At 45.0% G+C, this 72,089-nt stretch overlaps 3 protein-coding genes across 3 annotated transcripts; all 3 read right to left on the bottom strand.

The window, feature by feature from the left end:
* Nucleotides 1-28,711: 28,711 nt before the first annotated feature.
* On the bottom strand, nt 28,712-29,323 carry LOC147961014 (BTB/POZ and MATH domain-containing protein 2-like). The gene has a single exon (XM_087533630.1). It carries the CDS (start codon nt 29,321-29,323, stop codon nt 28,712-28,714), a length of 612 nt encoding a protein of 203 aa, XP_087389756.1.
* A 9,283-nt stretch (nt 29,324-38,606) lies between these two features.
* On the bottom strand, nt 38,607-41,429 carry LOC125526053 (cytochrome P450 CYP72A616). The gene is made up of 5 exons (XM_048691082.2): nt 41,046-41,429; nt 40,582-40,802; nt 40,149-40,393; nt 39,525-39,903; nt 38,607-39,254 (listed from the first exon to the last, which is right to left on the bottom strand). Exons 1-5 carry the CDS (start codon nt 41,353-41,355, stop codon nt 38,829-38,831), a joined length of 1,581 nt encoding a protein of 526 aa, XP_048547039.2. The 5' UTR covers nt 41,356-41,429; the 3' UTR covers nt 38,607-38,828.
* Nucleotides 41,430-44,204: 2,775 nt separating this feature from the next.
* Nucleotides 44,205-47,204, bottom strand: LOC125519098 (cytochrome P450 CYP72A616). Its single transcript, XM_048683980.2, has 5 exons — nt 46,831-47,204; nt 46,015-46,235; nt 45,646-45,890; nt 44,870-45,248; nt 44,205-44,786 (listed from the first exon to the last, which is right to left on the bottom strand). Exons 1-5 carry the CDS (start codon nt 47,144-47,146, stop codon nt 44,361-44,363), a joined length of 1,587 nt encoding a protein of 528 aa, XP_048539937.1. The 5' UTR covers nt 47,147-47,204; the 3' UTR covers nt 44,205-44,360.
* Between the last annotated feature and the right edge of the window lie 24,885 nt (nt 47,205-72,089).

The raw sequence follows: 72,089 nt of genomic DNA, 5'->3' as shown, positions 1-72,089 counted from the left end.
TCTATGGAAATCACTTTAGGACATGCTACTAAACTCCTAGATAATATTATGGTTAATTATTCTCAATGGCATACTGAAAGAACTTCTAATAAAAAAGTGCATGCAATAGAAGAAATCAATGTGTTGAGTAGAAAGATGGATGAACTTATGAAATTATTTGCTACTAAGAGTGTTCCTTCTGATCCTAATGATATGCCTTTGTCTACTTTGATTGAGAATAACAATGAATCTATGGATGTGAATTTTGTTGGTAGGAATAATTTTGGTAACAATGCTTATAGAGGGAATTTTATTACTAGGCCATATCCCAGTAATCCTTCTAATAATTATGGGAATTCCTACAACTACTCTTATAGAAATTATAAGAAGATGCCCTCTGAATTTGAGAATAGTGTTAAAGAATTTATGAATTCACAAAAGAATTTTAATGCTTTGCTTGAGGAGAAATTGCTTAAAGTTGATGATTTGGCTAGAAACGTTGATAGAATTTCTCTTGACGTTGATTCTTTAAAGCTTAGATCTATTCCTCCTAAAATTGATATCAATGAGTCTCTCAAAGCCATGAGAATTTTCATTGATGAGTGCAAAGAAAGAACCGCTAGGATGCATGCTTCCAAAGATGCCTTTATTAAAGCGTGTTCCTCCAATTCCTATGAAAATCAAGATAAATATCTAAAAGTTATTGATGTGTCCCCTATTAAATCTTTGTTTTGCAATATGAATCTTGATGAAACTGAATATGATCTTCCTTTACCTAGAAGGCGTTCCAAAAATTCGGAGTATTTAGATCTTAATGATGAAATTGATAAAAGTGGGATTGAAAGAAATAAAAATCTAGATGTTGCTAAACCCACTATATTGGATTTCAAGGAATTTAATTATGAAAGTTGCTCTTTAATTGATTGTATTTCCTTGTTGCAATCCGTGCTAAATTTTCCACATGCTTATAGTCAAAATAAAGTCTTCACCAAACATATTGTTGATGCCTTGATGCAATCTTATGAAGAAAAACTTGAGTTGAAAGTTTCTATCCATAGAAAGCTCTATGATGAGTGGGAACCAACTATTAAAATTAAAATTAAAGATCATGAGTTTTATGCTTTGTGTGATTTGGGTGCTAGTGTCTCTACTATTCCCAAGACTTTGTGTGATTTGCTAGATTTCCGTAATTTTGATGATTGCTCTCTAAACTTGCATCTTGGGGATTCCACTATTAAGAAACCTATGGGAAGGATTAATGATGTTATTATTGTTGCAAATAGGAATTATGTGCCCGTAGATTTCATTGTTCTTGATATAGATTGCAATCCTTCTTGCCCTATTATTCTTGGTAGACCTTTCCTTAGAACGGTTGGTGCGATTATTGATATGAAGGAAGGGAATATTAGATTTCAATTTCCATTAAAAAGGGCATGGAACACTTTCCTAGAAATAAAATAAAATTACCATATGAAACTATCATGAGAGCCACTTATGGATTGCCTACCAAAGATGGCAATACCTAGATCTATCCTCGCTTTTATGCCTAGCTAGGGGCGTTAAACGATAGCGCTTGTTGGGAGGCAACCCAATTTTATTTTTATTCCTTGCCTTTTGCTCCTGCTTAGTAATAAATAAATTATTTAGTCTCTATTTTGTTTGTGTTTTTTATGTTTAATTAGTGTTTGTGCCAAGTAGAACCGTTGGGAAGACTTGGGGAAAGTCTTGTTGAACTTGCTGTAAACAACAGAAACTTTAGCGCTCACGAGAACTGCTGTAATTTTTATTTGAAGAGTGATATTTATTTAATTCTTTTTGCAGATGATTAATAGATAAATTCCTCACGTCCAACAATTTATTTTACATTTTTTGGAGTTACATATCTTGCGCTAGCTACAGATTACTACAGACTGTTCTGTTTTTGACAGATTCTGTTTTTCGTGTGTTGTTTGCTTATTTTGATGAATCTATGGTTAGTAAAATAGTTTATAATCCATAGAGAAGTTGGAATACAGTAGGTTTAACACCAATATAAATAAAGAATGAGTTCATTACAGTACCTGGAAGTGGTCTTTTGTTTTCTTTCGTTAACGGACCTCACGAGTTTTCTATTTTGAGTTTTGTGTTGTGAAGTTTTCAAGTTTTGGGTGAATTCGTTTGATGGATCATGCAACAAGGAGTGTCAAGAGCCTAAGCTTGGGGATGCCCATGTCACCCCCAAGATAATCCAAGGACACCAAAAAGTCAAAGCTTGGGGATGCCCCGGAAGGCATCCCCTCTTTTCGTCCACTTCCATCGGTAATTTACTTGGAGCTATATTTTTATTCACCAACATGATATGTGTTTTGCTTGGAGCGTCTTGTATTATTTGTGTCTTTGTGTCTTAGTATTCCACAATCATCCTTGCTGTACACATCTTTTGAGAGAGCCATACATGAATTAAAATTTGATAGAATACTCTATGTGCTTCACTTATATCTTTTGAGCTAAGTAGTTTTGCTCTATGTGCTTCACTTATATCTTTTGAGCTAGATAATTTTGCTCTATGTGCTTCACTTATATCTTTTGAGCGTTATAATTTTGCTCTATGTGCTTCACTTAGATCTTTTAGAGCACGGTGGTGGATTTGTTTTAAAGAAAACTATTGATCTCTCATGCTTCACTTAAATTATTTTGAGAGTCTCTTAATAGCATGGTAATTTGCTTAATAATAATATGCTTGGTATTCAAGATTTGTGAAACTTTATTTTGAGTGTGTTGAATACTAAGAAAAGATTGAAGCATGATAATTGTTTTGAGATATGGAGGTTATAATATTAAAGTCATGCTAGTTGAGTAGTTGTGAATTTAAAGAATACTTGTGTTAAGGTTTGTGATTCCCGTAGCATGCACGTATGGTGAACCGTTATGTGACGAAGTCGGAGCATGATTTATTTATTGATTGTCTTCCTTATGAGTGGCGGTCGGGGACGAGCGATGGTCTTTTTCTACCAATCTATTCCCCTAGGAGCATGCGCGTAATACTTTGCTTTGATAACTTCTAGATTTTTGCAATAAGTATATGAGTTCTTTATGACTAATGTTGAGTCCATGGATTATACGCACTCTCATCCTTCCACCTTTGCTAGCCTCTCTAATACCGCGCACCTTTCACCGGTATCATACACCTACCATATACCTTCCTCAAAACAGCCACCATACCTACCTATTATGGCATTTCCATAGCCATCCCGAGATATATTGCCATGCAACTTTCCACCATCTAATTCATCATGACACATTCATCATTGACATATTGCTTAGCATGATCATGTAGTTGACATAGTATTTGTGGCAAAGCCACCGTTCATAATTTCTTCATACTTGTCACTCTTGATTCATTACATATCCCGGTACACCGCCGGAGGCATCCATATAGAGTCATACTTTATTTTAGAATCGAGTTGTAATCATTGAGTTGTAAATAAATAAAAGTGTGACGATCATCATTTAATAGAGCATTGTCCCAATAAAAAAAGGAGAAAGGCCAAAGAAAAAAAAAGAAGGCCCAAAAAAAGAGAAAATAAATAAAAAGGGGCAATGCTACTATCCTTTTTCCACACTTGTGCTTCAAAGTAGCACCATGATATAGCGAGTCTCATATATTGTGCTTCAAAGTAGCATCATGTTCTTCATATAGAGAGTCTCATATGTTGTCACTTTCATATACTAGTGGGAATTTTACATTATAGAACTTGTCTTGTATATTCCAATGATGGGCTTCCTCAAAATTGCCCTAGGTCTTCGTGAGCAATCAAGTTGGATGCACACCCACTTAGTTTCTTTTTGAGCTTTCATACATTTATAGCTCTAGTGCATCCGTTGCATGGCAATCCCTACTCACTGACATTGATATCTATTGATGGGCATCTCCATAGCCCGTTGATACGCCTAGTCGATGTGAGACTATCTTCCCCTCCTTTTTGTCTTCTCCACAACCACCATTCTATTCCACCTATAGTGCTATATCCATGGCTCACGCTCATGTATTGCGTGAAGATTGAAAAAGTTTTGAAAAAGTTAGAGTATGAAACAATTGCTTGGCTTGTCATCGGGGTTGTGCATGATTTAAATACTTTGTGTGGTGAAGATGGAGCATAGCCAGACTATATGATTTTGTAGGGATAACTTTCTTTGGCCATGTTATTTTGAGAAGACACAATTGCTTTGTTAGTATGCTTGAAGTATTATTATTTTTATGTCAATATAAACTTTTGTCTTGAATCTTTCTAATCAGAATATTCATACCACAATTAAGAAGATTTGCATTGAAATTATGCCAAGTAGCACTCCGTATCAAAAATTCTCTTTTTATCATTTACCTACTCGAGGACGAGCAGGAATTAAGCTTGGGGATGCCTGATACGTCTCCAACGTATCTATAATTTTTGATTGCTCCATGCTATATTATCTACTGTTTTGGACTATATTGGGCTTTATTTTCCACTTTTATATTATTTTTGGGACTAACCTATTAACCGGAGGCCCAGCCCAGAATTACTATTTTTGCCTATTTCAGTGTTTCGAAGAAACGGAATATCAAACGGAGTCCAAACGGAAAAAAAATCTTCTGGAACTTGATTTTCTCACCGAACGTGATCCAGGAGACTTGGACCCTGCTCCAAGGAACAAAAGAGGCGGTCACGAGGGTGGGGGCGCCCCCCCCCCTAGGGTGCGCCCCCTGCCTCGTGGGCCCCTTGTTGCTCCTCTGGCGTACTTCTTCCTCCTATATATACACACGTACCCCCAAACGATCAGAAGAGGAGCCAAAAACCTAATTCCACCGCCGCAACTTTCTGTATCCACGAGATCCCATCTTGGGGCCTGTTCCGGAGCTCCGTCGGAAGAGGGCCGTCATCACGGAGTGCTTCTACATCATCCTAGCCTCTCCGATGAAGTGTGAGTAGTTTACCTCAGACCTTCGGGTCCATAGTTAGTAGCTAGATGGCTTCTTCTCTCTCTTTGAATCTCAATACAAAGTTCTCCCCCTCTCTTGTGGAGATCTATTCGATGTAATCTTCTTTTTGCAGTGTGTTTGTTGAGACCGATGAATTGTGGGTTTATGATCAAGTCTATCTATGAATAATATTTGAATCTTCTCTGAATTATTTTATGTATGATTGGTTATCTTTGCAAGTCTCTTCAAATTATCCGTTTGGTTTGGCCAACTAGATTGGTAGTTCTTGCCATGGGAGAAGTGCTTAGCTTTGGGTTCGATCTTGCGGTGTCCTTACCCAGTGACAGAAGGGGTAGCAAGGCACGTATTGCATCATTGCCATCAAGGATAACAAGATGGGGTTTATTTCATATTGCATGAATTTATCTCTCTACATCATGTCATCTTGCTTAAGGCGTTACTCTATTTTTAACTTAATACTCTAGATGCATGCTGGATAGCGGTCGATGAGTGGAGTAATAGTAGTAGATGCAGAATCGTTTCGATCTACTTGTCACGGACGTGATGCCTATATACATGATCATGCCTAGATATTCTCATAACTATGTTCAATTCTGTCAATTGCTCAACAGTAATTTGTCCACCCACCGTAGAATACTTATGCTCTTGAGAGAAGCCACTAGTGAAACCTATGGCCCACGGGTCTATTCTCATCATATCAATCTCCATCACTTTAATCTTGCTTTGCTTTTTTACTTTGCTTTTACTTTTTACTTTGCATCTTTATACCAAAAATATTATATCTATCAGATCTCACTCTCGTAAGTGACCGTGAAGGGATTGACAACCCCTAATCGCATTGGTTGCGAGTAGCTATCGCTTTGTGCAGGTACGAGGGACTTGAGCGTGGCCTCCTACTGGATTGATACCTTGGTTCTCAAAAACTGAGGGAAATACTTACGCTACTCTACTGCATCATCCCTTCCTCTTCGCGGAAAACCAACGCAAGCTCAAGACGTAGCACCGCCCAGGCCCAAACCATTGTGAGGAACAATCCGTCATGGACTAACGCCACGTAGGATTTTCAGTTGACCAATTCGAATGATGTGGCAGCATACGTGGATATTATTTTTCATCACATGAATCGTCATGGACTTTGGCACAATTTAAAGGGCGATTTAAATTTGGCTGGGCCCATTTCCTTTGGACAAACTTTGACCCAGTACGTTGTTAGCATTATGCATTACCCAAATCCTGCCAATTTTGGCCCAACAAAAAAGTATTTGCAAAGTGTCAAACATTACATATTTTATGCTGCCATCAGCATGTATCTACAAAATAGCAGTTTACAAAATCATGTATGAAATGATAACTTGTAGCATAGATTGACAAATTACATCACAACATATATTGACAATATATATCATAACAGGGTTAGGAACCGGTACTGTCCATTTTACATCAACAGAGCACATAAACTACTGTTATTCAAGCTATTGCGGTTGGTGCCCTTGATGGCAACTATCATGTAATGGTGGATTGTGATGGGCAGCACCAAGTAGCCCACTATCCGATCTTACCTAGCATATTTACAAGAATATTAGACGTTTGTAATTATGAATAGATAGTAGAAATAAGAGAATTGGCAACAAATATAAAAATGAATTACATGCTGTCCAAAATTCTTCAATCTTATAGTGCCTACAAATGAGAATAACATTGTATCTACTATAAAACAAGAGTGAACATGAGGTTGCTTCAAATTAATCCAAACAAAAGTGTGTCAAATGAAAAAGTAACAAAACACACATCACAGAACTCCAAGTACTATAGCAGCAGTAGTTGAGACCATATAAACCCGGCAACAACAATGAAATGAACTGAACCAGTATATATTTATACAAGGTGACAACAGTAGCAAAGCACATTAGCTTGCACAAGAACTACAAATTTAGTCTATACATGGCTTAAAATTTATTTCACGATTATTAAGGTACAAGCCAAATCAGAACACATGAACAACAGGTGATGGCCACTCTAGTAGTGTATCGAAGCAATGCAAGGTTGTTAAAGTACAAACCGAAGTCTGAAGTTTATTTTTTTATTGGTTCATCTTGTACATATTAAATTTTAGATATCCTCAATATAGGGGAACAAAAAGGTATCACCATGAAACAAAAAGCACTGCTTAACTATAAAATCCTAGCACATATCCTACAACAATTTCATATTTAACATCTTTATTGCAAATCAGAAGCATGTCTATTTTTCTTGTGATTTTAGTTAGTGTTACGCAAGCTTGAACAACTACACGCATATACATAATGGTAACAAGACACCTTAGCTTATGCAACCTAGAATACTTAATGCACATAATTAATTAAGTAGGATGTGGGATCTCTAGGGACTTACATGTACACCATGCAGCAACAATCACTAAGCTATTTTGATGGAATTGCATAAGACCAGATTTTTCGCTTTGACTTGATCAAACATCTCAGCAAACATGTGGAAGGCACACCTACAGTAGGAAGATTTCAGCATCTGCACCTATAGACAACAAGTTGTGTATCAAGAAATCAGAGAAAAAGAGTCAAGTTATAGTGAAATCTAGGAGATAAGCGAGAAGATAAATTGGATCATTTTTATATCAAATGAAGTTTAGAAATGTGCAGAGATATTCAGTGAATAATCTGATCTCGTCAGTTAGTTTATCCTCATGTATCTTTATGTTAGTTTATATTGCATACATGAATTTGTTCAAATTAATGATTTATCTATTCATTTTATTTGTTCCATCCTGTCATATGCATCCCATCTTTCCTCTGCTTTGTTAGTCCACACAATGGTGGTAGAGGAGGAACACTGAGCGACAGTACTTGCATCTGATTCGGAAGATAAAAGAGAGTAACAAAAATCACACCGACGATTAACAGCAGATTAAGGACAGGAGAAGGTGCATGATAACAACTAGCTAACGAGACCAGGCCAACTAGTCCTCTGCACTAAATATGGGTAGTGTGTCACATTAAGCCTATCAAATTTGATAAGAACAAAGTATATGCCTGATAAGAGTAGCAGTACATGAATCAAAACCAGAAATCCAAAAGAAAAAACTTATCATAAATGCATCCGCTGAAGGAATGTATGTCGATTAACTGAACTAAAAAGGATAGATGGTGGCATCGACAACTTGGGTAAAAAATTTATACGCATGACCTGCAGGCAATATTTGACAAACAAATGTAAAATTCTTCACACGACCATCCAGTGTGTGAATGCAAGCAAGCATCAAATGAAAATGCACAATTTTCTAAATCTCCTTCATGTGTAGTATGGTCCAACTTGTAGGATCAAAAGAGTTTGATTAATCAAATGAATATGCTCATATTTGTTTAAGTTGGCTAATGATTCTCCTAGCTCATTAACAGAATAGAGAGAGAGAGAGAGACCTTAAGTGGCGTAGGGGCCGGCCCTCCTCTCCTGCATGCCATTGCAGCTGCTCCATGATATGGCCCTCTTCCCTTCCCTTGAGAAAGCCCAACCAGATGAGATGGCAGCAAAGTTCCTGCACAACTGAAAAGAACAGAGGTTTTGCTTTAGACTATTGCATTAGTAAAATTTTCCAAATCACTAGATAAGTTGATGATATTGTAGTGAAATTGTCAAAATCATATTAGCAGCCAAAAATTTCAGGTATTGCAGCAGCAAGATAGCAGAAACTGATGGGTTGGGAATAGAACAGAATTTGCGCTACCAGCCCAACGCAGGCAAGCACATCGAGTAGGGGCTGCCATCCAGGAGGCGAAGACGGTGCGAGGGGGCGTAGCGTGCGATGGAGAGGGCCCGCTGGAGACGCATCGGCGATGGACGTAGCGCTGCAGCCGAAACCATAGCCACGGGCTAGGGGTTGCGGGCGAGCACCAGACATCGGGAGCGGCATCTAGCCAGACTGGACGGCAGAGGGTTGGAGACCCGCCGGAATCAACGGGCGCTGGTTGACGCGGCGTGAGGGGCCGCATGTGTGTGAGAGAGAGATGGGTTGCGAGAGGGGTGGATGGGTGGGGGATTCGATGGATCTGGCAGCTGCCGATGCTGCGAGGTGAGAGGAGGGGAGGTGGAGGGCCGACGACGAGCTGTTGATGAGGGAGGCGAACAGGGGTGGCGCCGATGTTAGATGACGGGGAATGGGAGTGTGCTGCAGGGGGCGAGAGGGTGCCGAGGAGGAGGGTGTTAGGGTTAGGTTTTTATACAGGAAACAGTTAGTCGGTCATTAGCGGGCTTGCGGGGGTGTACCAGCCCATCCATGACAATTTTCAAAATGTCATGAGAAATCCGTCGTGGATTAACAGGTTTCTTGTAGTGTCTATTGCCCTTCTCCAGCGCCACCCCGCCTTGATTCTGGCCGCCGACAGCCTGCTCCACCCCGCTCGTGGCCGGCCTCACCTTGGTGGTGAAGGTCGAGCCGGCCACAATTTGGACCGACATCGACAAATTCTGGCGTGCGGTGACCTTTTCTGATGTGCGGCGACGGATTCCTACGAGTTTCGGGTTGATTCTGGCCAGTTCCACGGCGGCGCATTTGCTCCGACAAGGTTTGACCATTTATGGGTTGAACTATATATTGCCCTCCAATATATAAATATGGGGTTCTCGCGGATGGATCCTCGGTGCCCCTTAAAATTTTGAAGGGTCGATCAAACTTTACGGGGTCTGCTAGGGACCGTTTTTTCGATCGAAACTGTAAATGCCTTATTTTTTACAGGTTTGACCATTTTTAAGGGGTCTACTAGAGATACTCTAAACAAAGGAATGGGTAAAAGGATGCTCTAAACAAAGAAATGGGTAAAAGGCACTAGGCTCTGCTTATAGCGTTGTATCGTCATAGAGAAATCTTCCTTGAACCTGGCTAGCCATGCATCATGACATGGGCTGATCCTTATAGTATTTGTTATTCATCTCCTTCCAAATGCCCCATGTAAGGTTCAAAAGAAAAAATGCCCCATGTAACCACTATAAATACATCCAGGGGGAACTTGTATAGGATCAGCACCTTAAGTGCAACCATGCGATCTCGTCAATAAGGCCATTCGATGGAAATCTTGTGGTACGGACCGAGTAAAGGGGGAGAGATGCTAGAAATTTTTCATAAGCACCCTCCACATAACAAATATTGCAGCCCGAGTTCCCTTAGTCGTCTCCCACGTTTCCAGTTCAAAGTTCTCTCTCACTGTCTCACGCATGGGCTACCGGCGACGGCGAGCACCGCCCTTATTCTCCCCAATGTGATGGGGATCGCTCGCTCGGGTTCAGTAACGTAGTTAGTGCAATCGCTCAGGTTCAGTTAGAGCCCAACGCCTCGCTCGGGTTCAGTTAGAACGCAACGCCTCACCCACACGCGCGTACGTGTACGAGAGACGCGCATCACTCGGCCCCCGACCACCCACCGTAACCGGGAACTCCATGATATTTTCCTCGCCTTCACTTCTACCATGGTTTTTTCCGTCATGGACGGCCCAAAGAATGTCGTGCAACTGCATCTTTGGCCCGCCCAGGACGAAAAGTCCATTTTCTGTCATGATTTTTTGTCATAGAAGTAGGAGCCCACCGCATCTATGATGATACCGGTTTTTGTCATAATTATCGTCATAGAAGTGTCATAAGCATGACAGAAAAAAAATTCGTTCGGTCCAAAATGTCACGGACGTGTCTTTTTTTTGTAGTGCCTTGTCATCCGTATGTTACTTGCCCGAGATTCGATCGTCGGTATCATCGTACCTAGTTGAATCTCGTTACCGGCAAGTCTCTTTCATTGGTGCGCATCGGTTCTAAACAAACGGTTTTTAACCCCTTTCTGCGACGACATTTGGAACCGTCGCCAAGTGAGTGTGGGCGATAGGGGGGGTCCTTCCCACATGACCCAGAAATCGTCGGGGATAGGCCCTCCTGGGACACAGGATGGGGCCATGTGCGATCGGGCGAGGCATCGAAACCCAATCATTTCCATAGGTATGTACATCCCACACGGTAATCCGAGAAAATCATTTCCGTAGGTATGTAGATCCCACACGGTGAATCCCAGAAAAACATTTCCGTTCCTATGTATATCACACACAGTCAGTCCAAGAAATACGTTTTCGTTCTTATGTACATCCCACACAGTCAATTTAGAGAAAACGTTTCTGTTCGTACGTACATCCCACACAGTTTTATTTGTAGGCTCATGCGTGAAATGTGTAACTATCACACACGGTCTGCCTTGGTTAATTGTTTGCTTTTATCAACTATATCACACACGATTTGATGAAGAAACTGTGTGGCATTGGGCTATGCATTGCAAGCGCTTTTACTGCTAGAACCGTTTGCAAAGGTCCATGACACATTTAGCAGGTTTATTAGTTTACAATTAATAATTCCAGTATTACGTAAATTCACATTTCACATCGAATAGTTGTTTGCCAATTTCATATCAGGCACATAAATATATTATAACATCACAGTACGGTAGCTACATGAAAACAACACGGTACAACATATAGCTAGTTCAACTTCATAAGAACAATACATTCATTTCCCTAATCGAGATCATCCAGGCTCTTCTTATCCACCTCTGCTTTCAGTTCAGTAAGAACCTGTTTTGTACGAGTCAACTGGGAAAGTGACTCCTCCTTCGCCAACACCATCTTAGCAAAGTCTGATTTAAAAAATCTGAGCTCATTCTCCATCTTCACTTTTTATCCCGCATCTTCAAATATTCTTCAGTGTTGACAACAGTTTCTCTAAGCCTACGTCTGTTCTCTTCCTCATACATGCTCCAGAGCTTCGCTAGGCACATTTTCAAAGACTATGGCCACTCTTGATCAACCCACTTCAAGTAAGAACACTTTTGTTCATCCTATAATATTTAAAACTAGATCAGTAACAATTGTAGGGGAAATGGGTTTATAGCAACATACAAAATCACCAATGCTTATTTTGAAAAAATGAAGAAAGATGTTAGTTATGACATATCTTCTCAAAAAGATCAATGTGCAAATGAAATAATTGGTACTGAGACAACAACCAAATTCTGGAACATCAGAAGCTATAATTAACTATAACGACGCTACAAGTTCTTACTCATGTACAATAAATAACAAATTGCACATTTTATGAGGAAGGCAAATATAACTGCAGCAGCATAGCGACAGTATTTGGATGACAGCAAATTGATACTAACAGGTGTGTATATGCACAATTTTAGTAACATAGAACTAATAGCACTAAGGTCGTCCACTATGTATGCCAAAACTGGGGTAAAGACAACTGTTGCTACATCTCCCACCGGTGCCCTGCACTGGCGAGCCGATGTAGCAGAAAAAAACAGGGACCCGGACTCTGGAGCACGTAGTTACTCCGATGCCCAGTTCCTTCGTGCCATAAAGAATTAGTATTTTACTGCTTGGCTGCTCGGATGTGTGGACCAAAATTGGCTGCACAAACTACTGAAGCGGTGTCAAATAATTTTCTAATGGCACCACTGATGAGATGGCAACAATTTAAGATACTAGGTACAAACTGTGACACTGTCTTAGGATGCGTTTGGTTGAAGGTGTGGTATGAATGGGTTGGGACCATGACAGTGTCTGAATCACATCTAACAAATGATTTGTAACAACGAAAGAGGGCCTAACCTTCTTGATGTCTACTACACAACCTTCTTCTTGTAGACGTTGTTGGGCCTCCAAGTGCAGAGGTTTGTAGGACAATAGCAAATTTCCCTTAAGTGGGTGACCTAAGGTTTATCAATCCGTGGGAGGCGTAGGTTTAAGATGGTCTCTCTCAAACAAACCTGCAGCCAAATAGCAAAGAGTCTCTTGTGTCCCCAACACACCCAATACAATGGTCAATTGTATAGGTGCACTAGTTCGGCGAGGAGATGGTGATACAAGTGCAATATGGATGGTAGATATAGGTTTTTGTAATCTAAAAATATAAAAATAGCAAGGTAACTAATGATAAAAGTGAGCGAAAACGGTATTGCAATGCGTTGAAATAAGGCCTGGGTTCATACTTTCACTAGTGCAAGTTCTCTCAACAATAATAACATAATTGGATCATATAACAATCCCTCAACATGCAACAAAGAGTCACTCCAAAGTCACCAATAGCGGAGAACAAACGAAGAGATTATTGTAGGGTACGAAACCACCTCCAAGTTATTCTTTCTTATCGATCTATTCAAGAGTCCGTAGTAAAATAACACAAAGTTATTCTTTCCGTTCGATCTATCCTATAGTTCGTACTAGAATAACACCTTAAGACACAAATCAACCAAAACCCTAATGACACCTAGATACTCCAATGTCACCTCAAGTATCTATGGGTATGATTATACGATATGCATCACCCAATCTCAGATTCATCTCTTCAACCAACACAAAGAACTTCAAAGAGTGCCCCAAAGTTTCTACCGGAGAGTCAAGACGAAAATGTGTGCCAACCCCTATGCATAAGTTCACGAGGTCACGAAAATCGCAAGTTGATCACCAAAACATACAAAAAGTGGATCACGTGAATATCCCATTGTCACCACAGATAAGCACATGCAAGACATACATCAAGTGTTCTCAAATCCTTAAAGACTCAATCCAATAAGATAACTTCAAAGGGAAAACTCAATCCATTACAAGAGAGTAGAGAGGAGAAACATCATGAGATCCAACTATAATAGCAAAGCTCGCGATACATCAAGATCATGCTGAATCAAGAACACGAGAGAGAGAGAGAGAGATCAAACACATAGCTACTGGTACATACCCTCAGCCCCAAGGGTGAACTACTCCCTCCTTGTCATGGAGAGCGTCGGGATGATGAAGATGGCCACTGGTGATGGATCCCCCTCCGGCAGGGTGCCGGAACAGGGCCCCGATTGGTTTTTGGTGGCTACAGAGGCTTGCAACGGCGGAACTCCCGATCTAGGTTATTTTATGGAAGTTTGGGGATATATAAGAGGCGTTGGCGTCGGGAACAAGTCAGGGGGTCCACGAGGCGGCCATGAGGTGGGGGCGCCCAGGGGGGTAGGGCGCGCCCCCACCCTCATGGTGGCCTCGTGACTCTTCTGGTCCAAAAATGATCTCCGTAAATTTTCAGGTCAATTGGACTCCGTTTGATATTCCTTTTCTGCGATACTCAAAAACAAGGAAAAACAGAAACTGGCACTGGGCTCTAGGTTAATAGGTTAGTCCGAAAAATCATATAAAATAGCGTATAAATGCATATAAAACATCCAAGATGGATAATATAATAGCATGGAACAATCAAAAATTATAGATACGTTGGAGATGTATCACTTCTCTGCACATGCCAGAAACTTCCTCCCACTGTCCATAGAATCAAACGCAACTAGCTTCACGCATGGAGATTGATGGTGACAACGAGCAGATAGATCTTCAGCCACCCCGCTCCATTAGTTGCCACTGATGGTCCTAGGGAGATACAAGAGGAAGAAATGACTCAAATCGATCGTCAGGTAAAAATCATTCATTCCAAGTCATAGGCCGAGAGAGAGAAGAGAGGCATACCCGGGTGGTGAAGGAGTCGTCGCCGGAGGAGGAACCGCTGGAGAGGTCTTTGCAGAAGACCAGGGCGACCCCGACGGTAATGATGCGAGACGGCGAGAGGGAGGAAGCGGCTATAGCTTAGGAAGGAAGAAAGGAAGGAAGGACGAAACAGGGGAAATGTGACTTGTGGTCGGGAGAAAAGGGGGTGGGAAGGGGGGAAGAGGGGCGGGGGTAGATATTTTGGCGGTAGGCCAAAATTTTGAAAATGTGGAGGGAAACTTTGTGCGCGGTGCCGCCGGACATTTCACTTTGAACGATTGTGTGCATCGCAAACGATTCTTCTACTTTACGCGCATGGAATGAGTTTGATAATTCAAATTTTGGTGGGAATTTCCCCGGGTACGTCATTGCATAATTTAACATCGCTTGCTAATTTGGGCACACAAAAGAGCATACAGCAGACAGATCACACTTACTGAATCGAGCAATTTTAGTAATTAAACAGAGCCAATTGACCTAAACACTGCTTTAACAAAATACCAGCATTAAAAATAAAGCCTAAGTATGCATAATTTTAACAAATCAATCGCCGCGCCAGCCTATGCATCGCCGGTGTGAGATGAGACATCGACGACTTGTCCTGGCGACATGCCGCCGTTGGTGGACTCCGCGTCCCCCCTGTTGAAGTCGACCGCGTCCTCGTCCTCGGCGCCGCCCTCAAGGTTGTAGTACTCGTAGTAGTGGTTGTGCCAGAGCTCGCGTTGGTACTCCACCGCTGATTCCTCGACGGACAGACTCTTCTCTACCTTGACCTCGGCTACGCGCAACTCCTCCTCACGGCGCTTCTCGATCTCCGCCGCCTCTTGCATCTCCAGCTCCCGCTTAGCGACCTCATGAGGAAGCAGGTGCTCCATGACCACTGCCGCCTTTTCAGACGTGGGTTGCATGCTGGAGTCCAAGGTGGCCTGGAATATCTTGGCGTGTGCATCCTTGATCTTGGCATGGATGGTCTTGACCCGGGCCAGGGCGACATCGGCGGCACGGACGGCATCTCGAGCGCTCTTGGCGTTTGCAGCCACCGTCGCAGCATCTGCTGCAGCCGTCTTGGCTGCTGCAACTGCCCTGTCGGCTGAGGCAGACGCCCTCTCGGCGGAAGCGGCCAGGCTCAATGCGGATGCGGCGGTACTCTTGGCGCAGGCGGCGGCGCTCTGCAGGGACGCGGTCATCATACGGGCCTTCACGAAGCGTTTCCACGGCATCATCTTTGCAAGAAGGGGGTGCAGGAATGGGGGTCGGGATTCGGGGGTTGCCAGCACTAGAGCAGACGAGCCGGCGAAGCTTAAGGAGGGAAACTTAAATACACCCAGATATTTTTCATCGCAAACGGTTTCTAGAAAACAACTGTGTGATGTTGTAGATATTTTTTATTAGTTGTGAAAGACGAATTTGGAGTACAGTGGGAACGGATGGTGTTTTAAATGTACGAGAAATTTTGTAGTACTAATACAACTGTCATGTCAAATTTTGGAAAATTTCAGGGGTCATTTGACCTTTTAAGACATTTAATTGATTTTCTAGCCATTTAATGACCGTAATTGAAATTTGAACTACATGTACATGCAACAGCTAACCATTACGGTTTGAAAACTCATATTTTGTGTACTTGTGTGTGATTTAATTCCATGTGCAGTAAATTTGAAGGAATTTTCAAACATATTGGTCTAACGGCTATGACACAATTAACCATGGAGTGACATGGCATTTTAATTCCAAAAAATTAAAAAAATGATCAGAAAAACATGAAACCTTGGTTGATGTAATGTCATGCCACCAAGATGATGTGGAAAAAAATTGGCATGTTTGAAGAAAGTTTGGACACACACCCCTCACAAACCGGAGCAACTCACTAGAAGACTCGTGGTTCCGAGAGGGAACAATGCATGTTTGATGACGAACGGGAGATAGCTTCCTCTTACGGCCTTCAATTTTATTTCTACGTCTAACGTGCACTACTACAGTTGTAATGTGAAATTTTTGAAAATTCTTGGGGCCATTTGACCCTTTAAAGATATTTAAGTGAATTTCTAGCCATTTAATGACCGTAATTCAAATTGAACTACATCTACATGCAACGCCTAACCAAAACGGTTTGAAAAATCATATATGTGTACTTGTGTGCGAGTTAATTCCATGTGCAATAACTTAGAAGGAATTTTCAAACATATTGGTCTCACGACATGGATACATGCATACGTATGCATGGAGTGACATGGCATTTTAATTCCAAAAAATAAAAAAATGATCAAAAAAACATGAAACGTTGGTTGATGTAATTAATGTCATGCCACCAAGATGATGTGGTAAAGAAATTTGCATGTTTGACGAAAGTTTGGACACACACCCCTCACAAACCGGAGCAACTCACTAGAACACTACTAGGAAATACCTTATAGGTAGAATCTTAGTAGTAGCACGGATTATGTACCCCTCGCTGCTGCTAATTAGTAGTAGCGCGGGTTATAAACCCATGTTTCTACTAAGTTGATAGTAATAGCACTGGGTTTAAAGCCCGCGCTACTACTAAGTGATTCCCTTCATATGACCCGTACGTGCTGTAGTACTAGCGCGGGCTGCAAAACCTACGCTACTACTAACTAGATAGTTGTAGCGCAGGTGAAACACACCGCGCTACTACTATTTTGTCGCCAGTTGTGCAGTAACTATAGCAACTGTGTATAAAATACCAAAGCGTCCCATCCCCTCGGTCTCTCTCTCTCTCTCTCTAATCATATCTTTCTTTTGGCCGCTGCGTCCTCATCCTCCTCCACTACTGGATCCAACCGCCGCCCAAGTTTCCCCTCACCAAGCTCCAAGCGGCTACTTCTCCAGCCTCCGGCAAGGTGCAGATGTCGGCCGCAGCACAGTACGTGGGGGTCGTGTCATTCCTTATGCAGTAGCTCACGGTGACCTACACGTCCGCCACCGGCGAGGACGCGGCCGGCGCGTTACTCAGCATCTCCCTTCCCGCGTGGGAGATCGCATCCGGCCAACAACACTGAGCCCACTCTCCTTCCCGTCTCCCCGTTCTTCATGCTCTGAGGTAGAAAAATTAACAAGGGAGCCTCGTGTGCTATTTTTGTGTGGTAGATCTCATCCTACCTAGCTTGGATCTGTGGATGGCGCAAATGGATCAGGCAACCTGCAAGCCGGCGGCTCCGGCAGGCTCATCTCCCTTGTTTAATCAGTTTGCTGAGACTATACTAGTACTTGTACTAGATTTCCAACCCAATGCACCGTCTACTAGTTGACGCAAATGATCGATGGATGTTTGGAGCGTATAATTTTTTTTTAAATCCTATTAGTTAGTAGTAGCATGGGATACTATAGAAGCGCTACCACTAATAGCAATAGCGTTGGGTAAGAACCGCGCTACTGCTAAAAAATAGCTGTAGCGTCGTAGCAGTAGCGCGGGCACCCACGCTACTGGTATGCAAAAAACCCACGCTACTGGTAAGGTTTTTCCTAGTAGTGGAAGGCTCGTGGTTCCGAGAGGGAACAATGCATGCTTGATGACGAACGGGAGATAGCTTTCTCTTACGACCTTCAATTTTTTTTCTACGTCTAACATGCACTACTACAACTGTAATGTGAAATTTTAAAAAATTCTAAGGGTCATTTGACCTTTTAAAGACATTTAAGTGAATTTATATCCATTTAATGACCGTAATTTAAATTTGAACTACATCTACATGCAACGCCTAACCAAATCGATTTGAAAAATCATATCTGTGTGCTTGTGTGCGAGTTAATTCCATGTGAAGTAAATTAGAAGGAATTTTCAAACATATTGGTCTCACGACATGGACACATGCATACATATGCATAGAGTGACATGGCATTTTAATTCCAAAAAATGATCAGAAAAACATGAAACCTTGATTCATTTAATGTCATGCCACCAAGATGATGTGGTAAAGAAATTGGCCTATTTGACGAAAGTTTGGACACACATCCCTCACAAACCGGAGCAACTCACTAGAATGTTCGTGCTTCCGAGAGGGAACAATGCATGTTTGATGACGAACGAGAGATAATTTCCTCTTACGGCCTTAAAAAAAATTTCTACGTCTAACGTGCACTGCTACAACTATAATGTGAAAAATTTGAAATTTTAGGGGTCATTTGACCTTTTAAAGACATTTAAGTGATTTTCTTGCCATTTAATGGCCGTAATTCAAATTTAGACTACATCTACATGCAACGCCTAACCAAAACGATTTAAAAATCATACATGTGTACTTGTGTGCGAGTTAATTCTATGTGCAGTAAATTAGAAGGAATTTTCAAACATACTGGTCTCAAGGCATGGACACATGCATATGTATGCATGGAGTGCCATGGCATTTTAATTCCAAAAAATTAAAAAATGATTAGAAAAAACATGAAACATTGCTTGATTTAATGTCATGCTACCAAGATGATGTGGTAAAAAAATTAGCTTGTTTAACGAAAGTTTGGACACACGTCCCTCACAAACCAGAGCAACTCACTAGAAGGTTCGTTGTTCCGAAAGGGAACAATGCATGTTTGATGACGAACGGGAGATAGCTTCCTCTTACGGCCTTTAATTTTTTTTCTACATTTAACATGCACTAATACAACTGTCATGTGAAAATTTGGAAAATTTCAGAGGTCTTTTGACCTTTTAAAGACATTTAAGTGATTTTCTAACCATTTAATGACCGTAATTCAAATTTGTACTACATCTACATGCAACGCCTAACCACAACGGTTAGAAAAATCATATTTTTGTATACTTGTGTTCGAGTTAAAAAATCATCAGACGATGTAAATATCTGGTGTTCAAAAAGAAAATGTAAATATCTGGCAAGACAACCGGCCCCCACACGATTGGCTCTCTATCTCGCGGCTCGAGGTTTGGTAAGTGAGTGGCGGGGACAATAATCAGACACGGTTCTGCATTGGAAACCGTCAGCTATTATGTTCACACATGGATTTTGGCTATTATGTTCACACGCGGATTTTACTGCGGGAATTGTGTGTAATTCATACTACAGTACTTGTAAATTCCGGCGACCGGCGTGTGTACTGTCCCCGTCGATCTAGATTTTATCCGCCAATAAATACTACCTTGCTCACGCCGTCCCGTCTGCATTCTCATCTACATCCCCCCTCGCTCGCCCTCTCTCTCTCTCTCAAATCTCTGCCATGGCGTCGCCGGTCTGCCCACGCGCCGACAAGGAGTCACCGCCCCCCGAGGGCGCTCACTCGATTAGCAGCAATGAGGACCCCTACGCGCCGCCTGACAAGGTTGCACCGGACCCCCCAACTTTGGATTGGTTCTGAGGCCAGTACAATCTTTGTCTGTGGAAGTCGCGGCCGCGACTGAGAAAGCCAGACAAGTGGCGTTCAAGAAGGAGATGGCGGAGGAGGAAGCCAGGTAACAGGCGTCATGTGAAGCCCGTGATGCCGCCTGGAAAAAGGAAGCGGCAGAGCTTTGGGGGCGGGCGCGTCGTCGTGCCGATGAGGTCTACGAAGACGGGTACTTCACGAGGAAGGTCATAGGCGTTGGGTGCCTCGTCGCTTCGTGGAGGTGGGCCGATAAGCTCCAGCATGCCACCGACGAGGAGCTTCGGTGGGCTCCCAACGAAATGGCAAGATTGGCCGCGCGCGTCCGCCAGCAAGAGGCAGATCGGTACGTCAAGCGCTGTGAGGCGCAGGAGGAGTACTGCCTCCGCACTGGGAAGATGCCGCGCACCAGGGAGCTGCTGGCGAGGGGCTGCCAAAATATTGGCCCCAGGAGGGATTATTAGTTTTAGTATTGTTCATTTTCAATTTTATGCATTGTACCTAGTAGTTAAGTATCATCATGTATATGTGATGATATTATATAATATATATATATTGTGAATTCCATTTTCCATCTGTTTTTGTATATACTAATTTGAATCTAGCTGTTATCATCCACATATACAGAATGAAAAACGTATATACACACATTGAAACAGAACATATAAGAATGGAAAACAGAGTACAGACATTCAAACAGAGCAATAAACAAAGCAATACTATGATTGCTATGAATACATAGCTATCCACGTCGAAACGACTTTTCGAAATAAAACGCGTCCATGAGACCATGACCAGCAGCCCTTGCCTACGGTAGCTCTTGGCTCTGCCTGAACTCGTGCAGGCGTTCGTCCAAGCGGTCGACACGCTCGCGGTACATCTGAAGCGCGATCTTGACCTCCAAGTTGGCTATTTCATCAGAGATCACCAGCTCGAGGATGTGACGGTCATGTTCCTCTACTGCGCCCAGGTGGACACCTGGGCCAAGGTGGCGGTCGAGCCTACGGACCAGCGCGTTGGCACCAGCGGACCGCGGACAAGGCGAATGGCGGCACCCATGCGAACAGCGCGGCGAGCGTCCGGGGCAAGTACGATGCGGCCGGCCTCTGGTGCAAGTACGGCGCTGAGGGCCTCTGCCCACTCCTGGCGAGGAATGGGGGTACTGATCGGACGTGTACCCAGCTGCGACACCATGTCGACAGCAGGCAAGCGCCGATGAATCCGCTCTTGCTGTGCAGTGCGCCGCGCCTCTCGCTCTGCGGCGCTCCAATGGTCTCGTCGTGCGGTGAGCCGCAGCCTATCGGCGCGGACACGCCTAGCTTGCTCTACGATGCGTCATCGATCATGTTGTGCGGCGAGCTGTAGCCTATTGGCGCTGACATGCCTATCTTGATCCGCGGCGCTCAAGCACCATGCGCCAAAGGTCTGCTCAACCCTGGCTATGACGCGCATCACGGTGTTGTCCATCGCGTTGCCGGGGAGCGCCTCGACGTCGACAGGTCATGGCGCATGCTCATTTTCCTCGTCAACGAGGTTGATGGCAGAGGCGCCGCTTTGGTGGGTTGGCATGCTTGGAAAAGGTGGATGTGCTACAAGCTGCGCTTGTCGCCTCCGTGCGTCCCGCGCCGCCTATGCGCAATATCGCTGGGTGGCAGGAAACAGGTGAGGAAATGGTGGGAAACGGTGGCGTGTTCATAAAACGCCATCAATTAATGGAAACTTAGCATAGGAACATCGAGCTAGCACAAGAAGGAGATGATGATCAGATGAACATGGACCACACTAGGGAACCGTTTCTGTTATTATCGGTATTCGCATACATTTTTTTATTACAGACCTGTTTGCCACGTATCACACACATCTTATTATATTGAACCGTTTCTGTTCTCTTGTCTCAACGCAAACAGTTCATCTGAGTGAACCGCATGCCGTATATTGCACACACCTTCATCTGGCTTCCCATTTCTTTTGTGTTGCCTAATCACAAACAGTTCACCCGAGTGAACCGTATGCTGTATATCACACACACCTCCATCTGGCTGTCCGTTTCTTCTGTTCCTCCTCATCGCAAATAGTTAATTGAACTGAACCGTATGCCCTGCATCGCACTCGCAACTAAAATCTGAACCGTGTTTGATGCATCCTCCATTGTAAATGTTTTGCACCTTTTTTGACGGTTTTTTACACCACCGTTTGCGATTATGGCATCACACACAATTTCGTCGAAGGGTCTCTGATCGTAGTGTCGCGTTAGCAGCATCCTGCAGTAGTGTTTACTCATTCCATAATGCATCATCCCACAACTAACTCATTAGTCACATTGCTTGCAAGGCTTATAGTGATGTGCATTACCGAGAGGGCCTAGAGATACCTCTCTGATACACGGAGTGACAAATCCTAATCTTGATATATGCCAACTCAACAAACACCTTCGGAGACACCTGTAGAGCATCTTTATAATCACCCAGTTACGTTGTGGCGTTTAATAGCACACGAAGTGTTCCTCCGGTATTCGGGAGTTGCATAATCTCATAGTCAAAGGAATATGTATAAGTCATGAGGAAAGCAATAGCAATAAAACTAAATGATCATAATGCTAAGCTAACGGATGGGTCTTGTCCATCACATCATTCTCTAATGATGTGATCCCGTTCATCAAATGACAACACATGTCTATGGTTAGGAAACTTAACCATCTTTGATTAACGAGCTAGTCAAATAGAGGCATAGTAGGGACACTCTGTTTGTCTATGTATTCACACATGTACTAAGTTTCCGGTTAATACAATTCTAGCATGAATAATAAACATTTATCATGATATAAGGAAATATAAATAACAACTCTATTATTGCCTCTAGGGCATATTTCCTTCAATTAATTGAAGTTGCTTTTCTCCTATTTTCTTAGCTTCTATTTATGTACGTAAATACGTAATACATGTCCTCCACCCATACATGTTAACAAGAAAATATGACATCTCGATCTGCTTTATTTGGGCCAACAACTTCTTTCTTGTCGATGTATCATCATTTTGCTCCCCTGCCATCCCACTATATATTTTCACATATCCACCCTTTACTGCTGCATTGTCATCAGTTTCATTTATGGTGTCATAAAATATTCTAACGCTTCGCTTGGATGTCTGTATTAGAAGCCTCCAATTGAATTAGTCGGAATACTAATTCAACAAGAAAGCTGAAATGGGCATGAATACAAATTCCTTTATTTAGTTGTAATGACTACTACCGTACGGAAGTGTATAGCAAAAAATCGTGGATTTCTTTTTGTTTTAGTTGTAGACATTTGGTGTGTGTGTGTGTGTGTGTGTGTGTTGAGAAGGGGTTAAAGTCGATAAAGAAACTTAACAAGGTAAGGGTCACTATGGATTGCAAGAATATGAAAATGCCGCAATAGACAAAATGTAGGATTGAGATGCCGCATACCGGGAAATCCTACAAGATTATCAAAGCATGGAAATCTTGCATTAAGTTCCTTTGGATGGTGGACATGAAAGAAACACATCAATTCTAGAATCTTGCATAGGGAGGGTATAGGTAGATAGAGTGAAGGAGCACCAGACTTCTCAAAAGACACAAAATAGTAAGAGGTTTGAGCTCATCTCGGAATTCCTATGGAATGAGAGGGCATAGGAATGGATATAGTAGGAATATGGTACTCTAATCCTATGATCTAAAGGGCTTCCATAAAAAAATTCCTTCATTTTCGAGTACTCTAGAGTTCCAATGAAAATACTTCGATCCAAATAAGCCCTAAATTCTCCTCTTCCAACAAAGCCCCTAGGACACGCGACAGAATTGTAGAGATCGCAAATTTATTGGTCACATGAAAAAACAAATGGGTTCCATGTAATTTTCGAATGTCGCTCATTCCAAACAAGTGAGTTTCTTTCTATGCTTCGTCTCCATTTCTAGAGAACAAGATTCAACCCACTCTTTCTATTGCAGCCCACTCTCGATCTCTAGAAAAAATGATTAAATATGAGATGATACTACTTATAAGTAAAGATGTCCATTGCATCCCCTTTGTATTGGTATAGTAAGTGTTTTGGATAGAGGTAAGTGCCATCCGACTAGAACTGCAATAGAACTGAAGGAAGTCTATACATATATACATATGTAAGACAGAAGGTTGGTGAGAGTTTTACTAGCTTGATAGATAAAACTATTTAGGTCCATTTAAAAAGGCTAGCAATAAAGAGAAGAACACATGGGCATTGCTACTTATAACACTAGCCCCCCCCCCCCCCCCCCCCCTCTCACACACAAACACTAGTTAGAAGGGCTTCCTCAAGTTTGTAATGGGAAGTTCCTTATAAAATATAGTCGTTGAAACATGCCAATGTGGGATATGGTTTTGAAGATCTCGTGAAGAGGAACACAGTGGTCAAAACAAACTATAATTTAGATCCACCATATGAGTAATGTGGTTTTAATTTTCATGGTGCTAGCATCATCATTTTCATTAATATGCATGTATTGCTCAGAGTTGGTTGTTTTGACTACTTGGGTAATCTTTGCATGGCAGGAAGGGACCACATAGAGAAATTTGTGTATGCGAATAGCACACAGGATTTGAGTTTGTCTGCTGGTGGGCATTGACAAAATTGTTGACATAATTGACGTGGAATGATTTGTGCAGCAGAGAGTTTTTACAAGATGTTGAGCATCTGAGTGTTTTTGTCACACGAAGTAAGCATAGCTTAGATTATTAGGTTTATATGTGGTGGAACCATCCCACCCAGGTTTAAGTCCTAAACTTGTCATGGTCACTCGAATATTTCCTAGTTTTATTTTAGGCTTTACGATGCTATTTTTAGTATTATGAATGCCCATTGATTTTGAGGTGCCAACTGGTGTTTTGGTATAATGCTATTCTTTTAGTACCACTTACATTTAGTGAAAACTATAACTTGCACATTTTCTAGAAATAGATTTAAATCCAAGAAATATTGATCGGCCTATAGTTATTGAAACTGTTGAGAAAATGGTACTATGTATAACTATATCTCGAAGGGGAAGCCCGTTTCTTGTACTTGGTGTTTTGAATCCTACAAAATTTGTGTTTTTTTATTGCGCGATGAAAAATAAGAAAATTTTCTAATCGGTTGAGGTAGATGCTAGATTTCCTACGAGTTGTACTGTAAACAATTCTATAGGTAACTCCTATATGATTCAATCAGGCGAATCAATGACCAATATAGGAAAAAATCTGAAGTATTCCAATAATTCAAATCTCCATTGAAATTCCTTTGAATCATAGAGCCCCTTGGTTTGTGGGATTGGGTTCGGGATATTCCTATGGATTCAATTCATGTGCCCTCCATTCCTTAGAAATCACAACATGATCGAGCTCAAACCTCATTTTATTTTTCTTAGAGAAGTACATTGCACTTGCACTCTCTCCCTCTCTCTCTCCTCCCTCTCCCCTCCATCTCCTCTCTCTCTCTCCCATCGATCCTCCAAAATTCATGTGTTTTCTCATGTGCCCTCCATTCCTTAGGAATCTCAACATGATCGAGCTCAAACCTCATTTTATTTATTTTTCTTAGAAAATTACATCGCGCTTCCACTCTCCCTCTCCTCCCTCTCTCTCTCATCGATCCTCCAAAATTCATCTGTTTTCTCATGTGCACCAGACAAAAGCATCTCTCATATTCCGTGTCTTGAAATTCTACAGGAATTCACACTATGTAGCATCTCAACCCCGAGACCCAATGAGGTTTGAGGTAATGTTGGGGGCATAGGAATGAATTCCATAGGGATTAGAACCCTAGGAATATCCTATGGTATGGGGGCATATGAATGATTTACATAGGAATTCGAAAACCTTAGTCCTATGGACCAAAGAGCTTCCATAGGAAAATTTTCTTAAGATTCAAATCCCTCAAAATTCCTATGATAATCCTTCAATCCAAATAGGTCATAAATACTCATGTTCCAAAATAGGCCCTAAGCCTGGCAAAAACCCTGTAGAGATCACGAATGTATCGGTTCCATGAAAAAATAAACGGGTTCCATGTACTTTCCTAGTGTCGCTCATTCCAAGCAAGTGAGTTTCTTTCTATGTTTCATAATCATCTCCATTTCTATTGGATAATTTAGCCTACGCTGGACCGCTATGCAAATGACTAAATGTCAATGATATTACTTGTGAATAATGACGTCAATTTCACCCACTTTGTATAGGTATAGCAAGAGTTTTGGAAAGAGGTAAGCACCATGCGCGCGACTAGAACTACAATAGTACAATATTGAAAAGTGAAGGAAGTCTCAAGCTATACATACATACATAAGGAGGGAGGAAGGTGAATGAGAGTTGTACTTGGTAGCTAAACTATAAAGGGAAGAGCATCTGAACTTATAATACTAGCCTCCCACCCCAGCCACATCGAGCACACACAAAGGGAGAGCTTCCTCAAGTAGATCGTAGTGGATAATGAATAAATGTTCAAAGAAGGTTCATGTCTAACAATTGGAACTATGTGATAGAAAATAAAAGCAGCCCAAACTACTCTTAACTCGATAGTTTGGTAGAACAAAATGACATATAAGGTCATTAATTGAAGTGGTTTCCCCCTATTTTCTCAGTTGGTTCTATTACTATACATAATACATGTCCTTCTCCACCCCAACATGTTAACAAGAAAATATGCCATCTTGCTCTATTTTATTGGACCGACCAACTTCTTTGTTGCCGATGTATCATCATTTTGCTCCCCCTCCCACTATATATTAATCTATTTTCACCTATGCATCTTTTACTGCCCCATTATCATCAGTTTAATGCATAGTGTCTTAAAAATTCTAAGTGAAAAACAAGTAATCTTTGTATTAAAAAATTGTATCAACCCGTTTGTTGGAGATGAAACAAAATTTAGAACACTATGAGTGAGAAATTCATCAAGAAACATGTACCCCATGTATCGTGGCTCATAAAAGAATATTCTAAAAATAAGACACCCTAAATCCATATTTAGGAAGATTTAAATAATCTATTGTTTCGAGGGCTAAATTTCTATCTGCTCGCATGCTAACAAATGAATGAAAATATTGAATAATTTTTTTCTTGTGTATCTTGATAGATATACTATTACTTTTTTAATTAACTTAATCCACAAATAAATGATGATGCTAGCATGTACCATTCCTCTTCTCAAGCTTCAATGGCATCTAAAAGAGAAACCCTTATAAAGAAGTCTCAACACTCCTTTACTAATGTGGTGGGACTAAACTTCTCACCATGTCATGACACCTCACAAGGAAATATTATTTATATATGGGCCCAGAGCCGATCTAAAATTCAACATATCTAGCATGCATGCGAGAAGCAGTTAAGCAAGTACTATCAGTCTTTAGAACGGGGCCACCATGTTTGGATGGGACAACCCCACGATTCTTTTTGTATTGGAAACTCTATGATCTTTGAGCAATAAAGACTTAGCTTCCCTCATAAAAAAAGCTCGCTAACAACAGTAGTGTATCTTTTATTTATTTTCTCCAGCCTCTTGGTCGTGTGCCTTGATTTCTTTTTTTCGAAGATAGTGTGCCTTGATTATGCACCCATGTCCTCTCGTGCATATTGTCGGGTTACATTGGGCCAACAGACATGGCCCAAAAGTGGAACAAGAACTGGATTAAGTAGAACGAAAAATGCACTAGGTATATTAGGGACCAGTTATAAGTTAGTCGCCCAAAAGTTTATTTCAGGTAAGTTGATTTTCTAGGGCTCTAGGCCATTAGATAAAAATCCAATGGATGTCCTTTTTCCTTCTTCCTTCAAATTTCTTTCTCCTCCAACCGTTCCCCCTTCCATAAAATCGACTTATTCAAATTGCAAATTCAGTCAACTTAATATATACTAGCTATATATTGTGGTATACTAATCAATTGGGCCCCGAGCAGTCGATGTGATATGTCATATTTGCTCCCCACTTAAGTGAATTCAAAATGGTTGCAACATAGGTTTGAAATTTTTATGGTCAAATCCTGAACTTGTATTCCTTTTTTAACTACAATTGGAAGTGTTCTTTCTGCTTAACTAAACTTGGAAGTATTTACCAGTTTTAGAACACAAATTCAGAGTATAACCCTTTTTCCCATAGAATGGTACTTCCTAAAACCCTACATATTTCGCCCCCGTGCCTGGGCCATGTATAGAATACTTCACTCAGATCCAACTAACGGACCAACACAACTATCCTTATTCAGCCCCAAAAGGCCCAGCTTTGTTGCCGTTTATGCCCTCGGCGACCGTGATCATAGGTGATCCATGCGGTGGCGGGTGCTGCTCCTGTTACCTGCTCAACCTTCTCTCAATCAAAAGGAAAAAAGAAAAGAAATGTCCGATCCGTCCATTCTCGGACTCTCTTTCATGTGAACATGACGCATGTAACGCATCAACAGCTTGGAGTGGGGTTAAAAAACTGTGATGCGTTCAATACACGAATCGAAAACCGGATATTCAATTTGGCCATGGGGAGCATTTGCTCCTGCCCATCAAAAATATTTTTCTAAATGTCAAAAAAATATGAAAAACTTAGACATACACATATTCATGTCCAAATGTTATCTGCAAATATTTAGGCGCAATGGCCAAGCATTTCGCTCTGTGCAAAAAACGCAAGTTAGTCGACAAATTTTTGACATTTCTCGGCTACTTGACTTTGTTTTTCACTTGACAAAATTGTACTGTTTCGTTACACTTGAAAATTGCCATGCACGCTTTGGGCAGTAAACATTAACATGTACAAACCGCTAGATGAATGTCATAGTGAACTCAATAATATATCACATCAATTAATTGGCAAGGAGTACTAGCTTTCATTTGAATGGCAGCTGGCAATTGGGGCAGTACTAGTCGGAGTTACAATATATCTGCAACCATTGCCCACTGAAGCACAACACCAGATAAAAGGAGCAAGCACGCAAGCACAAGCCAGCCCATGGTCGGCGAGATGGCCAGCCGTTTCCTTCGATCTTCAACGGGTATGGCCTTTGTGAACATCTCCTTTGCGACGGTGACATCGCACCTGATACTGAAACGATCGTGCTTGAGGTAAACCGATCCCTCAAGCTCGCTCCTCTTGATGAGATCATAGCCCGTGGCAAGACGCGCAGATTGACTGCCGGAGAAGCTGCACAGCGGGCTGGTCTTGCTGTAGGAAGGCACAGGGTTCCCATGCTGGTCCAGCAAGCTAATCGTGAACTTGGCCTTTACCTCATCGAGATCATCGGCGTGATCGCAGTGCAGCATGACGGAGATCCAGTCGGAGTCCTTCGAGTCGAGGCTGTCGGGGTAGTAGAGCAGACGCCATCGATGACCTCCGACGGCGAACGGCTCGGAGGCGATGTACTTGCCGTTGCCGAGCCCCTTGGTGAGGGAGTAGCCGTCGATGCGGAGGACGTGCGACCCGGACACCGCCCGGGCGACGATGGCCGACGCGGACAGCGACGGTTCGCCGCCGCCGACGGACATGGCGGGCCTGAAGAAGCAGAAGAGTACTAGTGCTGTGATGGGTAGCATGCTAGCCGGTGGAAATGGAGAATGGCAGAAGAGATGGAGCCGGTGACGTTCTTATGTAGAGTGCGTACTGCTGTGATGTTCGCATCACTCCGGCGCGTCACACGAGCAGTCGGGCGGCTCGTCGAGGGGACGCGCGCCCGCGGATAGCTCTGTTGACTGCGCGTGCATGCTTAGCACAGGAATCAGCGCCGTGTTTAACTACCTCGGTCGTGGAGATCGAATCGCCTGCTTCTCCGGCTCCGATTGATAAAAGGTGTGAAACAAGTTTTGGTTCGTCACAGCAAAACGATCTGGCTTCGCTAAAGATATTTTTTGCTGTGGAGAAATTCATTCCTATGTTTTTATTTGGGTAAGAAAATTACCTCTACTTGATCTGGTCGTTTTGTGGATTCTGATTAGCAAATGACCCATCTTTATCCATAAACTAGACAAAGCATGTCAGATCGAACAAAAGACATGATGAAACCTAAGTTACATCAGCATACGTCGAATCTACATCCACCTCTTGCAGCTCGACTTTTCTACTATGAAAAAACTACCAGCCATTCCCTAAACTAGATGATTTCCCCGCGCGTTGCTGCGGGACATCAGTGTACAACTTGATGTATATTTTGCCATGGAAAATCATTTCATTGATATCTGAAATTTACTTATTTAAATTCAGTTTTCATGTGGACTTAAACCCTAAGTATCTATTTAATAGATGAACTCAACTGATATCAAGATAGACTATGTTTAATTGAAAATGACACAATGATGGGTGCCAAAAAAAGGGGGTTGACCAACAGGGGAATATGTGTTCATATTTGATATTTCCAACTGAATTAACTTTGTTCATTCATCGTCAATTACAGCTGGCTAGCGAAAGACATTATACTCGTACATGATTGATAGATGAACATGATGTTAGCTCATCAATTTAGGGAGCTGATGTCCCAATGGCATTGCCGGAGGTAAGACAGTTGTAAAACTTAGTTGGCTAGTTTAGGGAGCTGATGCCATCATGTAGTTGAGAGTACGCCATATAGCTCCTAGCACGTAGCTGGCTAGTTGTAAAACTGGCATAATCATAGAGGGACCTTACTATGAGATAGAAGCTATAGAAAATAAACATCCTCTAAATAAACTCTTCATCATAGAAAATAATTCCACAAGTTGGGACGTCCCGGTTAACTTTTCACGGTTGTCACTTTGGCAAGGTGAATGAAAGCAAGGTCCTCAAAATGACAACTATCCAAGCTTCAAAACGCTGATGGGTTGATAAGCAAAGTATTATAGAAGTTGGACAAACAATACTCCAAGATCTGAAAAAATAGGAATTTTCACCATCTAGCGCTTGAAATCAAAATCAACCGGATAGGAGATATGAGAACGGTCCATCATATATCGATGCATGCTTGCCGACAGTGCTTATGTTACAGTGGTTCATGGATGTGACAAACTGGGCAGACTTGGTGCCAGCTTGACGTTGATGGAGCAAGAACATAGCTTTCTTCCAAAAAATGGCTCCCTACAACACATAAATCAGAGTTTCCAACTGAACCTAACTCAAAAAATTAAAATCAGTAGATCTGGGGAGATATAGGAGGGAGAGCGCCTACCTTTGGTGCTTGTGATATTGGGGGAGGACGCAGACCACAAATCAGAGTTTCCAATCTAAGCTATGTCAAAATATGTTTATACACACTCGAGATCGAAACAACGCCTGCAAGACGTGGCTGTCAATCAAGGCACAACCCGGCGTTAACATCAGCCATGCCCTTCGAGGCCGAAAAGAAAGCCGTCCACTGCCTGGGCAGTTGGCCGGCGCGGCGTCCGCTGAGGTGCCCAGGAGTGCGTCCTTCCAGGCAAGATTCCAGCGGCCTATCTGATTCCTCCCACCAACATAGGCCGCCATCTCATGCTGCAGCCTACTATCCATGCCTTCCATTTGCGGCATCGGCAGATGAAGCAGGGCTAGGGGGAGGCCACCAAGGACAGCGGCTGGAACGGAGGAGGAGGGGAGGCGCCACGGACCGGCGACCGTGATAGAGGAGACGACCAGACGCAGAGATCTCTCTTCCTAGCCGTCGCACTCTATGTTATTGCCGGGGGAAAAGATTGGTCCTTTATTTAGGAGACAGAGGAAAGGATGGTGGGGGGAAGGAAGGCTGTTCTTCTTCTTAGAATGAAACGATTGGGCTTTCCCCCCCTGCGTGCGTAACTGAAACCACTGGGCTTCGGTGGTAACATAACTCTCGAAACAGAGGGACGGATTCTCAAAAAAAAAAAAAAAAAAAAAAAAAAAAAACAGAGGGACGGCATGCACGTGTAGATGCTACGTACTAATAGAAACAGGTTAAATAGGACAAGAATTGATGATGTGATGGGTTGCTGATGTGAATAGGCTGCATGTCAAGAAAAATAGGATAGTGAGGATGAACTATTTAGGTATTGTAGATGGGTCGTGTCGTGCTAGCCCTGCGCTTTTAATCACGTGTGGTGTCCACGGGCTAGCCTGCATGACACGATCCATATGGCCAGGTTTGCTTAGCACACAACTCATCTGTCAATGGGTTGTCCAGTTTAGCCACACCGGAAAAAATTCTCTACGGTGACTACATCTCAAATTCATCAAGATAATAGGATGTCTCGAGTTAAGCATCTACAGTTCCGATCTGGCCCAATAGCGTGCCTTCAAAAGAAATGTAGAAGAAAATGGGGAGCACCCAGGATTCAATCCCGGGTCTCTGACATGATAGGCGGCACTGCTAGCCAGTGAGTTAGCATCGAATTTGTGGAAAATAGTAGGGCGCGACCTACTTAAGGGGAAAAGAGCCGGTTTTCCATTGGGTTTTTCATGTTTTTTTCTTTGTTTTCTCACCCGTTTTTCTTCGTTCCTTTCATCATTTTCACTGGTTTGTTTCTTTTATTATTTATTTTTTTTCTTTATTTCTTTTCATAGTTCCCATTGATTTTTTTTCTTTCCTTTTTCTTATTTTGCTTCGGTTTTCATTGTTTATTTCTTAGTTTTCATGGCTTTTTTCTCTTCTTTCCTTTTTCTTCATTTTCATCAGTTTTGTTTTGTTTCTTTGTCATTTTCCCTAGATTTTTTATTATTTTTCTATACCCATTTTTGGTATACATCCAATCTTTTCTCCCCTAAAAATATTTTTTTCTAATACACGTTTAACATTTTCAAATACAAGTTTAAATTTTATTAATACATGATCAACACTTTTTCTATACACATTTCTTTATAAAATTCAAATCCTTGATGAACATTTTCTAAATACAAGAGTATTATTTTTAATATATAGTCAACAGTTTTATATACATTTTGAATATATTTTTAAATGCTTAATTAACATTTTTCAAGTTCGTTCAACATTTTTTCAAATACTTGATTCACATTTTTATATACATGATCAAAACAAATTCATGATTTTGAATACATGGTCAATATTTTTTTCTATACACATTTCATTTTTTCCAAATGCTTGATTAACATTTTTAAAGCTTGATTATCATTTTCATGTACATGCTCAATTTTTTCATCTTTTTTTAATACATGGTCAATGTATTTTCCATACACATTTAACATTTTTTTAAATTCTTGATTAAAAAATTCAAATATTTGTTCTAATTTTTTCAAATGCTTGATTCACATTTTTTTAAATAAAGGATCAAAGTTTTCATACATAATTTTTTGTATTCATGATAAACCTTTTCTATATACACATTTAACATTTTTCAAGTGCGTGGTTAACATGTTTCAAATATTGTTTGCAGTGTTTTTTGTAAAATGTATATATATTAAAGTATTAAAAATAAAGCAAAAAACATAAACAGAAAACTAAAAAACACAGGAAAAAAATGAGGTTGCGGCCTTTCGCGTTCCTGGGCCGGCCCATATCGAGACGTAGGGGCACCCAGATTTCTTCGCTGCCGTTTTGAAAAACAAAAGCCACACCGACAGTTTGAAACAATAAAACAGATCTTGACGGCGACTCCCGCCGCCGTCGCTCCACTCCCTCCTCCACCGCCGCTCGACTCCCGCCGCCGCAGCTCGAACTCCCTCCTCCGACGCCGCTCTCCAAGCCAGCGCAGAGCTCGACTTCCGCCGCTGCGTCTTGATTCCAGCCGCACGCAGTCTCCGGGGACTTCTCCGCCAATATCGAGCCACCGCCGCCAGGTACTTCCCCTGCTCCTCTCTCCTTGTGCTTAACTGGAAAATTCGTATTATTTCCATGAACTTCTAGGAGTAGGATGGTAATGTAAGCTTTGTTGGCCGTTTCGACCCGGGACGGCGTCGCCACCATGGGCCTGGGCAGCATATGCATACGGCACGGGCACACTAGTGGACTTGTATGTGTTGTTGATTTAATCATGCGCTTCCAGACAGAGATTGGAAATAGAAGGTCTTCTGCTTGTATTTTACAGATATGTTTATCCATTTGGATTAGTTCTGAACTTAGTGATTAGGATTTAGGAGATGAACGAGGCAGTAACTTTGTACTTGTAGTCTCGGTTTTTAGCTATGAATGTCAGCTATCTTCAGTTTTACGGCTATTTGAGCAGGCCATAATTTTTTTTGCTTCAGTGATTGTTGACAAATTAGAACTTGCATTCGAAGGTTGGTTTTAAGGGTGTTAGGTAATATTGATGCTGTTAGGGTCTCTCTACTGATCTCACGAATCACTTACAGATACAAGGATTTGGGTAGCTAGATTACATGAACAAGCAAGAACAAGGGGATTCAGGAGGAGAGCCAGAGGTGGGAGAGGAAGCCGCCGTGCCGTTTCAGTCGTGATCCAACCGGATGACCTGCTCGATCCACCCTTTCAAGTATTTGTAGTCGCTGGCTCCATGGCCTAGATGCTAGGCCCGACCCTCTCACGCCGGCCCACGGCCCACCCGTGGAGGGTTGCTAACACCCCTCCCTCCTTGAAACTCGGCTTGACCCCAAGTCGAATCTCAGAAGAAGACTGGAAGGTTGACTTGCCAGGATCCCACGACGCTTGAAGTTCCTTGATCTTGCTAGGATCGCCATGGTAATCTTCATGATAGTAGCCAAGATGGGTGTAGACTCGATCAAAGTAGCAAGCTTGCTTGCCCAGGTTGCTGAAGTAGTCATCATGGCCGATGGGAACCAAGTTGAGGATGACGTCGAGGTAGTAGTTGTGGTCGACAAAGGTGGCGACGACCATGAAGATCCTCCCTCCTTGAAAAATTGCGTGCCCACAGTGAATCCAGAGCTCCACCCCGTCCATGGGCCATGCTACCAACCAGATCCGAGATGTACACGCCGACAACATTGATAACCATTGGTGTTGTTCCAAACACTGCAAACAAGTAGTCCACCATCTCTCAAAGTTAGTCCGAATTAACGCCATGCATACTGACCATGCTATCATTGGCACGCCCGGCACCCAGACGCTGAACCTTGTGATAAACGAATACCATGCACTGGACTTCTTGATCAGTCCATGTGAACTATCTTGGCAAACTTGGAGCACCCAGCAATGAGCATAGAGATAATACTTCCCATTCGAACCAGGAGGAATCAACAGGCTATTAACATTTCCAAAACACCAGTGCCCTTGTAAGATGGGCGTAACATTGAAAGAAAATTGCAGTCTAAAGCCACCCTGGTCCCGATATTCCTTCAGTTCTGTGATGCTATTCCCAAACTTCGGCCAATCAGATAGAAGTGAGCTTAGGAAGCCCCAGCAGTGGTCCTCACAGTTTATGCACATAATGGAAGCCTCCAAGAATTATCAAACCATGAACCTGTTGCTCTCCCCTTCCTTGCCACCAATCAGTGCAGATGAAGAGAGTTAATGGCACAATTTCCATAATATTGCAGCTCCATTTGCTGCTTCTGTAGAGGTGCCCCGGCCAATGATCCAATGGAATGTGTTTGCACATACACTTGGTTTTCCATTTCACCAAAGTTTACACCGTAAGAGCTCCACCTGGCAACAACATGCAAGTGAAATTCAAACACAAATATGATCTTGTTGCGTAGGGAAACTTCTATGCCATGCACATCGAACTCCTTCGCATGTACAGCAAGCTCCAGGTTGAACAATGATTCGCGTGCATGGTCTTCACCACCACAAGGATAAGCATCAATAGTATTACTCGTAATTGCACACCATATCTGCTCCACTTGCAAGTTTATTCCCTCTTGACAATGATTAGAATGAGACAACTTCATGTGGTAGACCTGGTTCTTGTGACCTGCATACCTCCGAGTCAAACAGTTTGCTGACACCGGCAGCCCAAGTAGTGTCACTGGACAGCAGTTAGACAGGTGATAGCATAACCCAGCCAGCTTCCATTGAAATTGATCATAGCAACAGAGAAGAAGGCAGACTGCACTTGTCCGCCAGATAAAGAATGATGTGTTATGCAACTTACATCCACTCTCACAAGATATAGGAGTAACACTGCACTTTGGCATCTCATTAAAAATTTCCTTCAGCAATTCTGCTAGTTGGTCATCAATACACTCTGGTAATTGCACAACCAACAGTCCCATTGTTCCACTGGTTACTGCACCAATTCGGCTGAATGTGGTCTGTACTAGCCCAGATTGTATTCTCCATTTACACTTCAGTCGCTTGTAACAGATCTCTAGAAGTTGTCTGTAAGAAATATGGTTGTAGCCCCACTCAAAAGCAAGTGCATCAGTATAGTGGCATGAACAGAGAGAATTTCCATCAGTAAGATGTACAACAAACAATCCATGTTGCTGTAACTTAAGATAGACCAAGCTACATTGGGCATCTCGCTTATCATCGGATATCTTCTTTACGCGTCCGAACAGATGTAGTGACCAGCCCCAGAGGCCATCTATGAGAAGAAACCCTCCATGGATTGTGAATGGTGCCTCAAGTACAGTAAGGAGTCGTATCAAGGTCAGAGAGGGAACTACAACCGTTCCACTGTCATGCACTTGAACACTTAGAAACATATGCTTCAGGAACTTGTCATCAACAGAAATAGGCACATGGGGGTCCCAATTGGCAACACTGGAACAATCCACATCTGGTGGCTCACCATTTGAAAATGATGGACACGGAATTTGACGTAAATCAACTCCATAGACTAGCCAGTGTACCAACCATTGCCAAGAAATAGACATCCCATGAAACAGACACGAGAGTTTTACCTCTTGACATTGCCTTGTGCATAAACTTTCATTTGGGCTAGGATGAATCACTCTTTCCAAATCACCACGGCCACTCATTAGACACCCATGGTCCCACCAAAAAAATAACCTCAGGTCCGGTGGGTGCGGTGGCACTGTCTGCACCCACGAACGATGCACCGCTGCAGCTGCGAGCCAAATGGGTAGGGTTGTTGACGATGAGTCGATGATGCGACTGTCAGCATGGGTGACCCACTCGGTCGAACAAGTAGTGGGCATGCAGCCAGCAGTCGCTAAGATAACATTGGCCGTGACAGACGCATCAACTTGGCCTGAGCATTCTGCCAAACACTTGGTCTGCGCCAGCGCACCGAGTGCAAGGCCGAGAGATGGCTCACTCATTGGTGTTGGTGAGTCCCCTGGACGTGCGGTGAAGGGCGTAGACGAATCCCAAGCAGCCTTGGACGCCTCCATCCTATCGTCTCCATCGGTGCTGTGGATGAGGCCATCCGTCGAGCAGGTTGTGGGCGTTGGTGCAGCAACGCCCGTGGCGTCAATGTCGAGCTCGGGAAGAGCATCGATGGTGGTCGTTGGGGCGAAGTCGAGGGCGTACGTGCCCTGTTCAGGGCTGGAGCACGCAGGTGCCAGATCCTTGTCATCGGAGGCGTCCATGGCGAGAAACTGAGAAGAGGTCGAGATGGTCGCCTGCTCGAATGCCGGCTTCGAGTTGCCAAACCCGACCGCGACAGCCTCCCTGATGCTCTCCTTCATGCTCTCTCGGAACTCCTTCAGGAGATCCTTCAGGTCCTGCTTGGTCGCCGGCTCCATTGCTCGATCGGGTGGGAGGTGGTGGGGAAAATTTTGGCTCTGAATACCAAGTGTTAGGGTCTCTCTACTGATCTCACGAATCACTTACAGATACAAGGATTTGGGTAGCTAGATTACATGAACAAGTAAGAACAAGGGGATTGAGGAGGAGAGCCAGAGGTGGGAGAGGAAGCCGCCGTGCCGTTTCAGTCGTGATCCAACCGGATGGCCTGCTCGATCCACCCTTTCAAGTATTTGTAGTCGCTGGCTCCATGGCCTAGATGCTAGGCCCGACCTTCTCATGCCGGCCCACGGCCCACCCATGGAGGGTTGCTAACAGATGCACCATTTCTCCCGTGCTAGTCGCGATGGATTGGGGTGGCCAGAAAGAAGCACATGAAGAAGCTCCGGCCAACATCGAGGACCGGGAGGATGAGCATGGACCTGGCGAGGTCTGAGACGAGCACCAGGGCAACGGAAAGTTTGAGAAGGAGCAGCAAGCTGCTACCGTGCGCAGGGGGGGCGCCAGGGTGCCGGCAAGCTGCTTCTCAATTATTCTACAATTTGAGGGTAGCTCAGCATCTGAAAATCAATCGAAATCTTATAGGGATCGATTTGAAAACTAATGAAGGGATGCTATCTAACCTATTACAGTACAATACAGCAGTACCACTACTATATTTCGGATTTGCCTGCAATCGTATGATATGTTAGTAGTATTACATATGCAGAGGTGGGTCGGTGAACATAGGAAAGAGAACCAGATGCATCATCATTGTTCATTGAGCACATTTGTTCAGCAACTATCAGCGCTGCTGCACTGGATCATGTCTTGCTTTTCTTTCAAACTGGGAGGCCGCAGGAGGTCGCCAAGATTCAAGAGTGAACAGGAAAAATGGTCTCTTTTGTTTATATATACCTCTTATCTTTCTACGAGGAAGCAAATATGTACTTCCTCTGTAATATAAGACTTTTTAGATCACTTCCATTCGCAGATCATCGGTTGGGGAAGGGCTAAAGCGCGGTGATGGAGGGCATGAGCTGACGTCTGACGGCGGCGAGTCGATGGTCCTGTTCGGCTTGAGAAACTAAGTATCTTCCGTGCACGGTTAACCCAGTATACATATAAGGAGGATGCAGAAGCTGTATGGTCCAGACTCCAGAGAGTTATCACTGTCATCTACTCCCTCCGTTCCAAAATAGATGACCCAACTTTGTATTAACTTTACAAAGGTAATACAAAGTTGGGTCATCTATTTTGGAACGGAGGGAGTAATATGTTTCTGCAACTTGATGAAAGGAGTTCCATTGAATGACAGTTCAGACTTGCAGTACTATTATGAACTGAAGCAAACGACAGTTCAACTGAAACTACATTTACATTCATTCAGGTATTTCAAAATAAAAATTACACAGCATGTAAACCTGGTTGCATTTTTATTCAGCCGAAAGCTAAACATTTAAACTATACACAGCACGTAAGTAAATTCACTGCCCCATGAGAAAGCACGCTCATATCTTCTTCAGCCTAATTTGAGCACCGTGCTGTGGCTGCAGGATTAACACGGTGTACGGTGCGTGGATGTAGGACGGTGAGAGCTCGAACGAGAAGCGCTGGAGGATGGTGCTCAGAGCCATCTTTGCTTCGAGCAACGCAAAGTTCTGGCCGATGCAGATCCGAGGACCCCCTCCAAACGGGAAGAACGCTGCCGGATGCTTTGCCGCATTCGAGATGCCATCAGCAAACCTCTGTGGATTGAATTCCTTTGCGTCTTTTCCCCAAATATCGGGATCATGGTGGATAAAGATAAGGGGCAACATAAGGTTCACCCCTGCCGGATATCTGATGCCACCAAGCTCCATTGCCTTGTAAGTTCTTCTCGCAAGGAAGATTGCTGGCGGGTACAACCTAAGAACCTCATACAAAATCATTGTTACCTGCAAAACAATACACAATATCAAGATCATTACTCCGACCATTCTAGACCTAAAACATCACATCATCCTAAAAAAATCCTTTCAATTCAATTTATGAGTATATGTTTTTCTCACATGCATATGTAGACATGCGTTACAATTTTTAATGATACTGGAACATGATAGGATTTATTCTTGGCTACTTCTTTTCTCACTTTGATGATGGAGAGGGTCGTATTTGATTTTATTTTATCCCACAATATGTGCACAAGGCATAAACTTCGCACTTACAATCTTCAGGCGACTCAAGTTCTCAAAATCTGGTCTGGTTCTTCCAAACTGATGCAAAACTTCCTCCCTTGCCTGCTCCTGCCACTCTGGGTGCATGCTTAGCACAACTAGAGTCCATGTGAGCAAGACCGATGTTGTCTCCATACCTGCAAAGTAAAATAGCTTGCATTCCTCAATTATATCTTCAATACTCATTCCAAGATTTGCTTTCCCATTTGCTTGTTGCATATTTGACTCCAACAGCAATCCTAGCAAGTCATCGCTGCTAGCTTCACCGTTTTTAATAGCTCTTTCTTTTTTCCCAATAATGCCTTGTAGAATCGTGCGGATTTCACGATCAATTGCTCTCATCCTTCTGTTGTTTTTTGTTGGTAAGAACCTGCAAATGGTCTGACATGTCAGCATAGGAAAGAAAATCTTGATTGCTGCTGTTTAAGTTTACCATCGAAAAGACTAAAGTTTCTTTGATCAGCCTACTATTTTCTTCAATAAACTCTTTCATTTAAAGAAAAGAAGTGTAGTACTATTTTCCTTTCAAATTCCATTTGATCACCTCTAAGCGGAGATAAACTAGCTACTCCATTTGCTTGAAATGATATGAGCTTGTGTAAGAAAACAACTTACCAATAGCCTGGGATGAAAAGTGTCTGAAAAGCCTGTATTAGCCGTTCACATAACTCCCCTTGCAGCTGGAATATTTTCATTCCCTCCTGATAATTGCTACCAAATGCTGTTCTCGAGATGACATCTCCAGTCAGATTCTGGAACTCAGGAAAGACGTCAATCTCACAAAATCCTCCAGTGGGCATGGAATTCTCCCATCTTGTAATCATTTCTTCGCAACACGCAGAAAATACAGGCAGCATCCTCTGCAAATGAAACATTGCTTATCAGTCTATACAAAGAGTTATGTTTTTTTTTTTGCGAATCAGTCTACTCTATACAAAGAGTTATGTTTTCCTTGTTCTGTATATAACTTCACTTTAATTAACGAAAATACAAAGAGTGCATTATCCCACATCACCCATGCCACCAGAAAATTCCATTGAACAGATACCTTTATCTTCTCATGGTGAAAGGCGGGATTGAGGATTCTTCGGTGCTTTGCCCATTTGTCGCCTTCATGATTTGCAACTCCGTCGGCTAGCAGCTTCCCGAAACGGCTACTCTTTTGCTTCCCGTAGTGTCCAAACTTGTTGGACAGAATTTCTCGCACCAATTCCGGGTCAGGAATCGTCACCCTCGGCGTTGGACCAAACCAAGTGAACGACATCTTCCCTGCAATTTTGTACATGGATGGATGTTTTGTTACATGGCAATCAAAGTGCATGCTGTAAACTTGTACGTAATTTGTTAGTGTCTCCTGTCTAGCAAGATCCATCCCACACATATAAATTTGTCTTCTATGGCGGACATGCTGTGTATCAGAGGTTCAGAGCACATCCGCACAAGAATAGACAAAGCTCAAAGAGTCTCAAAACAAGTTCAGGCAATTGTGAATTTCGCGACTGAAGAACATACCGTGCTCCTTGATGACGTTGCAGGACATGGGCTGCACGCGAGGGGTGATGTCGTGGGAGCCGCGCGGCAAGGGCTGCAGCCGGGCCTCCCTGCTGAGCCGGGCGTTCTCTGGCACGTCGCCGGTGAAGAGCCGGTACCGGGTGCCCCGGAGGCCCTGGGCCCGCAGAGCCCGGCCCAGCCGCCGCGGCGTCCACCACGCCCACTCCAGGACCCACGCCCCCAGCCACAGCAGCGCCACGGCCGCCGCGGCGCCGGCGACGCTCCACGGCGGGGCGTCCCCCAGCAGCATCCGGAGGCCTTCGGTCGCCATCAGTTCAGTGAAGGAGAGGAAAACCAGGCGCAGCGCAACCGCCGGTCGCGTCCGTGTGTGGACAGTGGCTGGAGTTAAGTACGGGCCGGCTGGCTTGACGCGTAGCATGTATGCTAGTGGACTATTATCCTTCTTCTAGAAGCCAGAACCGAGTGGCCGTGGTGATCACGGCCACGGAGGAACTTGCGAGGCACAGGATTTCCTTGCGTGACCGCGTGTCGCCCTTGCATGCTGAGATTTCCTTGGCCCCATGCACCGGCGGGGCCGGCTATGAAGCAATAAGCTCGTCAGCTGACTATTATAGTATGGTTGCACTCGTCAACCGATCAGTTCTACAATAATTCGGCCGGTCTCGTTCATGCGGTCAGGCATTGCGTCACGGGAAGCCCCGAGCCAAAGGAAGCTCACCGTGCCTTCAAGTTTTCAGTGGATAATAACAGAAGAAATGGCAAAAGGATGGTATAGTGACGGGTGCATTGGCTTCAGGGCCTGCCAGGTAAAATCAAGGGACCTTGCAAACTCTAAGTGAGATCTATTTTGCTTATAAAATGTTTAATGGGAGCTCCTAATCGACGCTGTTGGTGCCGGTTGCCGATCCTGCCGCTCGCGCATGATCGTTGGCTGGCCCAGACCGTTCGATCGTCCTCGCCAATCCTACCCCCCCGCGTTCGATCGATTTGGAAGGTCGTGGTTGATCAATCGATAAAAAACATGAATTCAAAAATATTCATGGATTTTAAAAAAGTTCAAAAATACAAAAGTTGATAAATTTGAAAAAAAAACTCATCAAAAAGTGAAAAAGTTCAACGAAAAATAGAAAAAGTGAATCGAATTTGAAAAAAATTCATCGATTTCAAAAATATGTTCACAAAATTGAATTCTTTTCATCGAATAAGTAAGAAGAAAAATAGAAAAGGAAAAAGGGAAAAAAGGAAAGAATGGAAAAGGAAAGAAGGAAAAGGGAAAGAAGCAAGAAGAAAATATGAAAAAGCTGCAACTTATTAGGTCAGGCTAAGTGGCCGTGTTGTTAGTGCGGCGTCCCTCGAAGTGGGAGGTCACCGGTTAGATTCACTCTATGGGCGCAGTTTTTTGCGTTTTCAAAAAACAGATAACAGAAGGGGAGTTGGGCCAGCCCGGCGCGGAGGAACTTCAGACGCCTGTTTGCAATTTGCAAACTGCATACAAACGGGCGCCTGAAGTGCCAAATTGGAATCACCATGTTTATTGCCCTGCAGCCCTGACCGATTCATTGTCTAGGCGGTGCAATGCGTCATATAGGGAGGCAGAGGTGTGGAGGTGAGGGGAGCAGATGGGAGGGCTCGCGTGCAGGCACTGGGCCGTCGTGGCGTCGGTCTTGGGTGGCTTCCATGCGAACCCTGGCCGATAGCGGTAGGGAAGGAGGGGGAGGAGGATGATGGAGATGGCTCTACAAGCCAGTGCCATGCCCACGGCGGACTGGCACAGCTCCTCGGCACACTCAACAGGTGCCCTCGTGGCACTTTTTTTGCCAACTCAGTCTGACTGACGGGCTCGAACAATTAGTGACGTCATCAAAGCAATTAACATTTATCATCAGTATTGTTTGCCAGTGTTGGTCTTTGCGTACGGTAAAGTTTGCCACAGATTGCAAAGGGGTGATTTTCTGCTAATGACACCTTTATTGTGGTGACCTGCATCTAAACTCAGTTGCATACCAGTCAGCTAAACCAGCGTGTAAGGCCCTGTTTGGTTCATAAGTCCTAGGACTTTTTCTAGTCCCAACTAAAAAGTCCCTCCCTGTTTGTTTCCAAAGAGTAAAAAGTCCCTAGTCCGTCCCTAGAGGTTATTAAATGACCATGTTACCCCTAGTATACAGAAAAATAACAACCAACAACACCATGGGGCGGCAGGCCAATGGGTGCATGGAGGGGTATTATTGGAAAAGTCCCAAAAAAGACTCTCCTTGAGAGTCTTCTTCATTTAGTCCCAAAAAGCAACTTTTAGTCCCTAGTAGTCCCTCCTGTTTGGTTAAAAAGTCTCTAAGAGAGACTTTTTCTAGTCCCTACACCAAAAAGTCCCTGAAAACAAACACCCCCTAAGTCTGTTTTGCGCAAATGCTAGAACAAGGGTGCGTGAATGTCCAATTGTTTGTGTAGGATTCATACCCATGAAAAGATTGTAATCCTTGGTCTCTTAGAAAAAAAACTGTAATATGTAAATTTTAGCTGTTGCTCCTGTTGCATGGAAGTACATCAAAGTTTTCACAAATTTACCTATAATTTCCCAGTTTACATATGTATTTGGTTTGTGTGCCTGAGATAAGAGAAATTGATCTTTCAGAATGGTAGAGGAGCAATTTCCTTTTTTTCGCGAATACTAGCAGTTTGTCAACTTGATAGACAAAAGGCATACCTACAGTCGTTGTATAGTGGGGTATCATTCTTTTTTGTCCAGTTGGTTTTTTTAAGCTTCGAATTCGATCTATGAAAGGCATTCTTGAGCTTTATCTGTATTCTAATTCTTCTTTAGTGCATACATGAAACAACTATCCCCAGGTTTGTTTTTCTCCCTTTGATTCATGCTGAGCTTTGATTGAGCATAGTTATAATTAATTCTTCTTTAGTGCATACATGAAACTACTATCTCCAGGTTTGTTTTTCTCCCTTTGGATTCATGCCGAGTTTTGATTGAGCACAGTTATAATGCAGACAATTTCTGGTAAACAACTCCAGTGTAAGAAAGACTTTTCAGTGTCATTTTTTCTTTAGCCTGATAGAAGGAGCTTTTTTTCTGCGAGCATCATGATAGGAGTTCCATTGAATGGAAGTTACAGACCTGCAGTACTATTATGAACTGAAGCAAACGAGCAATTCAACTGAAACTACTATTTCAATTCGCTCAGTTATTTCAAAAAAGAGTACACAAAAGTAAACCTATTTTTTTGCGACTACAACATGAACTAGTTGCTATGTTTATTCAGCCAAAAGCTAACATTCAGTCATTCACTGCCCCATGAGAAAGCATGCTCATATCTTCTTCAGCCTAATTTGCGCACCATGCTGCGGCTGCAGGGTTATCACGGTGTACGGTGCGTGAATGTAGGACGGCGAGAGCTCGAACGAGAAGCGCTGGAGGATGATGCTCAGAGCCATCTTTGCTTCCAGCAACGCAAAGTTCTGGCCGATGCATATCCGAGGACCCCCTCCAAAAGGAAAGAATGCCGCCGGATGTTTCGCTGCATTTGAGATGCCATCAGCAAACCTCTGTGGATTGAATTCGCTTGCGTCTTTTCCCCAAATATCAGGGTCATGGTGGATAAACAGAATGGGCAACATAAGGTTCACGCCTGCCGGATATTTGATGCCGCCAAGCTCCATTGCCTTGTAAGTTCTTCGCGTAAGGAAGGTTATTGGCGGGTACAACCTAAGAACCTCATAGAAAATCATTGTAACCTGCAAAATAGTACACAAGATCAAGAACATTATTCCAACCGTTGTAACTTAAAACATCACATTATCATCAATTTCGCACTTACAATCTTAAGGCGACCCAAGTTCTCAAAATCTGGTGTGGTTCTTCCAAAGTGATGCAACACTTCCTCTCTTGCCTGCTCTTGCCACTCTGGGTGCATGCTTAGCACAATTAGTGTCCATGTGAGCAAGACAGATGTTGTCTCCATACCTGCAAAGTAAAATAACTTGCATTCCTGAATTATATCTTCAATACTCAGTCCTAGATTTGCCTTCCCATTTGATTGTTGCATATTTGACTCCAAGAGCAATCCTAGCAAGTCATCGCTGCTAGCTTCACCATTTTTAATAGCTCTTTCCTTTTTCCCAATAATGCCTCGCAGAATCATGCGGATCTCACGATCAATTGCTCTCATCCTTTTGTTGTTCTTTGTTGGGAAGAACCTGAAAATGTTCTGACATGTCAGCATTTGAAAGAAAATCTTGGTTGCTACTCGCTCTGTATCTAAAAGTTCTTATATTAGTTTACAAGATGGAGTACTATTTATCTTTACCGTCGAAAGACAAAATGTTCCTTTGATCAGCCTTTTTTTTTTCAACGAACTTTTCACTTTGTAAAAAAAAGTCTAGTAGTTTCCTTTCAAATTTCATTTGAGCACCTCTAAGGGGAGTTAAACTGCATGTGCCTAAAATACCTATTTTTCGTCAAATGTCACAGACCATATATGCAGTGCACTACTCCATTTGCTAGAAACGTTACGAGCTTGTGATATAAAGTTTATAAGTACTCATGTCTGCAAATCGAAGGATTTTTTGTTTTTTGTGCAAGAAAAGAACTTACCAGTAGCCTGGGATAAAAAGTGTCTGAAATGCCTGTATCAGCCGTTCACCTAACTCCCCTTGCAGCTGGAATATTTTCATCCCCTCCTGAAAATTGCTACCAAATGCTGTTCTCGAGATGACATCTCCGGTAAGATTCTGGAACTCAGGACAGAAGTCAATCTCACACGATCCGTCAGCGGACATCGAATTCTCCCATCTTGTAATCATCTCTTCACAGCAAGCAGAAAAAACTGGCAGCATCCTCTGCAAACGAAACACATCGGCCTATGAAAAGCGCGCATTATCCTGCATCTTTTTTACCCATGCATGTTGCGACTCGAAGTGAGAAAATATTGGAAGCCACTAGAAATTTGCACTGAACGGGTACCTTTATCTTCTCATGGTGAAAGGCGGGATTGAGGATTCTTCGGTGCTTTGCCCATTTCTCGCCTTCATGATTTGCAAGCCCGTTGGCTAGCAGCCTCCCAATGCGGGTGCTCCTCTGTTTCCCGAAGTGTCCAAACTTGTTGGACAGAATTTCTCTCACTAACTCCGGGTCTGGAACCATCACCCTTGGCGTTGGGCCAAACCAAGTGAAGGACACTTTCCCTGCATTCGGAAATACAGTAGATATTCTGTTCTGTTAAAAAAATGCGAGAAAGATATTTTGTGATATGACAATTGAAGTGCATGATGTGGTTTGTTAGTAGCTCTAGCAAGATACATGCCCGCAAATATGAAATATCCCACAAACATATGACTTTTGTCTTTCATGCCGAACATGCTATGCAGTGTATCAGAGATTCAGAGCACATCCCTGGAAGAATAGAAAAGGAGAGATTGCACAAATACACTACTCTTGGGGCTGTGGTATCACAAAACCACAAATCTAGGACTAACGGGTCACAAAAAAAACGAAATTGCTTTTATTGGTCAGTTAAGCAGAATTATGACATGTGGGTCCCGCGTTAACTGGCTGTAGCAATGGCTTAGATTGAGCACATGGTTTTATATCAGGAAAGTTCAAAGCGTCTGAAAAGAAGTTCCGACAACTGTTAGTGCGCAGCCCAGTTTAAGTTAATCTCCCAACAAGCACATGCTCCGACGCAAAGCGATGCTAGCAGATGGCTCAAAGCGCAGGCACTACTCGTCCTGACGCCACAAAAAATGAAGAACTTCAGGATTTCAGGACTGAAAAGCTTACCGTGCTCCTTAATGGCGTTGGAGAACATGGGCAGCACGCGGGGGGCGATGTCGTGGTCACCTCGCGGCATGGGCCGCGACCGGGCCTCGGCGTTGCACCGGGCGTTCTCCGGTATGTCGCCGGTGAAGAGGCGGTAGCGGGTGCCCGTGATTCCCTGGGCCCGCAGCGCCCGGCCCAGCCGCCGCGGCGTCCACCACGCCCACTCCAGGACCCAGGCGGCGAACCACAGCAGCGCCACGGCCGCCGCGGCGCCGGCGACGCCCCACGGGGAGCGAGCGGCGTCCGCCAGCAGCGTCCGGAGGCCCTCGGTCGCCATCGGTACGGTGGAGGAGAGGAAATCCAGGAGAAGCACGGCCGCTCGTACTACATGTGTGGGCTGTGGTGGGAGGGGTTAAATACATGTCGGCTGGCGTGACACGTACTCATTGATTATTATCCTTCTAGAATCCAGAGGCGTATGCTACTTGGATCTCACGCATTGAAGGGCTGGGCTAGCTGTGCCAGTGTGGTCGCACACTCGTCAGTCGATCAAATCTAGAATAATCCGGCGGGTCTCGGTCATGCGCGTCAGGCGTTACGTCACGGCGAGCCCCGGGCCAAGGAAAGCTCGGCTTGGCCTGCAAGCTCTCAGTGGCGGTGATCGAAGCACTTCCGTCAGGCTTGTTTGTCCTGCGCGCCCTGATCGCGGCACCTCCGGTTGGCACCTTGTGCGGGGTGGGGAAGAAACGGGGCGCCTGCTGCAAGCCACGTTAGAGCATCTCCACCCGCGTCCAAAATTCGGTCCAATCCCATTCCATGAGTCCGTTTTTCGCTGATTCGAATAGTGAGGAATAGTTATTCTTCACCTCCTCTATTGTATCATCAATGTACTATAATTTTACGTTCTGTAAGTTTTGTCTTATTTTTAACGCAAAAAGAGACCGTAAGAAAATATATAACCGTCGTAAAAAATATTTTATGTTATGTAAAATTACAGACGTAAAAATATAGTCTAAAATACACATAAACTGTAAATTTTCTTGTCTTATGACCTATATTTTTATTTTTTATGTCAAATTTTACGTAGTTAATCAATAGGAATGTAACTATTTGAATTTGAAACATAATTTAATTATGAAATAATCATAAGATTACCTTGGGTGAAGAATAACTTATTCTGCACCCTGGTGATAAATAGTAACACTATATATATATTTGCAAAACTGCTAATGGCGCAAACGTCATCGCGAAATTTTATGGACACTTTTTGATATTTTTTGATATCATCAAGACAGATACTTTTTGATATCATGAATATCTTTAAATTTTATGGGCATTTTTGAATTCATTAGGACACTCGCTCTCGATCTCCTCCATCTCGATCTCAATTCCACCCGCACCCTCCCCCGCTAGCTCCACCGCCGCCGACGACCCACCGCACCCTTTCCCGCTTTACCGCCGCCGACGAGCACCCCCGCACCCTCCATCTCAATCTCGATTCCACCCGCACCCTCCCCCGCTAGCTCCACCGCCGCCGCCGACCCACCGCACCCTCCCCCGCTCCACCGCCGCCGATGAGCACCCCCCGCACCCTCCATCTCGATCTTGATTCCACCCGCACCCTCCCCTGATGAAGACATGTACCTAGGGTAGGGACACGGACCTGACCAAAAGAGTCCTACCCAAGGACATCGCTAGAAGAAATCACCCATCAATCGAACTGAAGGTACTTCACTCGACCAAGAAGCTACCACTCGACCATGAAGCTATTCACTCGACTGCCAGGAGATCTACAGTCACTCCGTAGGCAAACGGTCAGCTGTTAAGTAGTCTTCATGGTCATTACAGCACTTTATTAGAGGCGTTACCAGTAACGCCCCATCTTAAATGTACTTTAAAACTCTGCATTACTGAGGGCAGGAGGGGGTCGGCGAACTCTATATAAGCCACCCCCCTCCTTAGTAGGAAGGGTTCGCACCCCTGTAATCCATACACGCATAATCCAGTCGACCGCCTCTGGGCTCCGAGACGTAGGGCTATTACTTTCTCTGAGAAGGGCCTGAACTCGTAAACCTCGCGTGTAACAACTTCCCAATAGCTAGGATCTCGCCTCTCCATACTCACCCCCCTACATCACTGTCAGAGTTAGAACCACGACAGTTGGCGCCCACCGTGGGGCAAGAATCTTAGCGCTTAGTTGGAGAAGTTGTGATTTTTCTCGATCCCTTTGATCATATTTTCTTGCGGAGTTTTGGTGGAGGACCGCGAGATCCGTCTCGGCGCGCTCACCTTCATCGTCGACGACTTCGCCTGGCTTCAGGAGGCACCGCTCGACATCGACGCGCTCCCCGCCCGCGGTGCGACACATTTCCGCGCATGCGTTCGTGGCGTCCTCCTGCGGCAACCGTCGACCCAATATGGGTCGGCCCCCGTATCGTCTCCCCGCCCGGTCTCCCACCAGCGCAAGCGCTCCGGTCGGTCAAGACTTCAGCGGTGGGTGAGGCACGCCGTGGCCCGCCAATCGGCAGCCCCGCAAGTCGCGGCCATCGAGCCCGTCGAATCCCTCTACGGCCTGTTTGACCTGTCGACTGGCTCCATGGAGACCGCATCCGAGTGCGACAGCAGCGATCCAGCGGCTGAGGTTCTGGCGGTCGATGGAACACACAGTCCCCCTGGTTTCCCTCGCACTGATGGAGGCGCGGGTGGGGGCGATCCGTCGCATCCCCACGACGAGTATCTCCCCGAACCTCTCACGTCATTGCAGCGAGAGGAGCTTCGCCGCCGGAACATGGATGCGCTCCGCACTCCTATCGTCAGAGAGACCCCCGAGGCCCGGGCCTTAGAGGACGCGCGTTTGGCCAACTTGGCCGAGCTCACTCGACTGGAGAATCTCCAGCGAGCACTCGACGAGCAAGCGCGTCAGCGGGCTCCCGAGTCTAGTCGACGCCAGCTCTTCCCGCCGACGCAGGTATATCGAACCCCAGTTCAGAATCTGGCCGCCGCGGCCCGTATAGCAGAATCGATTCAGCCCTCCCAGTCGGAGGCTGGCAGGGGCTTGTTACAGATCAGAGCATTGCTCCGGGCTGCGGGAGACCAGAATTCCGCTGTCTCTCAGTCGCGGGATAGGATTCACAGTCGGTCTGTCGCAACAGATACAGTCGAGTCAGCTCACAGCCCGAGATCGCCCCCGAGGCGTGAGGGACGTGGTGGCCAGCATGATCAGTACAGGAGGAATGAGCAGTATGATCACCGATTCGACCGTGATGATCGACGTCGAGTGCCAACCCCTCCCCCGAGGATTGGGTCATATGCGCCTCGACGGCAAGATGACAGACGCCCTCATAGTGTTGGGCAGAGGATTCTAGTCGACCCCAGAGACCCAGGCTTTGATGCAAGATCCATCCTCGTTCAAGGTTTGGTTGACAGGAACAGAGCTCATCGAGAAGGCCACAACAGAGATGCGCCTGCCAGCAGCAGAGTACGTGCTTCAGGGCCAGAGTGTTTCAGTCGAGCCATCAGAGCCGCAGTGATACCTCCCAATTTCAGATTGGCGACTGGAATCGGCAAGTTCACCGGTGAATCTAAGCCTGACACCTGGCTCGAAGATTACCGAGTAGCTGTACAGATTGGCGGTGGCAATGACGAGGTGGCCATGAAGCATTTGCCTCTCATGTTAGAGGGCTCGGCCAGAGCATGGCTAAATCAGTTGGCACCCAGCAGCATTTACACTTGGGAGGACCTCTCCCGAGTGTTTATCACAACCTTTGAAGGAACATGCAAGCGGCCTGCAGGCCTAACCGAGCTGCGGTCTTGCGTGCAGAAGCCGAATGAAACTCTGAGGGAATACATCCAGAGGTGGATCACGCTGCATCACTCGGTTGAGAACGTGCCAGACCATCAAGCAGTGTGTGCCTTCAAGGAAGGTGTTAAATACAGGGAGTTGAATCTGAAGTTCGGTCGAACTGGAGAAATGTCTCTGAATCGGATGATGGAGATTGCCACCAAGTATGCTAACGGAGAAGACAAAGATCGACTCCGGAGTGGCAAGCAGAAAGCAATCGCCCAAGAAACTGGAGGCAATTCCAGTCGGAAGCAGAAGCGGAAGGCCAAGCCAGCCGCTCCTGGAGAGGCCCTGGCCGTAGCCCAGGGAAACTTCAAGGGAAAACCCAAGGGCACCTGGAAGCCCAAAAAAGTCAAGGATCAAGACGGAATGATGTTTTGGATCTGCCATGTCACATCCACACCAAGAAGGATGAAGAGGGTAATTTTATTTACCCAAAGCATACCACTCGACAGTGCCGACTCCTGATCCAGCAGTTCCAAGGAAAGCAGTCCAAGGATAAGGAAAAAGTGTCGAACAGGGTCGAGGACAAGGAAGACAGCGACGATGGATACCCCCAAGTCAATTCCACCCTGATGATTTTTGCCGATGTCGAAAGCAAAAGTCGATTAAAAGTCATTAACCGAGAGGTGAACATGGTTGCCCCGGCAACACCCAGTTACCTGAAGTGGTCCCAGACTGCCATCACATTCGACCAGTCTGATCACCCGACGCACATTGCCACCCCTGGGAGGCAAGCTTTGGTGGTCGACCCAATTGTTGAAGGCACTCGACTGACTAAAGTCCTGATGGATGGAGGCAGTGGCCTGAACATACTGTATGCTGAAACAATGAAAGGAATGGGCATTCCGATGTCCAGACTCAGCACCAGTAACATGAGTTTCCATGGAGTCATTCCTGGGAAGAAAGCCCAATCACTCGGCCAGATCGCTCTTGATGTGGTTTTCGGTGATTCAAAGAATTACCGCAAGGAAAAGTTGACATTCGAGGTCATGGACTTCCAAAGTGCTTATCACGCCATTTTGGGCAGGCCAGCTTACGCACGCTTCATGGCCCGGCCATGTTACGTGTACCTCAAACTGAAGATGCCTGGCCCCAAAGGTGTGATCACTGTCACAGGCAATCGGAAGAAGGCGGAAGAGTGCTTTCAGAAGGGCTCAAAGATTGCAGATGCTCAGATGGCAGTGGTCGAGCTGCAAGAGTACCAAAAGACTGCCGACCCAAGCGAGTTGCTACGAGCCAAGAAGCCTGCTTCAGAATCAGCTTTTCAGTCGTCCGGTGAAACAAAAACAGTCGACATTCACCCGACCGACCCCGATGCTGCCCCGACTCACATCTCAACGACGCTTGACTCCAAATAGGAAGAAGCGCTCATCCAGCTCCTCCGTGAGAACTGGGACATCTTCGCATGGAAACCCTCCGACATGCCTGGAGTTCCCAGGGGGCTGGCTGAGCACCGTCTACGGGTCGACCCAAAATTCAAGCCTGTGAAGGAACATCTTCGACGGTCCGCCGTCCAGAAGAAGCAAGCCATTGGCGAGGAGGTGGCTCGGCTCTTAGCAGCAGGGTTCATCCGAGAAATTTACCACTCCGAGTGGCTCGCCAATGTCGTCATGGTCCCCAAGAAGGACAAGTCACTTCGCATGTGCATTGATTTTAAACATATCAATCGGGCCTGCCCAAAAGATCATTTTCCTCTCCCTTGCATCGACCAAATAGTCGACTCGACTGTGGGATGCGAGAGATTGTCTTTTCTAGATGCTTATTCTGGATACCATCAGATCCGTCTGTATGGACCCGACGAAATCAAAACAGCTTTCATCACCCCATTCGGATGCTTCTGTTATGTCACCATGCCGTTCGGCCTCAAGAACGCCGGAGCCACGTTCATGAGAATGATTCAGAAGTGTTTACTCACTCAAATCAGTCGGAATGTGGAGGCATACATGGATGATATTGTGGTCAAGTCACGGAAAGGTTCCAACCTGCGAGCTGACCTTGCCGAAACCTTTGCCAACCTCAGGAGGTATGATATCAAGCTCAATCCATCAAAGTGCACATTCGGAGTTCCAGGAGGAAAGTTACTCGGTTTTCTTGTTTCCGAACGAGGGATCGACGCCAATCCTGAGAAAATTGGCACCATACTCCGGATGAAGCGTCCTGTACGCGTGCACGATGTCCAAAAGCTTACAGGCTGCTTGGCCGCCCTAAGTCGATTCATTTCTCGCCTCGGTGAAAAGGCACTGCCTCTCTACCGACTGATGAAGAAGTCTGACAAGTTCGAGTGGACTCCAGAAGCTGACGCAGCGTTCGCAGAACTCAAAGCTCTGCTCTCCACCTAGCCGGTGCTTGCTGCCCCAATCAGCAAAGAGCCTCTGCTGCTGTACATTGCGGCCACGGGACAAGTTGTCAGTACAGTACTCACGGTCGAGCGGGAAGAAGAAGGAAAGGCCTTCAGAGTTCAGCGCCCAGTCTATTATCTGTCTGAAGTTTTGACCCCTTTAAAACAAAGATACCCTCACTACCAGAAGCTTGTATATGGGATTTACATGACCACGAAGAAGGTTGCACACTACTTCTCTGACCACTCCATTACAGTCGTCAGCGACGCCCCACTGTCAGAGATACTGCATAACAGAGATGCAACTGGTCGAGTGGCCAAGTGGGCGATTGAACTCCTTCCCTTAGATATCAAGTTTGAAGCAAAGAAGGCTATCAAGTCCCAAGCAATCGCAGATTTCATCGCCGAGTGGATTGAACAGCAACTTCCGACTCAAGTTCACTCGGAGCACTGGACCATGTTTTTCGACGGATCTAAGATGCTGAATGGTTCCGGTGCTGGGGTAGTGCTAGTCTCTCCCGGAGGAGATAAGCTCAGATATGTTCTCCAGATTCACTTCGATTCCTCCAACAACGAAGCAGAGTATGAAGCACTTTTGTATGGGTTGCGCATGGCCATTTCACTCGGCGTCCGTCGCCTCATGGTCTATGGCGACTCAGATTTGGTGGTTAATCAGGTGATGAAGGAGTGGGACGTCAGAAGTCCAGCTATGACTGGTTACTGCAATGCAGTGAGAAAGCTAGAAAAGAAATTCGAGGGGTTAGAGCTTCATCACATCCCCCGACTGAAAAACCAAGCAGCTGATGACCTGGCAAAGATAGGCTCCAAGCGAGAAGCCATTCCCAGCAATGTGTTTTTGGAGCACATCCGCTCGCCGTCAGTCCAGGAAGATCCTTTCACAGAAGAAGCCCCACAACCGAAAAGTGCCACAGATCCGACTGAAGTCGAAGTTCCTGCTGTGGTCGACCTGATCATGGAAGTCTTGGCCATCACTCCCGACTGGACGATACCATACATCGCGTATATCCTAAGGAAAGAGCTCCTAGAGGACGAGGAAGAGGCTCGACAGATCGTCCGCCGATCTAAGGCCTTCACAGTCATAAAGGGGCAGTTGTACAGAGAAAGCGCGACTGTAATCGGTCAGAAGTGCATAACTCCGGAAGAAGGTCAGATGATCCTTGATGAGATCCATTCGGGGACCTGCGGTCACCATGCGTCCTCCCGAACCATTGTGGCCAAAGCATACCGAGCGGGATTTTACTGGCCAAGAGCAAATGAGATGGCAAAGGAGATAGTTGACAAGTGTGAGGGGTGTCAGTTCTACTCCAACATGTCCCACAAGCCCGCATCAGCCCTGAAGACCATTCCACTCGTCTGGCCCTTTGCTGTCTGGGGACTGGACATGGTCGGTCCTCTGAGAACAGGCAGGAGCGGTTTCACCCATGTGCTTGTGGCAGTCGACAAGTTTACCAAGTGGATTGAAGCTAAACCCATCAAGAACCTCGATGCTGGCACTGCTGTTAGTTTCGTCAGAGGACTAACATTCAGATATGGAGTCCCTCACAGCATCATCACTGACAATGGGTCAAACTTCGATTCAGACCAGTTCAGAGCCTTTTGCGCCTCTCAAGGCACTCGTGTCGACTATGCGTCGGTCGCCCATCCCCAGTCGAATGGACAAGCTGAAAGAGCAAATGGTCTGATCCTCAAAGGACTAAAGCCTCGGCTAATGCGTGATCTCAAGCACGCAGCAGGTGCCTGGGTCGACGAGCTTCCGTCAGTTATGTGGGGATTAAGGACCACCCCTAACCGGTCGACTGGAAGAACCCCATTCTTTCTTGTTTATGGAGCCGAAGCCGTTCTGCCAAGTGATCTCCTTCACAACGCTCCCCGAGTCGAGCTTTACACCAAAGATGAAGCAGAACAGGCTCGGCAAGATGCAGTAGACCTCCTGGAAGAAGAAAGAGAGATGGCCATGATCAGATCGACCATTTATCAGCAAGACTTGCGTCGATTCCATGCCCGACATGTGAAGAGTCGAGCCTTCCAAGAAGGAGATTTGGTCCTCCGAGTGGATCAACAGAAACCACACAAGCTTGTTCCTACTTGGGAAGGCCCCTTCATCATCACCAGAGTCCTCCACAACGGAGCGTATCACCTCTACAATGTTGATCGCCAGATTGACGAGCCGCGAGCTTGGAATGCGGAACTACTCCGCCCCTTTTACACTTAAGTTCCTTCCCACAAAGATGTAATAAGAGAAACTTCCGCAGTTCATTTTTATCAAAGTCAAGAGTGTTCCAATGATTGCTGTCACTTCTGTTTACATACAAGAACCCCCAGTGGGTGACTTAGCCGCGAACCCGTTTCGCCTAAGTTCAAAAAAAATCCTACCAAGTGGAGAGCAAACCTCCCACTCGGGGGCTTAGCTGCAGTCCAGCACTCGCCTAAGCTCTCCTACGAAGAGACTTAGCTGCGATCAGCACTCGCCTAAGTTTGAAGAAATCCTACCGAGTGGAGAGCGATCCTCCCACTCGGGGGCTTAGCTGCAGTCCAGCACTCGCCTAAGCTCTCCTGCGAAGAGACTTAGCTGCGGTCAGCACTCGCCTAAGTTTGAAAAAATCCTACCGAGTGGAGAGCGATCCTCCCACTCGGGGGCTTAGCTGCAGTCCAGCACTCGCCTAAGTTCTCCTACGAAGAGACTTAGCTGCGGTCAGCACTCGCCTAAGTTTGAAAAAATCCTACCGAGTGGAGAGCGATCCTCCCACTCGGGGGCTTAGCTGCAGTCCAGCACTCGCCTAAGCTCTCCTGCGAAGAGACTTAGCTGCGGTCAGCACTCGCCTAAGTTTGAAAAAATCCTACCGAGTGGAGAGCGATCCTCCCACTCGGGGGCTTAGCTGCAGTCCAGCACTCGCCTAAGCTCTCCTCCGAAGAGACTTAGCTGCGGTCAGCACTCGCCTAAGTTTGAAAAAATCCTACCGAGTGGAGAGCAAATCTCCCACTCGGGGGCTTAGCTGCAGTCCAGCTCTCGCCTAAGTTTTCTCACGAAGGGACTTAGCTGCGGTCAGCACTCGCCTAAGTTTGAAAAATCCTACCGAGTGGAGAGCAAACCTCCCACTCGGGGGCTTAGCTGCAGTCCAGCACTCGCCTAAGTTCTCCTACGAAGAGACTTAGCTGCGGTCAGCACTCGCCTAAGTTTGAAAAATCCTACCGAGTGGAGAGCAAACCCCCCACTCGGGGGCTTAGCTGCAGTCCAGCTCTCGCCTAAGTTTTCTCACGAAGAGACTTAGCTGCGGTCAGCACTCGCCTAAGTTTGAAAAATCCTACCGAGTGGAGAGCAAACCTCCCACTCAGAGGCTTAGCTGCAGTCTAGCACTCGCCTAAGTTCTCTTACGAAGAGACTTAGCTGCAGTCAGCACTCGCCTAAGTTTGAAAAATCCTACCGAGTGGAGAGCAAACCTCCCACTCGGGGGCTTAGCTGCAGTCCAGCACTCGCTTAAGTTCTCTTACGAAGAGACTTAGCTGCTGTCAGCACTCACCTAAGTTTGAAAAATCCTACCGAGTGGAGAGCAATCCTCCCACTCGGAGGCTTAGCTGCAGCCCAGCACTCGCCTAAGTATGAACCACTTCTCGTGTCCCAAGGACGACGAGAGGCAGGTTGACTGCCACCTTCCCCTTCGGAGCTGCACCACAAAGTTATTTCGAGTGAAGATCAAATCCAACTCGACGGGTCATCCACAAAGAGATTCAACGACAAATCAAGTTCAAATAAAGCCTAAAATATCTGAGAGACCTCAGATCGAAGTACTCGAGCCCACAACTCGGCAGAGTTTAACTGTTACACTTCCACTCGGCATTCCGAGGAAAATTTAAGGCAGAGTTTAACGGATTTCAAAATACACTCGGTATCCCGAGGCAAGTTTTTTTTCATTCCTCAGGAGGAGGGGGACTGGCAGGAGCGACAAACTCATCCAAGTCGATCCCATCTGCGATGCGGGTAGCAGCAGCAATAAATGTCTCCATGAAGTCCTGGAAGTTGTGCTTCCGCATGTTGGCAACTTGGATGGCGGCCAGCTTCTCCTCCCGCGCCTCCTTGCAATGGACGCGGACCAGAGACAGAGCCACATCGGCACCACACCGAGCTGAAGACTTCTTCCACTCTTGCACTCGATCAGGGATTCCGTTGAGTCGAGTCATCAGAGACTCGAGATCGTTCTGGAGCGTGGACTCTGGCCAAAGCGTCAGGTCGATCCGCGTCATGGCGACCTTCAGTCGAGCCAAATAATCCACGACGCCGTCAACGCGGGATTCCAGTCGGAGCAGGTTCATGGCAGCTTCGTCTTGCACCGGAGAGTTGATTGGATCCAAACCTGTCTCGATCCGCCCGGTCTCCTCTTCGAAGTTCTGGCAAAGTTCTGCATGCACGGCCCAAGGATAAGTCAAATTTCATAAAACTGAGTCGACACAAAAAGAACCAGTCGGAACTGATTGTGCACCTTCGAGCTTGATGTACAACTTCTTGGCGAGGCTCCCCAAGTAGCTCTCCAGGTCGTTTCTCCCGCGAACGAGGCCTTCCAGCTTCTCGCTCAGGGTGAGGTTCTCCTTCTTCCAACGTGAACACTCCCTGTTGGCTTCATTCAGAGCGGTCTTGAGCTTGGTATACTCTTGTTCTAAGTGGTCGACCGAAGCTAGCTTCTGTGCGGCCAGAGCGGTCTTGTCATCAGCCTCCTTACGGGCAGCAGCCAAGTCCTGATCCTTCTTCGCCAGAGCTTCTTTCAGTTTTTCTGCAAAAAATGATGATTGAGTCGGAGAAAGCGAAAATACTCAAGCCTAAAAACTAACCAGTCGACAAAGGCGTCTTACCTGCGGCCCCGTCTCTGACCGTCTGCAGTTCTGTCCTGGCCAGCTCCAGATCAAGGTTCATTTGAATTCGGTGCTTCTCCAAGTCAGCCAAGCGGATCCCAAGATCACAAGATTTCTGAAGTCAAAGAGGAGGAGTTACAATTTCAGTAAAAAGAAAAAAGCAACAAAGGCAGTAAATACTAAGACTACGGTCGACTGCCAGCAGTCCACCATAGTCTCGGGGACTACACCCAGTGGGTGCACTTAGCGTGCCCCCACCGGTTCCTATCCCACTCGACCGTTCCCTAAAGTCGAGTCCAAGACAAGCTGCTTCCGAGCAGTTAAGAGACAATAACATAGTTTCTAAGACTACAGCCGAAGCAAAACATTCGACAGTAGCCTCGGGGGCTACACCCAGTGGGTGCACTCAGCGTGCCCCCACAGTAAAAAAAAGAGAAAAGACGTCGACTGCCCGCAGTCGACGAGGTTCCATTCGGCACGACCCGATCAGACAGAGCGAAGAAACTCAACTACGACTCAATTTAAAAAGACTACAGTCGACTGCCAGCAGTCGACCGTAGTCTCGGGGACTACACCCAGTGGGTGCACTTAGCATGCCCCCACTCGTCCAAGAATTGGCAAAAACACCCAGTGGGTGTACAAACTTAAAGATCTTCGGAAAAGAGATTCTTCAAAGAACATACCAAAACAGACCAAGTGTTGAAGTCGACTGACCTGGACATTGCTCTGAAGAGCCGAGCTTGCGTCGTAAGCCGCCTGGCAAGCCTCCCGAGCCACTTTTACCTGCTCCATCATGACTCCAGCCTGGCGTACGGCCTCCTTCGCAGCAGCCGCTTGATCCTCAGGGACGGGGTACGCAGCAAAAAGCGAAGACGGATCTGCAGTCGACGCTGAAGGCTGCACACTCGTCAAAGGAACGGCGAAAGTCACGGAAGCCCGAGTGGGTTCGCCATCATCCTGAACTGCAGCCTCAGGCGCGGGAGTGGATTGCGGAGCCTTGCCAGCCAACACCTTCTTCTTCCTCTTCACCTTCAGTGGTGTGTCGTCGTCGTCCGGGAGGTCGATAACATGAGGAAGAGCTGCAAGGAAGACATTCAATCGACCAACACCTTCTTCAGTCGACTCGTAAGCAGGACGGCAGTGATCGTACCAGGGTTGGAGGTGACAGCGTCCTCCATCTCTTGGTCGTCGTTCCTGGCGGAGACCTCAGAAGTTGCACCACTGCAAATCTCAAAAGTTAGTCAGTTGGCCCAGTGAATCGACCAAGGATCCGTCCACAGTCGACAAAGGAAAGCAAGTGTTGTTGTTACCCTGAAATGGTGGGAACATCTATCTTCATTTTGGGCAAGGCCTTGGGCGGCTTAGATGGCACCGTTCGTGGGTGCTTGGGAGCCTTCCCAGTCGGCGGAGGAGAAGAAGTCCGAGGGCGTTTCGACGACCGCCCAACAGGAGCGGCCGCCTTGCCACGTTCCTGCGCTGGATCGTGGGCGAGCTTGGACCGTCCCTCCGGGCGGGAGGGTTCAGCCTCCTCCTCCTCCTCACTGGAGAAGATGTCGTCGCCCTCCTCTCCCTCACCGTCGGACTCCCACTCGACCTGGTCGTCCCCGCTCTCGCCTCCGCTCCCCTCACCTTCCTCGGTCGGCCCTTGTGCCCCGCTGGGCGTCGAGTACATCTCAGTGGTAGCCTGGAGGACAACGGACAGGACGAAAGTCAGTCGACTTATACAAAGGAGACCAATACAGAAGGCTAGATATCCGACACAAAGACATACCTGATCCACTTCATATGAGTTGTCGAGTGGAATCACCCTTCTGGCTCCTCGGGGGTTGTCTTTGTTCCCCGTGATGCTTGACAGCCACCCCTCCAGCATCTCATCGGTGACCTCCTCCGGGTGGATCCGAGTGGTGTCGTCAAGGCCAGAATACAGCCACATCGGATGGTCTCGCGCCTGGAGCGGTTGGATGCGCCTCTGAAGAAAGACTTCTAACAGGTCCATCCCAGTCACCCCCTCACGGACAAGTTCAACCACTTGACCCGCCAATACCTTGACTTGGGCACTTTCCTCCGGCGTGACCTTCAGAGAGATAGGCTTCTCGGCTCGGTCGAGTGAAAAAGGAGGAAGACCGGTCGACTGCCCGGGGGTCGCCTGGTCCTGGCAGTAGAACCAGGTCGACTGCCAGCCACGGACCGACTCCGGGAAGGTGATAGAGGGGAAACAGCTCTTCCCCCTCGTCTGGATCGCCAAACCCCCGCACAACTGGATGACTTGCGTCTTCTCGTCACTCGACTTGGCCTTCTTCACCGACTGAGAGCGGCAAGTAAAGATATGCTTGAAAAGCCCCCAATGCGGACGGCAACCCAGGAAGGCCTCGCACATGGAAATGAACGCGGCAAGGTAGACTATGGAATTGGGGGTAAAGTGATGGAGCTGCGCTCCGAAGAAATTCAAGAAGCTCCGGAAGAATGGATGGGGAGGCAGAGAAAACCCTCGGTCGATGTGGGTGGCGAGGAGCACGCACTCACCATCGCGGGGTTGCGGCTCAATCTCCCTCCCCGGAAGACGCGCGGCCTCGTGGGGAATGGCTCCTCCCTCGACCATGTCGTCGAGATCTTCCTGCCGGAGCACCGATGGCATCCAATCGCCCTGAATCCAACCCTTGGGCAGGGTGGTCCGGGAGGAAGATCCACCTCGCGAAGACTTCTTCCCTTTCCCCGCCGCCGCCGCCTTCTTCGCGCGCTCCAAAGCAGTGGTCTTGCCCTTCACCATCGTCGCCGGCGAGGTCTCGCACGGGCTAACGGCGCTAGGGTACGGCCGAGGGTCGCAGGAGAGCTGGCGAAGGGAGAGAGGAAGAAATAAAGAAGGAAGCAGAAGAGAAGCGCGCGGCTTGGAAACCCCGAGCCGGCAACTTATAAGGGGCTGCTCCCGAGTGACTGACCGGTAGGCCCAGGCAGCCCAGTCAAATCCCGCAACAGACGCGCGCGCAGTACGTGGCGAAAAAGGCGACGCGAGGATCGAGGAGTTTCCGCTTTTTTCACTTCCGATTACTGCGGCTACTCCCGTCCCGCGCGCTTCCCAAAATCCAAATCTCGTGAGATCCGCGGGCCGCAGAACCGCTTGCCAAAAACAGAAGACCCCGATCGCGCCGGCACTCGGTATGGCACAAACAAAGGAATTCACTCGACGGAAGGCCTGGAATGGATCAAGGCGACTGAAAAAGGTTGGCAACGTCATCCGTGACTATTGTCCCGAAACAAGGCGCTCACATAGCCCGAAGAACCAGTCGGAAAGATCTCCAACTCTTTCCCCACTCTAACCTCGATCCATTCGGGGGCTAATGATGAAGACATGTACCTAGGGTAGGGACACGGACCTGACCAAAAGAGTCCTACCCAAGGACATCCCTAGAAGAAATCACCCATCAATCGAACTGAAGGTACTTCACTCGACCAAGAAGCTACCACTCGACCATGAAGCTATTCACTCGACTGCCAGGAGATCTACAGTCACTCCGTAGGCAAACGGTCAGCTGTTAAGTAGTCTTCATGGTCATTACATCACTTTATTAGAGACGTTACCAGTAACGCCCCATCTTAAATGTACTTTAAAACCCTGCATTACTGAGGGCAGGAGGGGGTCGGCGAACTCTATATAAGCCACCCCCCTCCTTAGTAGGAAGGGTTCGCACCCCTGTAATTCATACACGCATAATCCAGTCGACCGCCTCTGGACTCCGAGACGTAGGGCTATTACTTCCTCTGAGAAGGGCCTGAACTCGTAAACCTCGCGTGTAACAACTTCCCAATAGCTAGGATCTCGCCTCTCCATACTCACCCCCCTACATCACTGTCAGAGTTAGAACCACGACATCCCCCGCTAGCTCCACCGCCGCTGACGACCCACCGCACCTTCCCCCGCTCCATCGCCACTGACGAGCACCCCCCGCACCCTCCCCCGCTCCACCGCCGCCGAAGAGCACCCCCCGCACCCTCCCCCCGCTCTGGTCAAATTATGTATGCAAGAACAAACCTTTAAACAATTACTAACATTCTTAACAAAAATTATTTATAACATCACCACAAATAATCTTAACTTGGTTTACCCACTAAACTAGTTTCAATCATTCTATAAATCAGGCATAATAACTAACAAATATTTATCAGAATACAAATACACAATAATTATTTAAATGCATGGATTACTGTTTCATATTCATATTCATTTATTAAAAAATAAAAAATAAATATACTAATGGCGCACCGGCCTGGTGGTGCGCCATTGCTATGTAAAAAAAGATTTCTAATGGCGCACAGGCGGTGGGTGCGCCATTGCTATCTAAAACACGATTTCTAATGACGCACCGACGGGTGGTGCGCCATTAGTAAGCTTCCCCCCTATAGCTAAGTCCTCCCTCTCCCTCGCCAGATCCCATTCGTCCCTCTCTCCCTCGCCAGACCCACGACGCCGCCGCCCCGACCCCCGCCGGACTCCACCCCCGCCGCCCCCACGCCCCCGCGTCCCCACCCCCGCCGCCCCCGCGCCCCCACCCCTGCCGGACTCCACCCCCGCCGCCCCCGCACCCCCACCCCCGCCGCCCTGACCCTCAACGTCTTCGCCTTCCTCCTCGCCGTCGGCGCCGAGCAGCGACGCAACACCGTACGCCCCCCCGACCGTCCTCCTCCTCCTCCCCTTGCCCCCCGCCTGCGCCGGGGCCGACGGCCCCTTCTCTGTCTCGCAGGGCAAGGTCTCCGATGCCTCTACGAGACCGACGCCTCACCGTCGATCCGCGTCACCTCGTCAACCCTGGCCCCGCACGAGCTCGCCATCGTCTTCCTCTCGGTGAGCTGCACCGGTTCCCCTCCCCCCTTTTTGTTAACTAAACATTGTCAGGTTTAGGTTCTGTTAACTGAAAAAGTTTAGATTCAGAAACATTGTTGGACTGATAGGAAGTTTGTTGAACAGAGCAATCTACACCTGTAATTTCTACTGTTATGCCTTTGTTACTCCAGTCAAAATTTCAGTCAAAATTTTCCTGTCAAAATTTTCAGTCAAGCACAACTGATCATGTAACTTGAGACCTTGCCCTGCGGCATTATAATGTTTGATGCCTGCATCAACACTTCTCTGTACTGCATGCGGTTGTTATAGTTGAGGGTCAAAAGTAGGGGTTAGCTTTAACATGATTCGCTAGTGCTTTCATCACAGAACACATTCTTTGAAAAGGGGATATTCTGAAGTCGATGCTTTCTTGGGATGGGAATAATAGTCTGAAATACACCTGATGTAAACCTTTGTTGATTGTGATCTCTGCACATGTTCAATGTCTATGTTGTTGTGCGACTCTTATGTGTGTCTATGTCGATGAGCTTGTGTTATGCACTTCTGCGTTTGACAAGTAATGACTTGCAAAGATGATGACCATCTTGCTAGTTTGCTGGGTTTTGTCTCCGACCATTATGTCGTGATGAATTTGCAGGTACCCCGAGAGGCCTTGAGTTTGCCGGAATGTCGATTAACTTCCGTTCCGGCAAATTCGGTACTTCATATGTCCTATTTTCAGCAAAGATGCTGAAATTTTCCGTGAATTTTAGCATGACTTTGCTAAAAATAGGACATATGGGGTACTTGCGACTAATGCATGGGCCGGGGTATCTTAGTACTTAATTAAGTAGGATCAACTGCCCATTTATTCTTGCTGCATTAAACCATAGGTTTTAGGGTGCCTCGGTGTCGATAGGAACCTAAATGATGAAAGATTAGGCTTTTAGGGTGCCTCGGCGTCGACAAACCCTAAATGATAAAAGCTTGGCTTTTAGGGTGCCTCGGTGTCGATAAGAACCTAAATGATGAAAGCTTAGGCATTTAGGGTGCCTCGGCATCGACAAACCCTAAATGATAAAAGCTTAGCTTTTAGGATGCCTCGGTGTCGACAAATCCTAAATGATGTAGTTTTGAATTATGAACGTAGGATATGTCGTCATCGAACGATGAAAGTCTCCCGGGGGAGTGCGACTGGTGCCACGACGATCGAGGTCTGTGCGACATGTCTCACCTAGACGATGATCGGCGCTTCAGCATTAAGCTCGAGGAGACCTTTGAAGTTGAAACGGTACACAACGATGACAAGTGTTATTTTCATAATTAAGCATGACTTCAACTATTTCAACATGTAATTTTCATCTTTTACAATTTGAGTATAGCTTATCCCATGCCATGCAAGACGCTATGTCTTGGAGAGGATGGATTTTGAAGACCATGAAATTTCTGAAACAAAGAAAATTCACCTAAGGACTCATGACGATGTGGACTTTGAAGTAAATCTATATAATTCTGAGAGCGTAACCCATTTTGGTTGCAAAAATTGGGAAGCATTTTGCAAGATGTATGGTTTTGATGAGGGTATGCTTATCACCATGGATCTTGGTAATCCTGACATCAACCAAGACAATATGGACATTTGGGTCCTTGTTGATACGCCTCCAGTTCTACCGCTATGTGAGTTTCTCAAACATAGTTATTAGCTAATTTATATTGTTTATTTCAAAATAGTTGACAACTTATTTCCATTGACAGCTTATTTTTATTGTTCAAAGAATGTGCGAGAGATGGTAGACAAAACCCACTACACCGATGGCTCTGAATTAACAACTTACAAGGAGAAAAATCATCTGGTCGGATTTTGTACTGACATTGAGAATTACAATATCCACAATCAAACTCCTCAACATTATGGTAAATACGTGCCACTAGTGCATGTGTTAAACTACGGTGACTACCATGGAGATACCCTGGTAAGATTTTTACTATTACGACATCCGTGCATCTTTTGCATACTTCTAAAACTAATACATCATTGCTAACTATGAAGTTATTACTATGTTTTTCAACAGATAATCCCAGAGAATTGTGTGCCCCATTTGATGTATAAGAAAGGTAGTCTTAATGTTTTGAACATACAGCCAGGTCATCCTACGAATCTCAACTGTCCATACGAGATTTTTAAAAGAAGTGGAGACATGAAAATCAAAGGATGGAAAAAATGTATGGACAGTCGTAAGGAGGTTCTTGGAAGCAAAAGGAAGCGAAGCGTAAGAATTGGAGACAGGATGTTCTCCATTCTCCATAATGGAGAGTCAGGGTCTATATTGTTTTATGCTATTTTAGCTTAAATAGGGTATTTAGGTCCTGCTTAATACTGATGATCATGTGCTAAGAACAATTAAGTAGGGTTGGTTCGATGACTATCAAGATGATAATCGTATGACTTGTTATTAATAACGAGTAGAAGTTGTATGATGATGATTAGTAGGACTTGTTAGGATTAATATTACTTCCGACAAACTCGCTACTCGCGGTCTCGAGACTTGTAATGTTCTATCTTTGTTCGGTCTTTTGAATTCGGAGACTAATATGATGAATTGTATTCGGAGACTAATATGATGAATTGTATTCGGAGACTAATCTTCTATTGTATTCGATGAATCTGCTTTTGTTGTGGGGTGCTGTCTATATTCTGTCCAATAATATATTTTGTAACCTGTGCAAAATTCAGAAAAGTAAAAAAAACCCTAATATTCATACTAATGGCGCATCACCCAACAATGCGCCATTAGTATGCCAGATACTAATGGCGCATGGTGTTCTATACTAATGGCGCACTGCGTGATGCGCCATTAGTATATCAGATACTAATGTCGCACCGGTGGTGCGCCATTAGTAAGAAATACTAGTGGCGTGATACTAATGGCGCACCAGTAGTGCGCCATTAGTAGGCAAAACTGGTGCGTCATTAGTAGCCCTTTTTCTAGTAGTGGTAGTTTAGGCGTAGTTTGTATATTTCCGTGTTTTTTATACAAATTTCAATGAAGTTTCGCCGAGTTCGCGAGTTTGTGTATATTCGTACAAAACATCGCCGAATCCGGGCCGACCTGTGGGCCGACGACTGGGAACGAGATCGCCCCCACACGTCAATCTAGCGCCGACTCGCCCCCAGGCGGCTCTTTTTCGACACCCTGTGAGCCGAACGGCTCGAGATGCTCTTAGGTATGGACGAGGCATCTGTTTTACTTACTTTTAGTTTTACTTACTTTTACTAAATGACGCTTTTTAAAACTTAATTCGATCATTGACCCCTCAAAAACTTATATGTGAATCCGATACACGCCAAACCGTTTAACTACATGAAGTGTATGGATAACTTTAAACAGTTTGAAGCATCCTTCAAACCACTAGGCCTTGTACAATGCAAGGTACTTAGAAGAGATATTTAGAAAAGTAAATTTTGGAAAAATAAATTAGAAAAATTCGATTTATTTTTCTAAGCACTTAGCATTGTACAAGGCCTAGGAAACTCGTCTCGTACATACTGGTCTAGTAGTCGCGTCAAACCGTAATTACATTCATACACCTAATCTAGCTAAATGTTTTTGGACTCCACTACAAATCTGGCGTTAGATTTTTTATCATGGTAAATCAAACTTTTTTATGACAATTTGTGTTTGCCGCGGATGGCAAGTTTAGTTCACAAGCATGGCTCTGCCTCTCTTCATTTTTTTGCCAGAAATTTATGTGCTCGTAAACTAAATTTGTCATACTCAAGCTAACAAAATTGCCATAAAATATGTTCGATTTGCCATGCTTAACAATCTGACGTCGGCTTTTTAGCATTACCGATGTTTTTTTGCTACATCAAGTACATCGGTGTAGTCAAACGGTCTGCCGTATATAGGGGGCCACATTCGCAAATAAGTTTTCCGAGTGATGAATGGATTGATTGAGTTTTTGAAGGGGTCATTTAGTTCAAATAATATGAGGCATCTACAAGATCACATCAATCAATATCATTGGTTAATTTGCTTTGAAAAACTTGGGCATCAAAACTGAAACATGGGCAGTCAGAGCATCTACCATCGGCCTAGGCTAATTACACCCCCTATATGTCTTGTCTAGGCGTGTCCGCCTCAAAACATCCTTTGTCAGCGCATGCAGCCATGTCTCCAGTTGTTTTTCCTATACGTCCGGTAACATGTACTTCCTCCGTTCTGAATTACTTGTCTTGGATTTGCCTAGATACGGATGTATCTAGATTCATTTTAGTGCTAGATATCTCTGTATCTAGACAAATCTAAGACAAGTAATTCGGAACGGAGGGAGTATATGATTAGTGAGGATGGAGAAAGAAAAAAAGAATAAAAAAGGTATGTATGTCATTGATTTTTTTTTTTTTACAATATCCCCCCCCCCCCCCCCCCCCCTCACTAAAATAATTTCTACTCCCTTTGTTCATTTTTATAAGACCTTAAAAACATTTCAGACAGTGTATAAAACAGCCCATTTTAAGTTGTCTGAAATGACTTACAAAAGTGAACGTAAGGAGTAGCACTAATCAATATACTTGTTCCCAGAAAATAGGAAAAGGGAAATGGGCCGCCCCGCAGGCGCCCTAAGTGAGAGTGCTGTAGGCCTTTTCCTCCTATTAGATGCCTAGAGAATCAAAGGAGCTCCTATTAGACGCTCACTAGGTCAAATAGCACCGTGACGCACAAGGCGCTTCAGCTTGGCCCGGCTCATGTTGCAGCGGACACTGTAGCAATTCACGGCTAATCTAGCTGTTTGATTTGCTGTAGAGTTCCATACGGTAGCGACTGATGACTGAAGCGCTCGGTATTTAGTACTCCCTCCATTTTTTTTTTGCGGGGAGTACTCCCTCCGTTTGACTAAACCAATATAGTGACTGATACACAGAAGCGCTCGGTTTTTAGTACTCCCTCCATTTGACCAAAACCAGGACACCGACTGATAAACTGAAGCACTCGGTTTTTAGTACTCCCTCTGTTTGACCCAAACCACGACAGTGACTGATACACCGAAGCGCTCAGTTTTTAGTACTCCCTCCATTTGAACTAAACCAAGACAAGAATATTGGCATGGAGAGAGTAGTTTTTTTCAGTTTAAATATTTTTTTCAAAAAATGCATACCTTTGAAAGAGTGAACAATTTTTGTAATTTCTAGACTTTTTTATAAAACTCGAACAGTTTTTGAGAAGCAGGAACAAAATTAATTCCCCAACATGTTTCGAATTTGCAAAGAAATTTTGAAAACATATTTTTTCTCAATTGGTGAACAAAATGCTTTGAAATTCCTGATATTTTTTTAAAAAATTATGAATAAATATAGAAAATACAAAACAAAATCTAAAAGAATTAAGGAAATGGAATTCCAAACTTTTTCCGAATTTCTGAACAGTTTTGTAAATAAGAGAATAATTTTTTGAATTTATAAAAAATTCGAATTTAAAAATATTTTTATATTTTCGTACATATTTCAAGATTCTTGAAAAATTCTAAAACTTGATTTTTAAACCTTTAACAAATTTAGAAAAGAATGCAAGCATCTTAAAATTGTGAACAGTTTTTTGCAAAACAAAAATAAACATGAGAGGTGAAAAGGAAAGAAAGGAAAAAAAAAGAAACAGAAGGAAAACAGAAAGAACAGAAGATAAAAAGAAGATAATGGCCGGCGCAGTCAGGACTGAAGAGCACCCCTATGAGAAGCCCGAACTTTGAGTCGCGATGAGTTGCACATAGGTTTTTCCAAGGATTAGCAAGATCATTAATTAAGGGATACCCTTTCTAAAGGTCACTCTCACTTTCTCATAGGTTGACAAGTGATGCACTACCTGGTAGTTTCCCTTTTTTTTTACGTCCATACGTTTATTCAAAACATTTATCTATTACACCGTGCATCAAAATTCTGAACCGTTTTCACCGTTGAATATCTCATATTGAGATCTTCAAAATTAGGTTCCATGTTAATAGGTTTGAATGAACATTTTTTTCATGAAAACCCTGAAAATATTGTGAGAGAAAAATCTGAGTCAAAAGCATGTCCCCCCTCCCTTTTCGAGAGGCATAGCTGTGCACCTCGCGGAAGCAAATCTCTGCCTCCACGAGAAGAAAATTTGTGCTTCTAATGGAAGCAAAAAAAAATCTTTTCCGAGGGGCACGGTTGTGCTTCTCGCGGAAGCAAATTTGTACCTCCACGAGAAGCAAATATGTGCCTCCTGTCGAAGAAACAAAAGAAAAACACATTCTCTTTCACTCTTCCGAAAGACACAGTTGTGCCTCTCGCGGAAGCGAATTTATGCCTACACAAGAAGAAATTTTGTGCCTCCCATGAAGGAAAAAACATATTTTTACCGAGAGCCAAATTTGTTGTGTCTTCTATGGAAGCAAAAAAATCATGTTTTTCTCCTTTTCAAAGAGGCACAGTTCACGGAAGTAAATATGTGCCTCTCATGAAAGAAAAGAAACACATTTCTTTCCTTTTTCGAGAGGCAAAATTGTGCTTCTCGCGGAAAACCAAATTGTGACTCCTGTGGAAGAAAAAACATTTTTTGACGCAACGTTTTTTCTCCAAAACTTGAAAAGGTGTAAAAAAAACTAAAAAAGGTGCTGAGGGAGCACCCAACATGCGACATGTGGCAGCAGCTGAGAGTGCACGACAAGCTTTTAGCCCACCAAATGACCGTTGAGGGGCTCTGCTACCTCTTGAGCACTGTGTTGGATTTCCTTGAAGAGAAAGGATGATGCAACAAAGTAGCATAAGTATTTCCCTCATTTTTTGAGAACAAAGGTATCAATCCAGTAGGAGGCTACGCGCGAGTCCCTCGTACCTGCACAAAGTAAATAACTCCTCGCAACCAACGCGATAAGGGGTTGTCAATCCCTTCATGGTCACTTACGAGAGTGAGATTTGATAGATATGATAAGATAATATTTTTGGTATTTTTATGATAAAGATGCAAAGTAAAATAAAAGCAAAGTAAAAATCAAAGAAAATAACTAAGTATTGGAAGATTAATATGATGAAGATAGACCCGGGGCCATAGGTTTCACTAGTGGCTTCTCTCAAGAGCATAAGTATTTTACGGTGGGTGAACGAATTACTGTTGAGCAATTGACAGAATTGAGCATAGTTATGAGAATATCTAGGTATGATCATGTATATAGGCATCACGTCCAAGACAAGTAGACCGACTCCTGCCTGCATCTACTACTATTACTCCACTCATCGACTGCTATCCAGCATGCATCTAGAGTATTAAGTTCATGAAAACAGAGTAACGCCTTAAGCAAGATGACATGATGTAGAGGGATAAATTCATGCAATATGATAAAAAAAAACCATCTTGTTATCCTCGATGGCAACAATACAATACGTGCCTTGCTGCCCCTACTGTCACTGGGAAAGGACACCGCAAGATTGAACCCAAAGCTAAGCACTTCTCCGATTGCAATAAAGATCAATCTAGTAGGCCAAACCAAACTGATAATTCGAAGAGACTTGCAAAGATAACCAATCATACATAAAAGAATTCAGAGAAGATTCAAATATTGTTCATAGATAATCTTGATCATAAACCCACAATTCATCGGTCTCAACAAACACACCGCAAAAAGAAGATTACATCGAATAGATCTCCACAAGAGAGGGGGAGAACATGGTATTGAGATCCAAAAAGAGAGAAGAAGCCATCTAGCTAATAACTATGGACCCGAAGGCCTGAGGTAAACTACTCACACTTCATCGGAGAGGCTATGGTGTTGATGTAGAAGCCCTCCGTGATAGATGCCCCCTCCGGCGGAGCTCCGGAACAGGCCCCAAGACGGGATCTCGTGGATACAGAAAGTTACAGCGGTGGAATTAGGGTTTTGGCTCCGTATCTAATCGTTTGGGGGTACGTAGGTATATATATAGGAGAAAGGAGTACGTCGGTGGAGCAACAGGGGGCCCATGAGGGTGGAGGGCGCGCCTGGGGGGTAGGCACGCCCCCTACCTCGTGGGCTCCTCCTTTATTTCTTGACGTAGGGTCCAAGTCTCCTGGATCATGTTCGGTGAGAAAATCACGTTCCCGAAGGTTTAATTCTGTTTGGACTCCGCTTGATATTCCTTTTCTTCGAAACCCTAAAATAGGCAAAAACAACAATTCTGGGTTGGGCCTCCGGTTAATAGGTTAGTCCCAAAAATAATATAAAAGTGGATAATAAAGCCCAATAATGTCCAAAATAGTAGATAATATAGCATGGAGCAACAAAAAATTATAGATATGTTGGAGACGTGTCAGGCTCCCGAAAGGGGTACCCCATGATTAGTTGCTCCCGGAAATCAGATAGTTATTCACTGATCTATGCACGGAATAGGGGTTCCCATCAAATAGGAGGACTCGGTTTGATAAGTTAGGAAGTGCGTGAGGTTTTTTTGGAAAAGGGGTGTAACCCCGGCCTCTGCATTAGAACGATGCATACGGCCACTGTAAGAACATGCGGTGCCCCCATGTTTGGTTTTGGTAATTGATGACAATCTCTATGGACTAATGGTTGCCTTGAGTTATATTTGAAGGTTTTGTCCATAGGCTTTTCTTGGAGTACATGTGTTGGTTTCAAGGAGAGTTTGTGTCGACCAAGGTGCTATTCAAGGAATTACCTAAAGGTTGGTCTTGTGAGAGGTTGATCAAGACTAAGTCAAAGAGTGAATCAAGTTGATCAACCCACAAAGCGTAGAAGATGTACCGAGAGGGATCAAGCGATCCCATGGTTGCGGTGTGCAAATTCAAGTGAAGCATCACAAAGAGATCAAATGCTTGAAGCTTGTCATCCATTATGGTGACAATGGACTTTTGAAGATGTGTGGAAGAGTGGCTCACCCATAGTGGAGTATGGGGGAGCAATCAACTAGTCTTCATCGAGCCAACGCAATCAAGAAAGGTGGTCCAACTTGAGGGAGTCAAGATCGTCATCATCTAGCTCAAGTGGACCATGTGCAAGGCAAAGGTTTGCCCTTGATAGGTTTTCTATTTTACCGGTCTCATGATGGTAGTTGGGAGACCGGGTTATAGGATCGATTGCCGTACTATCAAGGAGGGCTCTCGATGAATAGCTTGACCGTGTCATTCGTAGAGAGCTCAAACCATTGCATCCTTGCAGCATATTTCTTGGTTCTTGTTTGGTTCTCTTTGTGAGTCTTAGAGCTTATGGTCATATTGATGACAAGCTCGAGTTCATCGAAAACGGAGTTCACTCGCATCTTCTATGATGTTTTCGATGTTGGAGGTTATGCCCGTTCTTCTCTGTTGGAGGTTTCACTCCTCCATTTGTTAGGCATACCTCCCCTACCTCTTCTTACTAACCAGTCGCTGTTTTGATGCTCCTCGTCGTCTTGTTTCCAACAAGCTTGA

Source organism: Triticum urartu, chromosome 7A (assembly GCF_056163025.1).
Source record: "Triticum urartu cultivar PI428250 chromosome 7A, HENAU_Tu73, whole genome shotgun sequence".
Taxonomy (NCBI): domain Eukaryota; kingdom Viridiplantae; phylum Streptophyta; class Magnoliopsida; order Poales; family Poaceae; genus Triticum; species Triticum urartu.
The sequence above is the reverse complement of the archived record's forward strand: the minus strand, read 5'-3'. Positions and strand labels throughout refer to the sequence as shown.

Bases quoted from the DNA above. Each gene is read 5' to 3' on its own strand.
- LOC147961014 (XM_087533630.1), bottom strand. From the start codon at position 29,323: ATGTCCGTCGGCGGCGGCGAACCGTCGCTGTCCGCGTCGGCCATCGTC.
- LOC125526053 (XM_048691082.2), bottom strand. From the start codon at position 41,355: ATGGCGACCGAAGGCCTCCGGATGCTGCTGGGGGACGCCCCGCCGTGG. The intron at 39,904-40,148 runs GTAAGTTGTTTT...GACCATTTGCAG, and splicing joins CTTTTCATCCCAGGCTATTG to GTTCTTACCAACAAAAAACA. The intron at 39,255-39,524 runs GTAAGTGCGAAG...ATTGTTTTGCAG, and splicing joins ACTTGAGTCGCCTGAAGATT to GTAACAATGATTTTGTATGA.
- LOC125519098 (XM_048683980.2), bottom strand. From the start codon at position 47,146: ATGGCGACCGAGGGCCTCCGGACGCTGCTGGCGGACGCCGCTCGCTCC. The intron at 46,236-46,830 runs GTAAGCTTTTCA...TTCCGAATGCAG, and splicing joins CAACGCCATTAAGGAGCACG to GGAAAGTGTCCTTCACTTGG. The intron at 45,249-45,645 runs GTAAGTTCTTTT...GAACATTTTCAG, and splicing joins CTTTTTATCCCAGGCTACTG to GTTCTTCCCAACAAAGAACA.